This window comes from Sapajus apella, unplaced genomic scaffold (assembly GCF_009761245.1).
Source record: "Sapajus apella isolate SASKATOON/1434 unplaced genomic scaffold, GSC_monkey_1.0 scaffold33, whole genome shotgun sequence".
In the NCBI taxonomy this organism is placed as follows: domain Eukaryota; kingdom Metazoa; phylum Chordata; class Mammalia; order Primates; family Cebidae; genus Sapajus; species Sapajus apella.
This window is the reverse complement of record NW_022436973.1, coordinates 14,605,713-14,677,801: the sequence shown is the minus strand read 5'-3', so window position 1 is coordinate 14,677,801 and position 72,089 is coordinate 14,605,713. Positions and strand designations below refer to the sequence as shown.

The 72,089-nt window shown below is 37.5% G+C and overlaps 2 long non-coding RNA genes and 2 pseudogenes across 2 annotated transcripts; 1 reads left to right on the top strand and 3 right to left on the bottom strand.

Annotated features, from left to right (window-relative positions):
• Window positions 1–14,101: 14,101 nt before the first annotated feature.
• On the bottom strand, window positions 14,102–21,332 carry LOC116562611 (annotated as a pseudogene).
• A 5,089-nt stretch (window positions 21,333–26,421) lies between these two features.
• On the top strand, window positions 26,422–27,885 carry LOC116562610 (annotated as a pseudogene).
• Window positions 27,886–48,977: 21,092 nt separating this feature from the next.
• Window positions 48,978–56,358, bottom strand: LOC116562906. Its single transcript, XR_004274129.1, has 3 exons — window positions 54,794–56,358; window positions 50,812–50,876; window positions 48,978–49,521 (listed from the first exon to the last, which is right to left on the bottom strand). It is a non-coding gene; the product is annotated as an uncharacterized LOC116562906 (long non-coding RNA).
• Window positions 56,359–63,552: 7,194 nt separating this feature from the next.
• LOC116562905 lies at window positions 63,553–71,617 on the bottom strand. The gene is made up of 3 exons (XR_004274128.1): window positions 70,647–71,617; window positions 68,527–68,604; window positions 63,553–67,339 (listed from the first exon to the last, which is right to left on the bottom strand). It is a non-coding gene; the product is annotated as an uncharacterized LOC116562905 (long non-coding RNA).
• Window positions 71,618–72,089: the final 472 nt, after the last annotated feature.

Genomic DNA, 72,089 nt, shown 5'->3' with positions numbered 1-72,089 from the left:
TGAGATCATCTAATTAGATGTATAAAAATAAATTTGACAAAATCTATCAAACTCTCCTAATAAAAACTCTCAGAAAATAGAAATATAAAGAGATTTCTTAATTCTCATATATGGCATGTACCAAAAACTGATACTTAACAATGATATCATACTTAATGATGAAAGTGTTCCTTCTGGAAAAAAAACCTGTCTTTATTCACAGAGGACACCATTGTCTGTGTAAAAAATAGAATGGAATCTACCACACATCAGTTAGAAACACTAAGGGAGTTTAGCCACATTGCAAGAGGCAAGATCAATCTAAAAAATTAATTATAGAGCACAACATCTGGAACAGTAGCATGAAGAGCTCTGAATCGCCCTCCAGTAAAACAACCATAATAGGTAAAAACTGAAAAACAACAAAAACCAGACTACTTTAATTCTTTGGAAATTGTTATAAGAGCATATAGAAAAATTTTAAAGATCATTTATTCTAATAAATCTAGTAAATCTTGGTAAGAACAGTGATACTCTGTGGCATTTGAGCCACTACCTGTTCCCTCCCTCCCCTCTTCCTGCTCAGCATGACAGAAGCATTATGTCAGGGCAGTGAAGTGAAGAACACAGGACTCCTTCTCTCCCTATGTCCCACTTAAGGACTATGACACCTCCTTGGGAGAATCAGGCTGTCGAATTTCTCCTTCTCTCAGTTTTTGGTATACATATTCAGTCAAGAAGACCCCTGAACCCAGTCAAAAAAGGGTGAAAGATACGGGACTTTCTTTCTTTACACAGTTCCAATTAAAGAGCAGAACTTTTATCTCAGGCATGGCAGCCTGAGACTGTTGGAGCCCAATTCAGTCTTGTTGCAGATCACTTGTGAGGCTTCACTAGAAGGTTCCATACCAGATGAGGCAAACTAAAAAGGACAGAAGCTACTGCCTCTGCTCACTCTCCTGCTTGTAAAGCAGATATGTTATTCCAAGACAAGTGGGTCATTGGCCCCCACCCCCACAGCACTTGAGCAATCACACGGAGCATATGCCTAGAAGGAGAGAGTGATCAGGTCTCTATTAAAAAAAAAAAAAAAAAGGAATTTTATTTGGAATAGCTTGTGGGCAAGTTCAAGACTAGGAGCACTTTCAAAAACAATGAAGGCTTTGGTGGTAAGTAATTGAGAAGATGCAGGTAATTTCACAAAGCAGCTACCTAAACCTTAGACCATCTGAAGTTTGCCAGAGAAAATACAGGCAAGGATACAGAAGAGCCCTCCTAGGCTAACTCTGCAAAGAGACCTGACTTTCCTGAAAACAGGCTGCAAAGCAATTTAGGTGCCCAGGGCATTATTGAAAACAATAGAGCAATTATCCATCAATTCATGTAACCTAACAACTACATGTAACCAACAAAGGCAAATAACCTAATAGACAAATCAAGGGAAGAGTAAGACTTTTACCACCTTTTAGTGTTAACAACTGGGCCATTAATGTATTTGATGATGCTCAACCATGTTGCTGAAGACAGTTTTCTTTACGCAGTCTATGATTTAAATGTTTCTCCTGGAAACACCCTCACAGACACACCAAGAAATAATGTTTTACCAGCTATCTGGACCTCTCTTAGTCCAATTAATTTGACACATAAAACTAACCATCACAGGCAAAGAGGAGAAGCAGTAACCTTTACAGGCCATTTGATATTATTGAATTGGAGAGGCAAAAGCAAAAGGAATGAAGAAGTAAAGAGAGACTCATGAAAACAGAAAGTGAAAAATGACTCATCACATAAAAGGAATCTCCAATAACATTAGCAGCAAATTTCACAGAAGAAACCTTGAAGGAAAGAAGGCAGTAGGATGATATATTCAAAGTCCTGAAAAAAATAAATGTAAGCTGAGAATTCTATATCTGGCAAAACTATCTTTCAAAACTATGGGAGAAGTTAAGACATCCCAAGACAAACAAAAGCTAAGGGAGTTTATTATCACTAAAACTGTCCTACAAGATATGCTAGAGAGTCCTTCAAGTTGGAAAGAAAGGACAATACAGTAAATCAAAGTCATATAAAAATATACAGTTCTTAAGTAAAGGTAAATATATGAACAAATGTAAATAAACAATATTATTGTAATTTTGGTTTGTAACATAAGTCTTTTATTTTTTACAAAATTTAAAAGACAAATGAAAAACAAATTATAAATCTATGTTAACAACTATGTAATATAAAGGTGTACTGTGTGACATTAACAACATAAAGGGGTTCAAGCTGTACAGTAGTAGAGTTTTTCTGTGTGACTGAAGTTAAATTGGTAACGATTTAAGATAGAGTAACATAACTTTAGGACATTATATGCAATCCCCATAATAATCTTAGAATATAAATTTTGTTTATATTTTATAGATAGAATATAAACAAAAGGAAGTAAAAAGGGAATCAAAATGTATCACCACAAAAATCAAGTAAAAATAAAGAAAGTCAGTAAAGGAAGAAATAAAGAACAAAAGAGCTATAAGAAAATAAATTTTAAAATGTCATTTGTAAGTTCTTCCCTATCAGTAATTATTCTCAATATAATCATTCAAAAGACAGATTGGCAGAATGGATTTTTAAAAATTAGTAGGATCCAGCTATATACTGTCTACAATAGAATCACTTTAGATCTAAAGAAACATATAGGTATAAAGTGAGAGGATAGAAAAATAAATCAAATTCAAAAATTAATCGAAAGAGAACAGTGATAATTATATTAATATCAGACAAAATGCACTTTCAATGAAGAATGCTTGCAAAAGACAAAGTAGGACATTATATAATAATGAAAGGATGAATTCACTAAGAAGATATAACAATTATAAACACATATGAAACAAATATTGAGATAATTGAAAAAGGAAATAGGCAACTCTACAGTAATAAGAAACTTTAATAACTCACTTTCAATGATGGATGGGAAAACATGAAAGATCAATAAGAAGGTAGAAAACTTAAAAACTGTTTTAGACCAATTTTGTCTAATAGATATCCACAGAACACTCCATTTAACAATGCAGAATATGTTTTTTTGTCAAGTGCTTGTGGAACACTCCAGGATAAACCATGTTAGGCTACAAAAGAAGTCTTCATAAATTTTAATGTATGTAAATCATATTAATTCCTTTTCTCAACACAATGGAATAAAACCACAAATCAATACCAGAAGAAAAACGTTAAAAATCAGAAATGAAGGAAAATGAAGTAACACACTCTTAAACAGACCATGGCTCAAAGAAGAAATAACAAGGTGTGTATTAGTTTGTTTTCATGATGCTGATGAGACATACCTGAAACTGGGAAGAAAAAGAGGTTTAATTAGACTTTCAGTTCCACATGGCTGGGTAGGCCTCAGAATCATGGCAGGAGGCAAAAGGCACTTCTTACATGGAGGCATCAAGAGAAAATAAGGAAGAAGCAAATGCCCATCAGATCTTATGAGACTTATTCACTATCATGGGAATAGCATGGGAAAGACTGGCACCCAGGATTCACTTACCTCCCCCTGAGTCCCCCTTGAATTCTGAGAGATAAAATTCAAGTTGAGATATGGGTGGGGACACAGCCAAACCATATCATTCTGCCCATGGCCCCTCCAAATATCATGCTCTCACATTTCAAAATCAATCATGCCTTCCCAACAGTCCCCCAAAATCTTAACTCATTTCAGAATCAACCCAAAAGTCCACAGTCCAAAATCTCATCTGAGACAAGGTAAGTCCCTTCTGCCTATGAGCCTGTAAATTCAAAACTAAGCTAGTTACATCCTAGATACAATGCGTGGAAGCTAGTTACTGCCTAGATAACACATGGAAGGTATTGCATAAATACAGCCATTCCAAATGGGAGAAATTGTCCAGAACAAAAAGGGTTATAGGCCCATGCAAGTCCTAAATCCAGCAGGACAGTCAAATTTTAAAGTTCCAAAATGATCTCCTCTGACTCCAGGTCTCACATCTAGGTCATGCTTATGTAAGAGGTGGGTTCCCATGGTTTTGTGCAGCTCCACCCCTGTGACTTTGCAGGGTACAGCCCCCACTCCCGGCTGCTTTCACAGACTGGTGTTGAATGTTTGTGGCCTTTCCAGGCACACAGAGCAAGCTGTCAGTGGATCTACCATTCTGGGGTCTGGAGGACGTTGGCCCTTTTCTCACAGCTCCACTAGGCAGTGCCCCAGTAGGGATTCATTGTGGAGGCTCCAACCCCACATTTCCCTTCTGCACTGCCCTAGCAGAAGTTCTCCATAAGAGACCCACCCCTGCACCAAACTTTTGCCTGGGCGTCCAGGCATTTTCATGCATCTGAAACCTAGGCAGAGGTTTCCAAACCTCAATTCTTGACCTCTGTGCACCTGCAGGCTCAACACCACCTCTAAAGCCACAGCCTGAGCTGTAAGTTGGCTCCTTTCCTCCATGGCTGGAGCAGCTGGGACACAGGGTACCAACTCCCTAGTCTGCACACAGCACAGGGACCCTGAACCCTGGGTGTGCTCCATGAAACCACATTTTCCTCCTGAGCCTCTGGGCCTGTGATGGGAGGGGCTTCGGTAAAGGCCTCTGGCATGGCTCAGAGGCATTTTCCCAGTGGTCTTGGGGATTAACGTTAGGCTCCTTGCTGCTTATGCAATATACGCAAATTTCTGCACCCGGCTTGAATTTCTCCCCAGAAAATGGATTTTTCTTTTCTATCTCATAGTCAGGTGCAAATTTTCTGAACTTTTATGCTCTGCTTCTCTTATAAAATGAAATGCCTTTAACAGTATCTAAGTCACCTCTTGAATGCTTTGCTGCTTAGAAATTTCTTGCACCAGATACCCTAAACCATCTCTCTGAAGTTCAAATTTCCACAAATCTCTAGGGCAGGGGCAAAATGCCACCAGTTTCTTTGCTAAAACATAATAAGAGTCACCTTTGCTCTGGTTCTTAACAAATTCCTCATCTCCATCTGAGACCACCTCAGGCTGGATTTTATTGTCTGTATTGCTATTAACATTTTGGGCAAAGCCATTCAACAAGTCTCTAGGCTGTTCCAGACTTTCCCACATTTTCCTGTTTTCTTTGGATCCCTTCAAACTGTTCCAATCTCTGCCTGTTACCCGGTTCCAAAGTTGCTTCCACATTTTTGGGTATCTTTTCAGCAATGTCCCATTCTACTGGTACTAACTTACTGTATTAGTCTGTTTTCACACTACTGATAAAGACATACCCAAGACAGGCAAGAAAAAGGGTGTGACTGGACTTATAGTTTCACATAGCTGGGGAGGCCTCAGAATCAAGGCGGGAGGCAAAAGTCACTTCTTACATGGCAGCAGCAAGAGAAAATGAGGAACAAGCAAAAGCTGAAAGCCCTGATAAACCCATCAGATCTCGTGAGACTTATTCACTATCACAAGAATAGCATGGGAAAGACTGGCACCATGATTCCATTACCTCCCCCTGGATTCCTCCCACAACACATGGGAATTCTTGGAGATAAAGTTTAAGTTGAGATTTGGGTGGGGACATAGCCAAACCATATCACAAGGGAAATTAGAAAATATCGAGACAAATGAAAATGGAAACACTACATGCCAAATTATAGGATTCAGTAAAAGCAGTGTTAAGAGAGATCATTGTAATGGTAAATACTTGTATTAAAAAAAGAAAAATGGGCCAGACATGGTGGCTCACACCTGTAATCCCAGCCATTTGGGAGGCTGGGGTAAGTGGATCACCTGAGGTCAGGAGTTTGAGACCACCCTGGTCAACATGGCAAAACCCCATCTCTACTAAAAATATGAAAATTAGCTGGGGGCAGTGGCAGACGCCTGTAATCCCAGCTACTTGAGAGGCTGAGGCAGGAGAATCGCTTGAACTCAGGAGGTGGAGGTTGCAGTGAACCAAGATTGCACCATTGCACTCCAGCCTGGGAGACAGAGCGAGACTTCATCTAAAGAAAAAAAAAAAAAAAAAAAAAAAGGAGAAAAATGATCTCAAATACAAAATCCAGTGAGGAAAGTAAAAATTACCGGGTAAACATCGAGCAAGCCCCAAAGACAAAAATTTCTTATCTAAGCAATTTAGAAGTAATTAGACTTTCCTATTGTCTAAAGGCACCTTGTTTCAGGCCTCTTTTCAACTTAAAAATTTATAAATAACTAGAATTTCCATACATCTCCAGAATGCATGCATATCGAAACTCATTGTGCAACCTTTGCCAACATTAAGGCACTGTGTCTACAAATGTAATCATTTATTGTGTAAATTACCCTTCAACTCCTGCTTTAAGGTCCATAAATACCCCTAAGGAAAAAAAACACCATGGGCCCTCAGTCCTCTCCTGCTGAGGTGCCCCACTGCACTCTTCTGCAGTGTTCTTTGTATCTAATAAAACTTTCCTTTTCAAACCTGTACTGTTGTCGGTATATTTTTCTTACCAACCCACGAGTCAACTACTTCCCTATGCAGGAGCTCTGACACCTCACCTGACACCTCAGTTTACATCTGAAGGACCCAAGAAATATATAAAAACAAACTAAACAAAGTTTCCAGGAGAAAATAAATTGTCACATAAATAAATATGAGACTAGAAAAAACAACAGGGAGCATCAACAATACCAATAATTGGTTCTTCAAAAAGATCAACAAAATTAACACCTTGTAGCTAAGTTGGCAAAAAAAGAAAAAGTTTCAAATAACTAAAATCAAAAATGAGAAAGAATTTATACTAATTTTACAGAAATAAAAAGAATTATAAGGGAGTATTGTGAACAACTGTATGTCAACCAAATAGATAACCTAGATGAAAATGGACAGCTTTCTAGAAATGCACGATCTACTAAGACTGGATCATGAAGAAATAAGGAATTACAACTGATGGGTAATGAGTAAGGAAATTGAGTCAGTCATCAAAAACCTTACAACAAAGAAAAGTCCAAGACCAGATGGCTTCATCAGTGAATTCTCAGAAATGTTTAAAGAATTAAATCAATCTTCAAATTTTTTAAAATATTAAAGAGGAAAGAATAGATCTATACTCATTCAGTGAGGCCAGTATTAGGTTGATGCCAAAGCCAGAAAAAGATGTGACAAGAAAACTACGCACCGATATTACTTATCAATATTGATGCCAAAAATTATTTTTTGCTAGGAAAACCAAATTCAATAGCATATTGGAAGTATTATATGCCAAGGTGAAGTAGGATATATTCCTGGGATGTAAAGATAGTTTTTCATACAAGAATTAATTTGCCACACCACATTAACAGAATGAAGTTGGAGAGCATGATTATCTAAACTGATGCAGAAAATAAATGGACAAAATTCACATTTTCTCATAAAAACGCTCAATACACTAGGAATAGAAGAAATGCATCTCAGCATAATAAAGATATATGTAGAAAATCCATAGCTAACATTACGCTCAATGGTGGAAAACTGAAAGCTTTTTCTATAAGATCAGCAACAACGCAACTATGTTCAATTTTACCACTTTTATTTAACACAGTGCTAAAAGTTGTAGCCAGAGTAATTAGGATAGAAAAATAAATAAAAGGTATCTAAATTGGAGAGAAGAAAATTACCTCTGTTCTCAGATGACATGATCTTATGTGTATAAAATCCCAACATCCCCCACCACACATAGAAACAAACAAAACCTGTTAGAACTAATAAACATATCTAGCAAAGTTTCAGTATACAAAATCAGCACATAAAAATTAGCTATATTTGCATCCTAATAATGTACAATCTGAAAAGAAATTTAAGAAAACAATTCTATTTACGATAGGATCAAAAGAATAAAACACTTAGGAATAAGTCTAACCAAAGAGATGAAAGACTTATACACTGAAAACCATAATCCACTGCTGAAAATAAAGAAGACACAAATAAGTGGAAAGAAATCACATGTACATAAACTAGATGATTTAATATTGTTAGGATATCCATACTACCCAAAACAATCTACAGATTTAATGCAATCCCTATTATAATTTCAATGACATTTTTTGCCAAAATAAAAAAATCACTGCTAAAATTCATAATAAAGCTCAAGGAATTCCCAATTGCCAACACAATCCTGCAAAAGAAAATCAAAGTTGGAGGTCTTATATTTTCTGCTTTTGAAACTTACTACAAAGTTATGGTAATTAAAACAGTGTGGTAGTAACATAAACGCAGACATATAGACTGGAATTAGAATAGAGAGCCCAGAAATGAACCTTTACATTTATGGTCAAATAAACAATGGTGCCAAGATGATTTAAAGGGAGAAAGGACAGTCTTTTCAACAAACAATACATAGAAAAATATATATTCACATGCAAAAGAGCAAAGTTGAACATTTTATTATATAGTATTATTGAAAAAAATTAAAAATGTATCAAATATCTAAATGTAAGAGCTAAAACTACAAAACTTTGGGAGAAAACATAGGGGAAAAGCTTTGTGACATTGGATTTAGTAGTAATTTGTTGGATACAACACCAAAAGAACAGGCAACAAAAAGAAAAAATATACACAAATTGGACTCCATCAAAATGTAAAAGATTTGTTCATCAAAGGATGTTATCAACAAAGTAAAAAAGGTAACACACAAAATGAAAGAAAAAAATCCAAATCACATATCTGATAAAGGAATATCTAGAATATGCAAACAGCTCCTACAACTCGACACCATAAAATAAACAATTTAATTCAAAAGTGAGCCAAAGATTTAGAGACATTGGTCCAAAACATATACAAATGGTCAATAAACATATAACAAATACTCAACATTACCAGGAATCAATAGGAAAATGCAAATCAAACACAATGAGACACCACTTCTCTTCTAAAAATGCACCAGAGGTTTCTGGTAATTGGATATGTCAAGATACATAGACACAGAAATTATTATCATGAGGAAATTTATACTCACAGATTTCCCACAAACCGGAGGCATAGCATGCCACACAGGACCACATGAGAGAAGCAACAAAGTCAGTTAGTAGGCACAAGGGAAATAGGGGAAAACATGGCCTGGAGCCTTTATTCAGCGTTTCCTGGGAAGAAATGGGTAAGGCAGGATACATATGCTGAGTACATTTGGGATTTGTTTTAATAATTTTGGTGAGCTCCAGACTATAGCAGTCATCTCTTCTTGTCAGGTTTCTGGCTCTGGGGTGATTTAGGGCAGGCAAAATATTGGCTCGGTGTCTGAGAGTTTGATAAAGGAGATGGTTAGGGGTGTGGACTCTGAATTGTTTTGTTTGTTTATCAAAGGCAGGCTGAAAGGGGAGTTGTTTGCCGTCTGCAATTAGTTATCCTTGGGAAAGGAAGTCTATCTAGTATCAATGAGGCCCCAATTTCCAGAGCATCAAGAGTGCAGAAAACTTAAGTCAATACAACTGTACACCCATTGGGATGGCTGTTTTCCAAAACAAAACAAAACAGAAAACAAGTGTTACAAGGCTCTGAAGAAATTTGACCCGTTAGTATTTCTTGTAGGAATAACAAATGCTGCAGCAACTGTGGAAAATGGTATGGCAGTTCTTGAAAAAAAAAAACGTAGAATTAAACCATATGATTCAACAATTCCACTTCTGGAAATATTTTTAAAAATTGAAAACAGGGCCTCTAAAAGATATTTGTATACTAGTGTTCATATCAGCATTATTCATAATAGGCAAAAGATGAAAACAATAAAAATGTCCATCAGTGGATAAATGGATAAATTAAGTGTAGTGTATAAGTACAAATGAAATATTATTCAGCCTTTAAAAAGAATGAAATTTACATGGGTAAAACTTGAAGGCATTATGCTAAGTGAAACAAGCCATACACACACACACAAAATTCATGATTCTGCTTATATGAGATACCTACAGGAGTCAAATTCACAGAGACAGAAGTAGAATGGAGTTTTCCAGCAGCTAGGGGAGGAGAAAATGGGGTTATTATTTAACTTTAAATAAGGGAGATAAATCTGGATAATCTAAGTAGGATGGTAATCAGAAGACCTAAAAAGCAAGGCAGAGTATTTCCAGAAAAAATGCAAAGAAATTCTTCCTGTTGACAACAGCTTTGGCCCAAGCCCCAGGAGTTCCTTCCACTTACAATCTTCCCTTTCTGACTGCCCATCCTACAGATATCAAACTTGTTTCAACTGTATCACTTCACATCATTGTATAAGTCAATTCCTTGGCACATCTCTATAGAGAGCTATAAAGCTAATTAAATATGTATAGTTAGAGAGAGAATTCTGAATGCTATACCACTCTATGACAAAACCCTGACTTTGAAACCACTACCATTCCCTGCATCCACAGGCTTCCTGTAAGCAAAAGATAATTCTACACAAAACAATGTCCTCTATTTCCTGCGTCCAAATCAGTGGAACTAGTGGGTATATGTAAGTCAAATGCATACACCCTAGCTCCAAGTGAGACTAAGAACTCAATTTTTCTTTCTATTTTGAAAAGACAGAGCTTCTCACAGGTGAATTTTCCCAAACTCTGGAAACCTATCCAAAAGGTTGAAAACAGCCATAAATATAATTCTTGCTCCCCAAATTTGTGGCTTCTCAAAACTTCTTAGAGGAAAAATTTACTCTTTAACTTATTTATCAAATTAATAATTGAGTAACATACTCAGGATTAATAAGTTAAAGAGCAAATTATGTTTTATCAGCTTTGAGGATGTTAAGTTGAGATCTCAACCTAATGGCGATCATGCTAGCTTTCATTACACACATGTGATTTTTCCATGTTAATTAATATTAATCTGTGCATCAGTCTGGATGCTCAAGATTATAGGGCCGTAATAAGAACCTCCAGAGCTCTGTGGCTTAATACAACAAATGTTTATCTGTTGCACATGGTACAAACCCTATGTGGTTGGGCAGGGGGCTTTTGTTTTTTTACCATAGTCACTTAAGAATGCAAGTTGAGGGATGTTTCTTCTTGGAGCATACTTCCATAATTCTCAAGGCAGAAAAACTTAACGAGGCAGATAAAAGGGACATGGTATATTGTGCATTTTACCTTAAAACTTCTATAAGAGAGGTCACAGGTTCCTTCTGCTCACAGTTTGCCAACAAAATATAGGTCATTCTTAGATTCTAGAGATTATGGCAAGTGTAATCTCGTCATAATTTTTAGGAGACACAATATTTGTTAACAATCTTCTTTTTTTTCATTACCAATAAGTCTATATTTATTCACTGTATTTTCCCAGGGAAAGGAGAAGGGAAGGGAAGAGTCAGCACGTGTTACAAAATGACTAGAAAATGGGAAAGGAAGTACCCAGTGAAGCAAATTCAACCATCAAATAAACACACCCCAGTGATGGGGTCACCAAAGCCCAAAGGGGCTCAGTCTCCTGCAGTTCAGCAATGAGGGGAAGGGATCAGGAAAAGGTCAGGCTCAGGCTTTCCTACTCTCCCTCCCAATAAATTCAAGATTTCTCACAAAGTTTTGGTTTCTAGCAGTAAACATGGAGTTACATTCATTTGTCTCCTATTGAATAATCTTGTGGCTACTTTGACGTTTCTTGCACCTGCATAAAAAAGTTCCTGAGTGCCCTGGATATACATTCATATTCCCTTTCTTGACCCCCTGACCCCACTTTCTGCATGGAAGGCCCCCAGTTGGTTTTCTCTACTTTAGGATTAAAGATTAATTAGGTTTGATCCATCCAAAGAACAGCACTGTCTAAAGTGTTTGACATGGATACGTCAAGAAATGGTCTTGACTCAGGAAGTTGGGAACAAGGGATGGAGGGTTTCTAGCTTCTTCAGGGTTTTTGCATAAATCATTTAACAGTTGTGGAGATACTCCAAGCATTAAATGTGCATGTGTCTGGGTGTATAGGTTTTCTTTCGAGGATGAACAGAAAAGAGGGCAGGATAGGAGACAAGATTTTAGGACAGAAGATCTGGTCTAATAGGTAAAAGGGGAAGGGGAATGCAAAAGAAAAGATGGTTCAAGACCTCCACTTTAAGGAGAGGGCCCCCCAAACTAATGTTTTAGATCTTTTCGCCTGGCACAGGATCTTCGGTCAAAGACGGTTTGGCTATTTTTCCTCTCAATACAAAAAGAAGTTACAATTAAACAAGAAGTAAACAAAACCTCAGAAGAACATGGAGAAAGTCCAATACATTATATTTACACAAACTAGGCCCCATAGTGATCACCAACTCTGTGAAGTCCTAAAGAGCCCAAACAATTACAATAACTGGGGGCAGAGGGGAGAGCAGCATTTAGGAAAGACAAGAACCCAAGATCAGACACAGAGCACCCAATGAGTTATATTTCATTTGACCTGTTTCAAAACAGTGAGATAGGTTTGCGGTGATCTCGGAGCATGTAAACAAAACCTCCTTTTCTCATTTAGCTACCATGATGCTATTAATCACTACTGCAGCGAGCACGACAGGGGCTACAGGTACAACAAAGAAGCCCGCACTTATAGGTCTCCCCGGAACCCCCAAATTTTGAAAGGTTAAGGATTTTAGACCTTGTTTCATATATTCATCCCTCGACAGCATAGGATAAGTACAGAGGTGTTGGTTTTAAAACTTATCCTTATTGACTCACATTTTTTACAGACACACACGCCCTGTTGTGCATGGTAGGCTTAGTCTAAACTGGTGAAGAATGGATCTAGGATGTAAAACATGTCCCATGCCCTAGGATTAGACAAGACTCACCTAATCTTGGCTTCCTCTCTGGGCCTTTTATCTGGCCTAGCCTCTCTTAGCCTCTCTGTACCACCATTTTCTATTTAGACTAATTTCTAATATTCCAGTAGTTGGTGATCAAGTCATGGGACAACCCAGTTAAAACTTAGTCTTTCATAAAACATTTTCAAGGCAGAGAGGGTTTCAAGAGGATACTATGGCAGAAAAGCCAGCTCTCATTAGCAAAAATGAGACAGTCCAATAGGCTGTGCACCCCAGATAGCTGCTCTCCCTGCTGGCAAAAAGAACGACAAAAAGTATCCCTGCCTTACAGACTTAGAGCTGCTGCTGGCTCATCCCTGAGATTGCTCACGTACCTGAGAACACAGTGCAGGAAATGAGGGCCTTAGATTAAAATATGTAAAAACACAAAAGCAGACTATATTAAGGAAAAAAATGTTAAAATGTACAAGATAACGTCATTTGCACTCAGCTAATGCAGTTGGCATCCTGGAGAAAGCAAGAGTATCTAAGGGAGGTCCTCCAAAGGTGCAGTATCCAAGGGAGCAAATAAATAGTATCTCATTGGCCCAGAATGCGGTGGGGGTGAGCGTAGGAGCAGCAGGTTTGCAGCTGTTCCCCCAAACACCCTTTTTGCCTTCATCTCCACCTATTGCTTGGGATAGTTTCCAGCACCCTTATCCCAAAAGTAGTTATAAGGATTCAAGCTGCGAAAAAAGAAAAAAAAAACTGCCTTATTCCTAAGAGATTCCCTCCCACAGAATGTAGCGGTTTGGCTCCATGAGTCTGGTCTTATACTTAATCATTTCACCCTGGCATGGGAATTATTACTACATATTCTTCCTCAAAAGTGTGAGAGGCGTTTTAACCGGAGCAACTCCATCTTGAATAGGGGCTGGGTAAAATGAGGCTGAGGCCTGCTGGCTGCATTTCCAAGAGGCTAAGGCATTCTTAGTCACAGGATGAGACAGCAGGTCGGCACAACATACAGTCATAAAGACCTTGCTGATAAAACAGGTTGCAGTAAAGAAGCTGGCTAAGTTCCACCAAAACCAAGATGACGATGAGAGTGACCTCTAGTTGTCCTCACTGCTACAGTCTCACCAGTGCCATGACAGTTTACAAATGCCATGGCAACCTCAAAAAGTTACCCTATATGGTCTAAAAAGGGGAGTCACAAATAATCCACCCCTTGTTTAGCATATAATCAAGAAATGACCATAAAAACAGGCAACCAGCTGCCCTCAGGGCCGCTCTGCCTATGGAGCAGCCATTTGTTACTCCTTTACTTTCTTAATAATCTTCCTTTCACTTTACTCTAGGACTTACCCTGAATTCTTTCTTGCACCATATCCAAGAACCCTCCCTTGGAGTCTGAATCAGGACCTCTTTCTGGTAACAAAGGAAAACAACTTCCCTATGGAGGCCACTTTCAAAAGCTGGAAATCCCCCCGACCCCCGACCCCCATCCCTAGAAGCCCTCACTTGCATTTGGACAGAGCATGGTTGAAGTTCCTTTGCCTCACCCTTTCCCCCCACCTAGGGGGAGGAAGGGACTATGGTGTGAACCCCAGTTTGACACATGGCAGTGCCAGCTGGCCCCAATGCACCCTATTCCCACTTTCTCCACTCTGCCTGCTTCTTAAACTTCCTGCTCCTGGGAAGCAGGAAGCTTCACCCACTGTGGCTCAATTCTTGGAACCCCGAGGGCAGGGCAGGGCTGTGGATTTCTTCTTCCTCTGGAGAGTAGGTTGGCTTTCCCTGGTGCGCTAGGGGCCTGCTGGACCTTCAGCGGACATGAGGCTACCATATGGCTGATGCTCTGGCAGAAGCGGCACTTCCAGGGCTGGGGTGGCAGCTTGCATTCCTTAGCATGATGGTCTGGACCTCCACAGTTGCAGTACCTGTCTCCTTTTGGTGTGCGTTTCTGCATGTTCTTCCCCTTTGGCCGCCTCTCACTCCCAATACAGAACACCCACCAGACCTGGTGACACGGAAAGATTCCTCACCCTTGGCTGACTCCTCCACTGCCTCACCCTCCTTCAGGCTCCAGGAAGCCCTCCATGTGCAGCTTCCACTGGTGCACAAAGATGTCCACTGGGGGATCGAGCGCGACCCCCGCGAGGGCGGATGGACAGGAAGACGAACCCCAAGCGCATGTTGAACCACGTGCAGATGCCCGCAAGTGCAGCAGCTAAGGCTTGTCCACCGCTGGGAGCCTCGAGGTGCCTCCTCTGCTGCCTTGGCGCAGCCACCTGCTAGCTCGTGATTGGACACGGAGCCCAGGGTCGTCGACTCAGTCAGCGGCGGAGGGCCCCTGGTTGGGCGGCTGTCGTCCCCGTAGAAGTCCGTAGGCCTGAACCTTCTTGACTACCTAAGTTTTAAACAGCTGTGTCAAAGAATGAATTTACTTCACCTTTAAAGGGTTTACTTGGTGGTAATGAAAAAGGGGTTTATAAATTCTAAAGTTGCTATTTACATAACAACAGCTAGATCTGGTAGGGAGTCAAGAGCATGACAATTCCATTGTATGCCTGCTGCAGACAGGGCCCAGGATAAGGTACAGCTTTTCCACCTGGGAACACACATATAAAGATTTCTAGGGCAGTACAATCGTTTTTAGAGTGAGAAATCATTCCAGGAAAATAAAGAGGTTGAAAACACCTGCCTGGCTTCCCTTCCTAGGGGAGACCACAGATTGTTAAAGTGGAAAGTAAAGAAAGGCAGGCCAGGTGCAGTGGTTCATGCCTGTAATCCCAGCACTTTGGGAGGCTGAGGCAGGCGGATCAGGAGGTCAGGAGATCAAGACCATCCTGGCCAACATGGTGAAATCCTGTCTCTACTCAAAATACAAATATTAGCTAGGCGTGGTGGCGCACACATGTAATCCCAGCTATTCGGAGACTGAGGCAGGAAAATTGCTAGAACCTGGGAGGCAGAGGTTGCAGTGAGCCAAGACAGTGCTAACGCACTCCAGCCTGGTGACAGAGCAAGACTCCTTCTAAAAAAAAAAAAACAAAGTAAATTGTTAAATTATTTATATAATCATTGGAGAACCTGAAAACATCATCAGGAGATAGATGAGTAGATTAATTTCATAGGTGCAGCCTTTAGGGGGAGGGCACTTCACTAAAAGAAGCCCCAGGTTCTCCGTTGTGTTTTATCAAACATGCACTGAGAAAATAGATTTGCACAGGGTAAGTCTGAAGAAGATCTTCTGTTTTCTCATGGTCTTCAAGGAGGCATTTAGAGATTTCAGAAACCCCTCTGTGCCTCAGAGGGAAAGGGAGGACTCACAGATGTGTGGCAATGGCCTGAGCATGTAATGGAGAAGCCACAGTATGCAGACTTAGAGCAGAGGCAGAAGGGTGAACCCTGAGATGTTATCTGTGGATACCTGAAAAACAACTCAGAAAGAAAGGCAAGACCAGTCATGCCTCAGCAGTCATCAGTCCATGGAACAGAAGAGACACATGACCTGTGGCAACAATCATTGATGATCTGAGGACAGTGGACATTTCTAATGATTCTGTGGAATCATTAGAAATCACCCACCTCCTGCCCTGATGCACCATCTCCAGGGGGAGTAAAGAAAGGCTGGAAAAACAAAAGAGGCTGTATTACCCAAAATTAGGAATTTAAGCCAGAAGTAAGTGAAAGTTGGCAACTGGCAGAATGAGTCCACAGGAGGAATATTAGGACTGTTATAGAATATAAATAAAGTTTGTTTTATTTGTAGACCTCATTATCATTTTATATAAATGTGTAATCCAATAACAAATACCTTCAAATATTTAACAAACTTGGTTCTATTTCCATGGAAAAGTTGACCATTTATGAAAGTTAAGAAGTATTTAAGAAATTAAAAATCCTTCAAGTGTTCTTTAAAAATTATGTTTTGTGACAACTCTAAAGATAAACCTATTCTAGAAATCTCTCAATTGAATGCTTATTTTGATTTCAACAAAAGTGGGGCAAATAGTGCAATAAAGTCCAACATGGCTATTATTCATATTTAATAATCATTAATATTCTATAATTTGTGCTTCATTTTTCTTTCCTTCCATTTCTTCTTTTTCTTTCTCCACCTTCCTTATTTCTTTCCTTTCTTCTTTCCTATTTTTCCTGAAGTATCTTAAAATACAAACACAATAGATGTTTTCTTTTTTTTTTTTTTTTTTTTTTTTTATGTTGGTGTTTTTTTTTTTTTTCCCGCTGGGGAGTAAAATGGCGCGATCTCGGCTCACTGCAACCTCCGTCTCCCGGGTTCAGGCAATTCTCCTGCCTCAGCCTCCTGAGTATCTGGGATTACAGGCACGCGCCACCATGCCCAGCTAATTTTTTTTTGTATTTTTAGTAGAGACGGGGTTTCACCATATTGACCGGGATGGTCTCGATCTCTTGACCTCGTGATCCACCCGCCTCGGCCTCCCAAAGTGCTGGGATTACAGGCGTGAGCACAATAGATGTTTTCTAAATAAATAAATGACACACATGTGTGGCTTCAAAATGTCAATTGAGAAGTTATTGCAGGCCAGTTAAAATGACAAGTTGTAATTCTTTCCCCTTTAGAAGTTTTGAGTCATGAGGAGAGGAAACAAATAAATAATTATAATTTAGGGAGCTAAACACAATAATAAGAGTATGAACTAGGATACTATGTAAATGAAGGGATATAAATGAATAGGAGGAGCATAACAGGAAGAAAAAAGATGATAGGCGACGGAAGAAAGGCTACTACCAAAGAAGGACGATCATTTAAAAAGACAAAGAGGAATGAGAGGAGAGGGTGTTACCTTCAGAAACTGCAAGTGATGAAGCCTCAATGGGCCACAGATGAGATTTATGGAGAAGTGGTGGAAGATGAACCTGGGGAAACCAAGGAATCGGCCTTTATATCCGGATATATATGTTTTAAATCCTTAGATTTAGGAGGTGTTTTCCAGTTTTAAGCTGAAAGGAACGGATCAGAATTGGTTTTGGAAAGATCAGTGGAAAGGATAAACACAACCTGGTATAATGTAAACGCTAATAAGATAGACAGAATTGGCAAGAGTGATAAAAAATGACACGGAAAGGTTACAACTAAAACATGTTAGGGTAAAAGAAATGTATAACTGAGCTCCAGGTAGGATTTGAGAAGAAAAATAAATTGTAGTGAAGAACTGGAAGCCAATCCTGTGAAAAATTAAATAAATGAAACATTTTTAGGCAAAAGATAACATCAAAACTAGAAACACGACAGTTCTATCATCTTTCAAGAAAGAAATTTAGTAATTAAAAATTCAACCCTCTCCAACAAAATAAAAACATAAAAAACTCATGTTCAGATTGTTTCTTAAGCAAATACTAACACAAATTCAAAAATCAATAATTTTTTACTATTCAAGAAATTGCATCCTCTTCCTTTCCCTCCCTTCCTCCTTCTCTCTCTCCCTCCTTCCCTGCCTTTCTTCTTTCCTTCCTTCCTTTTTTTCTTCATTCTTCTCCCTCTTTTATTCTTTTCCTTTCTATATACCTTATTTTTAAGGGGGACATAATCTTGATATCCAAATTTATGGATGATAGTACAAGAAAAACACAACTTCAGAAGAGCATCACTGATGGCCATAGGTACAAAAAATCCAAATAGAATATAGGCAAGTAAGCCCAACTTCTTCATATAGAGACACTTATATACACATATATAGTCACTATTGGGAAAAGTTGGGTCTGGTCTAGGAAAGCACAAATACTTTTATTAGAAAAATCTATTAATGTAATTTCATATAAGCTGATTAAAAGGAAAAAATTGTAATTTTCAACAGAGGCAGAAAAATCATTTAATACACACTTATCTATTCATTAAAAATAAATAGTACCAAACTAAGAATAGAAAAAAAACCTGTTAAAACCTGATTGAGCAAGTTGCATTCTTAAAAATAAATGATAGAAATATTTTCTTTGAAATTGCAACAAAATTAAGACACACACTGTGAGTGTTCTTTTTAATATTGTATAAGAGGTTCTAAAAGGAGTTCATTAAGATGAGAAAAGGGAATTTTAAAATATAAGTATTGTAAATAAAACAATCATCATTAAAAATGTTATGACTATTATAAGTGTCAACATAAGAAACAAAACTAATAGAGTTAATACATGAGTTTAAGGAATATTGCTAGGTATAAAACCTTTATTAAAAAATGCATATCTAGATATAAAGAATTAATACTTAGAAAATGCCTTCTTAAAGGTATCATACAAAATATTTATAAATATATAAAAGTATAATACAGTATTCAAAATCATAAAAGAGAGCATTAGTAATTGAGAGATAAACCAAGTTCATGGATGAGAACACTCAAACTCAATATTATAAAAATGTCAGTTCTCTCAAAATTAGTCCATAAATTCAAGACAACCCAATCAAAATACCAACAAGTTTATTAATAAACTTAAAAATTTATTTAAAAATTCATAAGGAAGATTAAAGGGACCAGAACAGTCAAAATAATTGAAGAGAAGTGTAGGGGTTCTTACTCTACAATATAAGCATTATTATAAAAGGGCTATCATTAAAAGACTGTAATACTGGTTTAAGAATAGACAAAGAGACAAAGAATTCAAACAGAGAGCCCAGAAGCTGAACCACAAAACCCAGTCAGCTTGACTTATGACAAAGACAAAGATAAATGAAGAAAGGATAAGCTAGTCAATAAAAGGCACTGGGGAAATGATCATCCACTGAAAACAAAGAGTATTCCTACCACCAACCATATGAAAAAGAAATTAGAGTTGAATGAAACGTTTCGATGTTGAAGGCAGAAAATCTCTTTATGACTTTGGTGTATTGGGAGTATTCATTTTCATAATAAACAAACAATAGAGAAAAAAGAAAAGATAAATCCAATCTCACGTTGCATTAAAGACTTCTGTGCATTAAAAGTCACAATTTTAAAAGTGTAATAACAACCTACAGATGTAGAGACAATGTTTGCAAGGTATATACACAACAAAGGAGTAGTACAATACCTTATTTATGCATATATAAATGTTTTTTTATCTCTGTCATAAAAAATTACCATAAATTTGGCAGCTTAAAAAACACAAATTAATTATCTTACTGTTCTGTAGTCAGACACATGACACAGGCCTTTCTAGGCTAAAATCAAGATATTCTATTAGAATGGCTTTTAACAAAAAAAGAAAAGTCTTGGCAAGGATATGGAGAAAAGGAAAGCTTTTCACATTATTGGTGTGAACGTAAATTATTATAGCCATTATGGAAAATACTATGGATGTTTCTCAAAAAATTAAAAATAGATTTAGCATATGATCCAATAATTCCACTCCTAGGTATGCACCCAAAGAAAATGAATCATTCAATGAACATCATTCAATGTTCATTCAATACATTGAATCACTGAATGTATTGAACATACATTCAATACAATGTAAGTATGTTGAAGAGATATCTGCACTGCCATGTATTTTGCAGTATTACAGTAGCCAAGATATGGAGTCAGCCTAAGTGTCATCAAGTAATGAATAAATAAAGAAAATGTAGTATGTATATATTATACACACACACACTCACACACACACATGTACATATACATACACAGTGGAATACTAGTCAGCCAGCCTTTAAAAATAAGAAAATCCTGTCATTTGCAATAACATGGATGTACCTGGAGGACATTATGCTAAGTGAAATAAGCCAGGCATGGAAAGGAACCTTATATGTGGAATCTAAAAAAGCTAAACTCATAGGAGTAGAGAGTAAAATCATGGTTACCAGGGACTAGAGGTTGGGGAGCTAGGAAACAGAGAGCTGTAGGTGAGAGAGTACAAAGTTTGGTTAGACAGGTGGAATTAGTTCTGAAGATATATTGTACTGCACAGTGACTGCAGTTTATAATAGTGTGCTGAAGATTTGAAAATTGGTAAGAGAATACATTTTAAATGATCTTGCCACAAAAATGTATGTGAAGTGACAGATATTTTAATTAGATTGATGTAATCATTCCACAATGTATGCATAGATCAAAACTTCATGTTGTACCCCATAAATATATATAATAAAATTAAATTAAGATGTTAGCAGGGCTGCATGCCTTTTTAGAAACTCTAGCAGAGATCTCTTCCTTTGTTCATCAAGGTCATTGACAGAATTCAGTTCCTTGTATTGTAGGACTGAGATCACCATGTCCTTCCTGGCTGTCAGCTGAGTGCTATCTTCAACTTCTGAAAATCATCCATATTCCTACCTCCATCTTCAAAGCCAACAACCATGGGTTAAGTTCCTCTCATGCTTTGAATGTCTTCTTTCATTTATCTCATCTCTCTGGCCTTTTTTTTTTTTTTTTTTTTTTTTTTTGAGCCAGAAAGTCTGGATGTCATTTATTGACAGCAGTTTATACACATTTGTTTCCTTCCTACGGTTGTTTCCTTAACAGTGCAGGCACAGAGCCCTTGAGAAGGTCAGTCTCTGAACGAAGGAGCCAGAAACGTAGGTTGGACATGTCTTTGGCAAGCACGTTCAGCCCCAGCAGGATGCAATCCTTCAACTTGTAAATTCCATTGGGTATTTGAGAGAGACCAAGGTTGGGGGTAGAGGAGAAGTCTCCAACAAGACTCATATCTCTGTCCAGGCCTCTTTTCTCACTAGCCAGATCCATCCAAGTTTTAGGACACTGGGGAGCAACAATCAGGTCCAGGCTCCTCAAAAGGGGCAGATTCTTCAATCTGTGCCCAGTTCACACATACCTGCTTCCTCTGGTCACACAGTTAAAGAGAATCAGCCTTATGTTGTCTGACCTTCATATACCTCTCTTCCGCTTTTAAGAACTCATGTGATTACTTTGGGCCCACGTGGATAATTGAAGATAATATCCTTATCTCAAAGATCTTAAATTAATCACAGCTGCAAATTCACTTTTTCTATGTAGGGTAGTGTATACACAGGCTATTGTTTTGCCTGTGAGTATATCTATCTCTACCTATACATGTATCTTAAGATTAATGTAATTAAAATTACCTAGTTTTTTAAAAAGGGTTGAAAGATATGAGCAAGGAATTTAAAGAAGTTCAAATTGAATTAAAAGATTCTTCATATCACTAGTAAATAATGTGAATAAAAATAAAACCGTGTATCATTTTACCTGACAACAGCTGGTGTTGGTAAAGGCATGAAGCAGTGGAAACTTCATTATTCTGACAGAACTTAACTGTAGAAAACTATGTACTTAGAAGACCAATTTAATAATTCTGGTTAAGTTAATGATTCATACCCCTCAATCCAGCCACTACAGCTTCATGTAAGCATCCCTGAGATACTCTCATGCACAGCCAAAAAGGAGACAGGAACAAGGAACAAGGATTATTATTGCAACAGGATTTGTAATAGAAAAATAAAAGAAATAAATATCCATCAATAAAACATTATCGAATTATTTTGTTTCATTCATACAATGAAACATTTTACAGTGGTGAAAAAATATGATCTAGAAGTATGCTCATCTAGATAAAAGAATCTACAAAGATATAAAGTGAAAAAAATCAAGCTATCGAATATACTCAGAACAATATAAATTCTATAAGATTTGCAAGCACACAAAACAAAAATGTATAATGTTCTGTGATACAATCATATGTAGTAAAAATTATAAAGATATGTGGAAGTTCTTAACACACACAGGGGAGTCAAAAATTTAAAATTCAGGACAACAGTTTCATGTGGGGATCAGGGAGAAATGTGGAGAATGCAACTTCATTAGTATATATGTATTTCCCATTTTTTAAATTTCTTATATATATATATATATTATTGGACTTTAGGTTCTGGGGTACATACGCAGATCATGCAGGATTATTACATAGGTACATACATGGCAATGTGGTTTGCTGCCTCCATCCCCCCATCACCTATATCTGGCATGTTATCCCTCTCCAACCTCCCTACCTCCTGCTGTCCCTCGTGTAGTCCCCCTCCAACAGACCCCAGTATGTGATGCTCTCCTCCCTGTGTTCATGTGTTCTCATTGTTCAACACCTGCCTATGAGTGAGAACATGCAGTGTTTGATTTTCTGTTCTTGTGTCAGTTTGCTGAGAATGATGGTTTCCAGATTCATCCATGTCCCTACAAAGGACACAAACTCATCATTTTTTATGGCTGCATAGTATTCCATGGTGTATATGTGCCACATTTTCCTAATCCAGTCTATCATCAATGGGCATTTGGGTTGGTTCCAGGTCTTTGCTATTGTAAACAGTGCCGCAATGAACATATGTGTGCATGTGTCTCTGTTACAGAATGATTTATAATCCTTTGGATATATACCCAATAATGGGATTGCTGAGTCAAATGGGATTTCTGTTTCTAGGTCCTTGAGGAATCACCACACTGTCTTCCACAATGGTTGAACTAATAAAGTAAATGATGAATAGATAAGTACTTGTTATTTTTATATACTTCGTTAATGTAAACAATTTTATAGTTTTATAAGAAAAACATCACTAGGAGTGAGATGAAGGAAAATTTGGAATGTGCATATAGAGATGCCATAAAGCTAAAATGGCTATTGCAACAACTAGATGAAAGATGATAAGATGCCAAAGCAACATGGTGATGAAAAAATATTCATTAAAGGGCAGATCCCAAATATATTTGGAGATTTAATATACAAAACCAATTTAATAGAAGTGTTTTAATAGTAGATTCTAGGATGCATTCAACTTTTTGATTCTGGTTACTTTGTAAATATTGGCACCATTGACCAAGAAGTGTGGGGAGGAACAGGTTTCTAGGGAAGACAGTAATTTGAGTCTACACTTTATGGCAATACTTGAGATGGAGTTAAGGTGAAATTGGGTTAGCTACTTAGTAATACCCAAATACAGTCTTCATGTAATCATCCCTCCCTAAGAGGCCCCAGATATGTGTACAAATATGTGTATAAATGACATGGTAGTAAATAATACTCTCTGGTCCACATTTGAATGCAAAACTCTAAAAGACTGGATATGACTCAAACTCCTGTGATCCAGACTTGAAGTCATGGCCAAACTTCAAGTTGTAACAGTGGACTTCATCACTTCAAATTCGAGGAAAAACTAATTCAGAGTCTCCCCAGCATAGGAATCAGAACACAGGTTTCAATGCAGGGCTACACGTTTATAGAGTAAATACAGTGAAAACAAAATGTTGACAATGTCTAGGCAAGAAGGTGCATCCAGGGGAAGGTTTATCAACTGGGAGAAAAAGAAAGTGTCCGGGACTAGCAATTTTCTAGCCTAAGGAAAAGATAGTGTGGTCAATAAGTGTAGCCCTTGCCGTTATGTCACACCCATACCCGTCATCCCCCACCTCAGCATTTTCAAGGCTCCTTGCTGAAAACACACTGGCTTCTCTGCCTGAGGGCATTTTGTTTGTTTGTTTGTTTTTCCCTGACCAGTGAGCCTGCTCCACTGGGATAAAAGGGAAGATACAACAAGTCTCAGAACAAGCCATGACTGTTGAACACAGGAAGTGGATGTATATGTGCTGCTTACTCAGTCCTTGGGCAGGGTCACTCTAAGGCTTGTACATCACTGTCTCCTACAGTTTCCAATGCAGCTCCAGTTGCCTGCAGTGCTGACTTTCTTGATAACACACCCACTTTCCTGTATTGGCTTTCTTCTTTGTCCTATCTCCTGTTCTTACTCTCCTGGTGCATGTTCCAATTAAACAATGTGCACTCAAGCTTCATGGTTTGCTCCTAGGGAAACTCAAATGAACACAACAAGACATTCAAAATGGCAGTGGGTAATGGAATAGAGAGGGTGAATCCCAGCAGCCGTCTCCTTCAGATATTGTCTAGTTAGCTGGTGAAAGATGGCAAAGACTCCATGCATAGCTGGTACTTCAGTGCACAAGCTCCTGGCATGTCATCAGCATCGCACCTCAACACCAACACTGACAGAGACCTTCCCAAGAGTACTCCATTTGTGTTGTTCTGTGACAACACCATAGGTGGCTGGTAAAGTTTGCTCAGTAAGATAGAATGACCCATTAAATTTATATTGCTATTGCTCTGGCTAAAATAATTACTACTGTGTGGGAAGAATTTCTGCTTGTGGAAATACTTTAATTGACAGCTGGGAAAAATTGTGGTGATAAAAGTTCATTAACTTTACCAGGTTTCTCTGGATTTTATAATACCTGCCGTTTTTAAAGGCCACTGCCAGCTATCTTGGCAGAACAAATGAAAGGACCCTACAATAGTAACTCAAACTTCCTGTTTCATGGCAAAGTCTGAAATGAACCTGAGGCACTAGCAGGAAAACCATTCAAACAGTTCAAACAGCTCTTGGGAGAAACTGACCATCACCAGCTTTCTTTCAGATAGCTGGAGCTTCCAGTTATGTTTTTCAAAATATAAGGCATGTACACTTGTATCAGAACCCCTAGTGATTTTAAAATTGCCTTTAAAAATATGTGATCTTGGGATCAACCTCAGATTTATTGACTTTGAATATACTGACATAGAGCCCAAACTCTACATTTTTAGCCAACTCATAAGGTAATCCTTCTATAATCTCAAGGTTAGAATCATTTATGCTTCCTTCAATGCTACCAATTTGAACTGTATTTAAGTTAGCAAGCATTCTTCTTAAAATAAGAAAATTAATGTGTTTTCAACCATTCACATATCAATATTGAATTCGAACTAATGGGAGCTGAGTTGGACTAAAGCAATGTTATCAAACTGCATTCAGAATTTGCAAAACCAAGCATATGTTTAAATTAAAATCTTTTTAAAATATCTTAAAGCTGTATTTTAACAACCTACATATTCAAATGTATCACAGCCCAAATTTTTAGCACATTGGAGACAACCAACTTAAGCCATGTTACCGCTTCTACTAGGCTTTGTGCTGACTGGTAATAGTTTTCCACTATACCTCTGCATCTACTGAACCGGGAAGAAGGTCATAGATAAGAAAGGTTTAAATTCTGCTCAAATGGCTTTTTGCAGGCGTAAGCATTTCTGCACATACAAAATTGTACACCTGAGTTTCAAACAGAAGCTCATACTTATCATGTTCAATTATGTGCCAGAGAGGTCCATGAATAGCAGTCTCTGCTCCCAGAACAGGAAATGATGCAACAAGTGAACACAGAGCACATTTAAGCATGCTAATATCAGAGGTTTAGAGTTTATAAATGTTAAGTGTTTGGTCTATCATTTATATTTAAATAGTTTTCATAGTATTTCAGGTAAAGGCGATAGAATCACTAAAACAAGAAATGGATCATAGGTTAAAGAAAGGAAAAAACCAAGAGAATTGTGCTCATAGAATGGAGAGATTGAGCAGGCACAAGAAAAATTGACACACTATGCTATATAAATAGCAACTGGTTTTTCAGCCAAAGAGGGGCCCACTGGTGAGGGTATGAAACAGAAGTCTTATTGTGAAAATTCTTGGGATGAGTCTCTAGAAGACAATAGAGCACAGGAATAATTATTAGGCATTTGATTTCACCTTTACAAGGCAAAAGTGCCCAAGTGCTCCTGTGTTTTATGCAGTGATATTCCCCTCTTTTCCTGTAGCCCTTTCCAATTTACAATGCCATATTTAAAGCAAACATAATGAGCATAAGAAAAAGGATCTTGGTTTCTTTCAGCATAAAAATTACATACAGGACTTTATATAAAAAATGTATGCAAGCCAAGTTTAGATCCGAAGATTAAAAATACATAAATAGGTTTAACATTAAATACACTATGGCATCATTCAGAGTCGTCACTAAATGTGAGTAATTGGAAGGACAGGCTACACTGGTACAGAGTCATGCAGCAACAAAATGCAGTCAGTACCTTTGCCTGATGAGAGCAGGGAGCATGCAACAGCCTTTATCCAACATTTATCATTGGGTTTTTGATCATTTTAAATTTAATTCGATTGAACACAAAAAGGGCTGATCTGTGGCCGTCTTGACTTTGTTTTTTAAGAAATCTGAGTAATTTTTGAGAGTGCATTTTGAAGATAAACATCAGGAAGATTTATGTCAGAAAACGTTCCCGAATTTTTATGTGAAAATACGGGGATGTGTTGCTAAATGTTTATATCCATGTTCAACTTGCCATCATATAATCTGGTTCTCATATGTGAGCGTATTCAGACTGATGGGGAAGAAGAGAAGGCACAAAATATGACAGGAGTAGAGAATTTCATCAAAACTTTGCTCCCAGTCGGCACCACATTCCCAGCTTGCAGCCATGGCAGCCTACACACTGGTGCAGATCCAGCTTGGCCAGAGTGCCTGGAACCTGGGGAACCGCTTGGGCCATAAAGAGTGAAGCACAGTAGTCAGGGTTTGCAAGATGCTGGCTATGGGTTTGAAATCTGCTGCACCTTGCTGCAGAAAAGAGTGATCTGCACCATCGGGACAGTGCTGGATGTCATTGACTAGACATGGTGGCTTGTAGCAAAGACTTGGCGCCTCAGTGAATAGCACTATGGGGGAACTAACTAACCTTGATAAAACAGCAACTGCTGCCAAGCATGGTGAGGCCCAGGAAAAGGTCTGAAGGCCTCCTATGATGTCCGATCCCTCCCATGGGGCCTGATCATCTCTTCCATAGCAATGTCAGTAAGGATCGAAGGTATGCAGGTTTCACTGAAGATCAGTTATCCTCCTGTGAAAATCTGAAGGGCACTATTGCCAGAGTTCTGCTCCTTTAAAATGAAAAAAAAAAAAAAAAAAAAAAAAAAAAGAAGAAGAAAAAGAAAACAAAAGCAAACAGAAAAAAAACACTTCCCCAGATCAAGGAGAGGAAATGGGTATTGATTGCAGGCCACGGAAACAGCCTTTGGGGAATTGTCAAGCACCTGGAGGTATCTCTGAAGAGGCTGTCATGGAGTTGAACCTGCTGATTGGTTTTCTCATTCCTGTGAACAAGAATGTGAAGCCCATCAAGCCCATGCAGTTCTTGGAGGATGAAGAGACCATGAGTAAAACCACGGAAAACCTTGGCTGCCCAGGGCAAGCCCAAGAAGTGAGGGCCAGCAGGCAGACTACCATTCCCAGAAACATCTTCCCTGCCTGTCCATTCCTTTGCAGCTCCTGCAGCATGCATCACACATCTGCAGGCATCTTGCATTGTAGCAACACATGGAGACAAGCAGCTCCCACTTTTTATTTTAGCTATTTTGTCTTCTGCACCCACTCCATTCATACAAAGTAGTCAGAATAGCACCTGTGGTCCATAGGTTATCAGTCCAAGCCAAGAGAAATCTCCCCTTACCCAAGAGAGTTGGGAGGTTATAACTCAGGTTTTTGCCAGTGCTTTGTTTACTAAAGATCTGCTTGAGTAGGAAACAGGATGGAATCATGTTAAGGCGTGACCAGTGAGGAGAAGCAAGAGAGCCTGTTTGCTCTCTGGAGCCAGTCCTGTACTCTTTGTAGTCAAATCAAAGAGAAGATCTAGTCATTCTCATGGAGATATATGCAACCTGCATGATGACATGAAAAACACTTTCCCCTGACCCCAGAAGAGCTGGCTCCAGAAGGCCCCAGAAGGTTGGGATTAATACTGAATTAAGTTTATACACAGCATTTACTTTTACAAATATGTATACCTATATATTATAAAACTATATATTATATTACATTATAATATATTATATAACTATTACATAACATATAGTATATAATATAAAGTATTATATATAATACTTATATAGGTATATGTGTTTATATATTTTATAGATTACACACACACACACACACACACACATATAAAATGACTCTTTTTCAGGTTTTCAGTGTTGGCTGCAAGAGTCCCACATGTGGTCATGAGAAAATGAGCCATTCCTCACACTAATACGGGGTAAGCTTCTTGACCTCCTAGAGGTTCTGCTATGTACTTTAGATTTCGTTTTCAACTTTGTTTTGTAGTAGTGAAATGCCTCTTGATCTTGTCCAAGTGTGTCTTTCACTGTCTGATTTCTGAATCATGTTCTAGTTGTTTGGCCCTGGGACACAGACCTTGTATTCATTTTGAGAATTACTGTGTTAAATCTTTTTTCCAGATCAATATAGTAAAGGAGTAATATGCAATTTTAAAAATGCTGAAATATGTTCGAGTGAGGTGAACACTAACTTTGATGCCCATACTTGTCAAAAGTGTTGAATGATAGCACAAATTTTGTAATTGAGTGCCCTTCCAATTAGATTCTTGTGAATTCTCTGAAGTAACATGAATGATGATGTCCAAATGTTACCATACCTGCACATGTTTACAGACAGCCCTCTAAGGTGAGGGGTTCCAAAGAATATTTCCTGGAAATACATGTCCTGTATATCTTTATCTATAAATTATGACTGGAGAATGGGGAACTGTGGCCTTGTGCATGCACACAGGTGCTCTTTTTCTTGTAATTTTATCTGGATGATATACTGAAGCCTCACATGGCCAAGACTTAACAGACCTGAGGAAGAAGAATGGAGGTGCCAGAGCAGAGGATGAAGGTAACAAAGTTGTGGAGAGGAGGAAGGGACTGAATCCCAGAGTGCATATGTGCTAGGTTCCCTCCACCTCACTGACTCTTCCCTGGCCAGGAGCTTTTCACCGGTAAATGGACGCAAGGTGCGGCCGCTCACGCCTGCAATCCCAGCACTTTGGGAGGCCAAGGAAGGTGGATCATGAGGTCAGGATATCAAGACCATCCTGGCCATGGTGAAACCTGGTCTCTACTAAAATACAAAAAATTACCCAGGCATGGTGGTGTGCGCCTGTAGTCCCAGCTGCTCAGGAGGCTGAGGCAGAGGAATCGCTTGAATCTGGGAGATGAAGGTTGCAGTCAGTCGAGATTGTGCCTCTGCACTCCAGCATGATGAAAGAGCAAGACTCTTTTAAGGAGAAAAAAAAAAAAAAAAAAAAAAAGGACACAACAGTGAGAGCAAAATGACAGTAGTTCCTTTGAGGCTGACCTCCATGCTTGGCCCCACTTTCGTAATTGGAAGTGATGTTGGAAGTGATTTCGTAATGTTGGAAGTGATGAGGAAATTCTGAAGTATAAAGAGACTAGCCAACTGCACCTCCAAGTCAACATGGCTGCCCAATCTTGAATGCCTTGCTGGGCTAAATGAACTTGATAAAACATTTTATAGCATGCCAACTGCAAAAATTTTTTTTTAAATTTTTCTGAAATTTTGAGTAAATCTCTAAAAATATGAGCACTGAGAAAATTATTTAAGTGAATTGCTAAATCTCATGTTACTGAATGTATTTAAAAAGAATTTTTACCCCTCCAAAAGGAATGTGTATTAAATTCAATATTTAAGATAACTGGATAGTTAGATATTTAAAATAATTCTATTTTTAAATTAAATGTTTTTATTTCATTTTCAAAATTATACACATATTTGTTTAAAGTGTATTTTAATATTTCAAAGTGATTTATGAGCTTGTTATCATTTGCAGCAACTTATTTGTTGGAATCAAGATTTTTTTAACTTTATATGCAAAACATATTTTATAAAATGAGAAGAATTATATAACAAGTTTGGCTTAAGACTCTGAATGCAAGCAGTAAGTTCTGGTATTGTATCTGTGTTTAGGCAACATCCTCAATAAACTCCTCGTTGAATTTACAATAAGTAAACCTAACATATTTGAAACTGCAAATAAATGCATAACAAAACAACAATGATTTTATCTATCTGTTTATTGGAGGAAAGTGTAAAACTTCGTAGGGTCTCACTATAAAGAGCATTTACAAAGCACAGCTCTAAGGCAAGAAGAATGGATTTGAAGATGACATGGGAAAGCATGGGTTATGGGTGCACATGAGGCCTGGGGAGGGGCTCTGTGGGTGCTATGAGAAAAGGGAGACTCTGAGGAGGGAGGAGAAGGGGGCAAGAGAGGGCTAGAAAGGGTCACAAAAAGGAAGATCCCAAAACATATTTTCCTCCCAACTTTTGCCAGAGAGTAATTCTCTCTGCCCAGCAGCAAGAGAGTCTGTTCTTACATTAAAGTTTCAGAACAGGTACCAAATTGGAGTTGCCATTATAAAGATGTTTGTTTTCTATTCAGAGGTCATAGTGATGGGTGACTTTTTTTATGTCCATACATGAAAATTGCATCCTAGACCACATCATTCTAAAAGTTGAGAAAATATGCCTCCTATGTAGTAAACTGATAAGTTTTACAAACAGAATAGAAAATTTAAAAGGCTTAATAATTTTCATGCATTAAAAAAACGCTTCAAAGAAACCTCAATTTATTTCCCTCTCAGTACAGTTGTTTTTAGGAGGAAACAAAAATGCAAAGTTAAGTCAAAGTTCCAATTACAAAAAGGTCAAATTAGGATTTGAAAAATGTACGGAACATGATAAATAGAAAAATAATTAGTTGTAACCTCTTGGGCAACTCGATAAAAGTGGGAAATGAATTGTGTGCTCAATAATTAAGGTGGAAGCCCAAACACACCAGGCTTTGAGCACACCTTGAGGTCTTCTGAGGAAAACAAAGCAATTTATTATCTAGGCCAAATCTGAAGAGATGGCTTTGAGGGCAGAGGGCTTGCTGCAGTGATACCAACTCATGGGGCATTTTAGCTGTGTGATAAATGCCTGTCAGGACTCCAATGCAAGGAAGACTATTTTCAGATGAAATCAATTGTAAAATAATATACTGTGATAAAAGAAAATCAGTTGCAAGCCAGAATCATTAAGGAAAATTGTAACCTTTAACCTTAAGTAGCAGCTTGGTACAACATTTTTTTCTCCTAAGCAGTGAGGCAGTAACACATATCTGAGGATTTATGTGTTAGTAAGATTTTCTTGGCTCTTGAATCAAAAATGCTTTTAGTTATGCAAGCAAAGGAAGTAGAAATGATTTGTACTCCAGTGACTTTTGGGATTTACTGGTTTTAAATTTAGATGATTTCAAATTTTGGTTGATCATGAGCTGCTATCAAAGGGGATAAACATTATATGTGTTAGTTATCTTTTGCTGCATAACAAATTACTCTGAGACTTAGCAGCTTAAACAAAATACATATTTATTATCTCACACAGTATTTGTGAATTAGGAATCCAAGAGCTTCTTGGGAAGCTAGGATTGCCGTTTTTGGAAAGCTTGACAGGGGCTGGAGGATGCACTTCTGAGGTGCTGGCTGTTGGTGAGGCCTCAATTTCTGTCCTGTGGGCCTCTCTAGAGACCTCTTGAGTGTCCTCAAGACATGGTGGCTGGCTTACCTTCGAATAAATGATCCAAGGAACCAAGACAGTAGCCATAATGTGTTTTATGTATTCTTAGAGCTTACTCATTGCCATTTCTGCAGCATTTCCCAGGTTATGGTCTTTTTCATGGGCGGGAACCACACAGACATAAATAACAAAATGGAGACCATTAGGGGATCATCTTATAGGCTCACTACCACATTCCCAAAAGTAAATTTATGTGGGTCCTAATCCTCTTCTATTCCTTTCCTACTTTAGGAGGATAAAAACCTCCATAATGGCCTCAAACTTAAAATACTAACCGGATAGAGCCAATAGCCATTTCTAGGAGGAAAATCAAGTAAGAGGCTGCTGAAAATGGGAACACAGAAGTATTTAGAGCTGTACAGATTATGGAAATACTAAGACCAAAGGGATGCCCAGGAGAATCTGTTTGGAAAACTATGAGTACCAAGGTTGACCACAAGAACACAGGTAGTAACCAACTAAGAAAGCTAAACAAATGGTCCCATCTCAGAGGGAATTGGTGGATAGCACAGACTGCCAAAAGGTAGCACAGAGGTAAATTTAGAGACCATGTATGGCCACAAGAAGATCATCTACTATTCTCAGGAACTGATGTGATTGAAGACTATGCTTCTTGAAAGACTTACCACTACTGGCACACTGCACTTTTAATTGCATTTCCTGCTAAAATTAGAAATTAAAATCATAGTCTCAAGAATGCTTTCACATACATGGAGGGATCTCAATCCAGGAACAATGTGAATTCCATTTTCTTTTTGCCTTTCACTAAAATGTCTTGATTCTTTGCGACATGCTTACATGTGTAAGACATCTGGCTTTATAACCACTGGTATGCTGGTAAATGCTTAACACCTGACTCTCCGGGATATATATATATATATATATATATATATATATATATATATATAGAGAGAGAGAGAGAGAGAGAGAGAGAGAGTAGCATTTGACAGTTTCCATAGTGGAAATATTTCCATCATGGCTGATGTCAAGCTACCAATGTGCTGTTACATGTAGAGCTGGAAAGAGATGAAGAGATGTGCCCACTCAGTTCCAGCATACTGCTTACAGCACAGACTTAATATATTCAGTCTTTTGATCCCTCCCAGATTTCGTCTCTCTGAGCTTGTCTCATGTCTTGGGTGGACATCAGCAAACTTTTCCTTCAATACTTCAGGCTATATGTACTGTACAGTCTCTGTGGCAACTATTTAACTCTACTATTATAGGACAAAAGCAGCCACAGGCAATTTGTAAATAGGCACAACTGTTTTCCAGGAAATCCATTTATGCAAACAGGTGGTGGCCTGTTAACTATAATTTTTGTAATTTTCTTACCTGTGATGCAAGTAAGCAGATTCCCTGGAAGCAGAGCCTGAGGCAAGGATGTTGAGGAAGGACTCTAGGTGAAACCCACAAGGCAGTTAGGCAGCAAGACAAGAAAAGGCAAAGGTCTGAGTAAGAATATGGCATGAGTTAAACAAAGTCTAATCTTGGCCTGACCCCGTGTAAGAGCTCTGGAGCATAAGTCACACTGCAGCATTGTCCTACCTTGAAAACAATGGGCTGGGTTTTTGGTCCCCAAGTCAGTCAGTTGTTGGTCAGGCTCCAGAGCAGTGATTGTGGAAAAACCTCCAAAGGGTCTCCATCTCTGGGAAAGGGGGTTCAACCAAGGGCAATGGTTTGGAGAAGGTTACAGCTATGAGCTATTAATAGCAAAGCTCACAGATGACTGTACCAGCTGGTAAAGGGGATCTAGCCTGGTCCCATCAGTGTCCACTACAGCACAGGCTCTTAAACATATTGTGCATGAGAATCTCCTGGAGGGCTTGTAAAGACATCAGTTGCTGGGATTCACCTCCAGAATTTCTAGTTGGTCTGGGATGGGAGACCCAAGAATTCACATTTCTAAATTCACAGATGATGCTAATGTTGCTGAACCTGGAAACAGAGATAGACTTCAGAAACCATGGTTTCTCATGCACATTATGTTTGAGAGCCTGTGCTGTAGTGGACACTGATGGGACCAGGCTAGATCCCCTTCACCAGCTGCCCTTTTCAGGAGCTGACGTGATTGAAGATTATGCTTCTTGGGAAACTCTACCACTATACTTGTACATTTCTCTTTTAATCGTACTTCCTGCTAAAATAAAAAGAAATTAAAATCATAGTTTTAAGAATGCTTTCATATATATGGAGGGATCTCAATCCAAAAACAACGTTAATGCAATTTTCTTTTTCCCTTTCACTAAAGGCATGTTGCAAAGAATCAAGACACTTTGAGAACTACTGTATCATGATAATAATTCCTGAAAGCAGAAAGCTAAGGGCTTACGTAACCCATAGGTTTTATTATGATTTATGATCTGAAGGATGGGAGAGGAGGTATAGAGGAAGAAATGAGTTTCCCAAATGGTTTTCATTCTCTTTGGTTATGGCTTTGTCTTATTTAATAAATCTAGCTTTTATCTGAGATACGTTTATAGTAAACTGCATAGATTTACTAAAAAAAATTCACAAGATTACCTAAAGAAAATTTAAGAATTGAATCCTTTTAAACTTACTATGCCCCTACTTCTGACCACTATTACCTGAGTCAATCTATGACACCTTTAAGGCAATAAGTTATCAAGAAGTATCACTTCTAACTTGGAGCTGATCTTTATCATCCAACTTCCATGACGTAGAGCCAACTTCCATGACGTAGAGAAGAAAACAAACTACCAGCTTACCTCCCAGGCTTTACCTAGCACCTGCCTGAGATGTCTCACCTCCACCAAGTGCCGATGGTGGAAACTTGGAGGACAGGGGTTATTGCCACACCTTAGTGCAGGTAGAAACAAAACTATTTGTGACAATGAGCAAACCCAGCAGCAGAACTGAAAATCTACGTGAGGAATGCCAGGTCTGTGCTGCTGGTCAGGGCATTTAGCCTTGTCACCTTGAATGTTTCTCTTCTCCAGTGAGTCCACTGTTGGCAGCCTCAAAAAGGAAAGCAGGGATTCAGTGCCCCTGGTGAACAAAATAATCTGATAATTTCCCAGATATTCTCCAGATAAAAACCAATTTCCCAGATATAGCTACAAACTCTCTAAAAAGGGCTTTTCTAAAGCTAACAGCTTTACATATGCCAAGATCATTAGCTCATTTTCAAAAAGGGAAAAAATGATAACAGTACTTGTGATGTTCTCCAGCTTACAAACAGGTTGTGTGGTCTACTCTTGCATCTTTACTTTCCATTTTAATCTTATAGAAAGTTGATGGCTGAGTTTTGGCTCATGGAACAGAACCACAGGATCTCAGAATTGGGGGAGTTATTAGAGAATTCTAGAACATTCTGATGTCTTGACACACCAGGATGTCACATCAGTTTGAAGTATGACCCAATAATTTGTTCCTAATGACAAATAGCAACATTTGCAAATAATTAACTTTTTAAAATGGCTTGCACTGGATTTGAATTACTTTTATAATGTTAATGTCATGCTCTTGCATTCTACCATTTTTGTTTTGTTTTGCTTTTCAGCATGTGAGAAAATCTTGATATTAAAGCTCATGTTTCTGGAATCATGCCTCTCCCTGCATTCCACCAATAGGCGCATTTCATTTGGAAATATCAATGCACATGTAGATGAAGAATTGCTGGTGTGAGAAATACCATGTGAACCACAAAGTTAAATCATATATAGTCTTAATGTTTCTAGTAGTCACATTAAAAGAAGTAAAAATAAACAGAACTAATTTTAATAATATTTTAATTTTACCCAATATACCCAAAATATTATCATTTAAACATAATCAATATTTTAAAAATGAGATATTTTTGCATTCTTTCTAAAATATTAATTCCAGAAAATCTGGTGAGTACAGCAATCTCAGTTTGGATTGGCCAGAGCTCAGAAATCTCATAAGGCTGGAAGTGACCACCTTGGACTGCTCAGTTCTAGATTGATTTCCTTAATTTGTGGCAAGAAACAGAATCCCAAGGCCCAGAGTAACTTGACCAAGGTTCTGAAGCTGATTAGAAGAGAAAAAGGGAGGTAATCTATGCACTCAGTCTCACACTAGCAAATCACAGCACCTCAATTATACAGAAGTTATTGTTGGATTTAAGTATTTCCCTAAGAAAAAGCTAAATAAGAACAGACCAGCTTGGCCTTAAAGAAATGTGGTGTGATGATTAAGAACAAGAGGCTTTGGGGCAAGAATGCTGGGATTCCCAACCCGGTTCTTCTATATGCTAACTGTGTCATCTTAAGCAGGTTATTTAGCTTCTCAGTGCTTCAGTTTCCCTGTATGCAGAGTGGAGATGTTACTAATACTATCTGCTTCTTAAGGTGGTATAAGAATTAAATGTATTAACATATGCATATGCATTCACATACATATAGATATAACATATGAAATTCAGAAAAGTAACCGGAAAATAGAAACTATTATGTAGGTGTGAGCTACATATTACTAAAATTTTCCAAAATTTTATGAGAAACCATTTAAGGTGAGTATAAATTACAATTTAACATATATGCTTCTACCTGACAATCCTGCACTATATTAGAAAAAAAGGGTGTCATAGGTCACCACAGTGTATTTATTAAAATGATAGCTTTTAGAGAATTTTTAATTTCAAAAATGTTTTGGCCAAAATGAGCCCCTGATTAACTTTTTTAAGCAAAAAAATCTAAATATAAACCTTCCCATACTCCCAGTAATTGGGTTTATTAAGGCATTAATATATTGTTTTTGCAGTGTTCTTCCTGATTTCTAAAAGGAATGCAGATGAGTTTGGCTGTCCTTTGCATTCAAGAAAGGCACACATATGTATCCGAAATCTAACACAAAGCACAAAAATCGTGATTGCCAGATTCCACATGCATAAAACCCGTTTATTTACTGCCTAGTGTGTACAAAATAAGACCTACAGCCAAAGTTTCTCTAAAGTCTGCTTTATAGCTGGGAATAGTTTTTGGATTATGTGTGTGTGTGTGTGTGTGTGTGTGTGTGTGTGTGTGTGTGTGTGTTACAAACTTAGGGGAATAAAGGTCAAACAAATTTTCTTTATTTCAAAACAAGAAAATCATTTTGTAAAACATATCCTAAAAGTAATAACATCCGATTACCAAAGAAGGCCAATTATTGAAGGTATTTTAGTAGCTGATGTTTGGGGGAATTTCTTAGGCGAATTTATTGTGGGTAGTTTGTGAAATGGGGTCATAGCCCCATAGTTTACTTTACAAACTTTCTTACACTGAACCAAGCTACAGAAATATGATATTTCACCTCAGCTGGTGACATTTGTTTTCAGAATCCAGAAAGGTTTTATGTGCTAAAAGTCGTATTATTTCTCAGGGACTATACTATTTTAGATTTATATATACAGTGCCTGTTCCCTGAATAGGCTAAAGCCCTTTTACATATTAGTAATGCTATCCTTTGAACCCAAAGATAACCCCTTGGCTGGTGGTGCTTTCAAGAATGGGGCATTTGGGGTGAGATATGGAGGCCCAAAAATATTTTTTTCATAGCACATAACTGTCATGCTATGCCTTTGCGTTATCACCGGGCCTGCTGGTCTGATGACCACTGCTTACTGGGACAACTACTTTGTCTTGAGTAGCCTATGGTTTCCCACACAAAAAATAATAGTAATAGTGAAGTGGGCTATGACTGCTTGCTGTATGTCAGATTTTTCTTCTTCAAGCTGGGATTTAAACACACTTCCCTACGATGATATATTATTCTTTGCCCCCACAACGCAGTTCTTTTCTCCTTCTTGACTCCAGTCTACTCTCAATTTATGTTGACATAGACCTTAGTGACCTTTTGCCATCTGTTCCTCAGATCTAAAGGAATTCTTTAATGGTAAGCATCATTGTAAAGTTTGTTGATTGTCAACATTTTATAGCCTGGCCAGATATCTTACTATTTATTTTTCACCAGGGTCTTGAAGAAGATTTGGAAAATCAATAGCTTATTTTCTTTCCAACTCATCTGAAGCAAAATAGCACAAGTAAGAAACAATTTCGCTAATAACAGCAATTCGGGGATAGGTACATTAAGTACATTTTCAGGCTGATAGGTACAGTCAGTGCCAAGTCATAATCAGTATGCTTCTTCTCACAAACCCTGTAGAAGGAAGACTGTTAGATTTAAAATCAAAGGAGGTAAATACAATTTCTTTTGCACTGCTTACTATGTGACTTTGGCAAATCCCAGAATTTTTCTGAGCTTTCATTCCCTCATACATAAAATAGGGCTTAGAAGTCCAGTAGGAGGTCATTTTGCCTTCACAGCCGAGATGACCCTTTCTAAGTGGCAACAATCCATTCTCACTTCATATTATATGGCAGGGCTCTCAGTGATGGGGCCGCAGCCCTGCCCTCAGCAGGACAAGTGACGTACTCTAATCCAATCATAGTCCCTTCCCCACATTTAAATCTTGAGTGGAGATTCATAGAATGGAGAGTGAAGGAACTGAGCCACTTTGGTAGGCCCATGAATTCTGGCTCTTTTACTGAGTGAGGGCTTATACATAAATTGCCCATTTAGTTCTCGCAACCACTGAACTTACAATGTTTATCTATAAGACAGCATATCATTGCCTTAAATCAGAGTTCTCCAAAAGCAGAAGCCATGGCAGAATCTGGAACCACAGTTTCTTTGAGAGGTAATTCCAGGAGGCATGGGATGACTGTGGTGAGACAAAGAAAGTGGAAAAGACCATAAAGATTATATTCATGATCCTGACACAGCTTTGATGATGTGCCCTGTGCACTGCAACCTCATCAAGGATCCTAAATCATGAGTAAAACTATGCATTTAGATGCTTCATGTGAGTGAATTTTTGTGTGATATTCTTTTATGGTGTTTTGTAGAAACCAAGAGAATGACTTTCATATTTGGGTCAGTATGGCATTCTGAGCAAGTGGTGTAAGGGAAAACAGTAGCTCAGAAACAGAAGATACTGTACATTTTTTAGGACGCATAGAAATCATGCAGTGAACTTCAAGATTTCACAGGATATGGAATGGGAAGTTGACCTAAGAATGTAAAATTGGGGGCAGCACTATTTTATTCTTTCTAAATCATCAAGATCTGGTAAACACCAGATAATGTCAAACTTACATTAAGACAAATAAACACAAAGTCACAACTGCACATCTACTGAATTTTTTTAAATTCATGTTTATTCAAATTTGGGGCCATGGTAAAGAAGAGCTTCTGGATTTGGATTGATTCTCAATAAAATATGCTCTATCCTTAAACCCACATTGGATATGAATTCACCCTAAATATTAAATGGCAGCTGGTACCCCTATAATTTGTGTTTCCTTCCTTAGGATGGCACCTAATAATACATAGCTTTGCCAAGGATATGAGATCTGTCAAGTAGGAAACCTGAAATATAAAACTCATATTCTATTTTATTTTTATATTGCAGTTTACAAGATGAATCTCTGGAAGGACAAAAACTGACTTCACCTTGTTTCCACAGGAAGAAAAAAAAAGGTGGGGAAAGGCAGGTTTATTTGGCAAACAGGCTGAATAAGTTCTGACTACATCATAACTTTTTCTAACAGCATCTTAAATCCAAGTTATTACTCTAAGTTGTTTATCTGGTACTTTGTATTGCTTAACACTCGCTGCTGGCAGATTTAGGATAGTGTATAAGTCTTGCTTTGTGCATGAGTCCTTGAATAACCTGAAGATGGATAATGGTAAAAGCAGAGTTGGTTCTGAGACACTTTTAAGAAACACAGCCTCAGTCATATAAAATAAGATAATGCATTTTAAGGATGTGATCACAAATTTTCAAACTTTGTGATCCATAGAAAATGAACATTATTTTCATTGCTGTCAGAGAACTCACATGCTAGATTTAAAATTTCACATCATTTTAAGAAATAAAGACAAAAATTAACATACAAGAATCAGTAGTGTTTCTATACACCAATAATGAACTAGCTGACCAAGAAATCAAGAAGGCAATTTCATTAACAATGGCTACAAAAAATAAAACACCTAGGAATAAATGTAGTCAAAGAGGTGAATGATATCTACAAGGAAAACTACAAAACACTGAAGAAATACATTGGAGAGAACATAAGCAAATGGAAAGACATCCCATGCTCATGGATCAGAAGAATTAACATTTTTAAAATGACCATGCTGCCCCTAAACAATCTACAGATTCGATACAATTCCTATCAAAATACTGTAATTTTTCACAAAATAGAAAAAAAATTCTAAAATTCATATGGAACCAAAAAAGAGTCCAAATAGTTAAAGCAATCATGAGCATAAAAAAAAAGAAAAAAGCAAATTAGAAGTATTATCTTATCTAACTTCAAAACATATTACAAAGCTATAGTAACCAAAAATAGCATTGTATTGGTACAAAACAGTAACATAGACCAATTAAACAGAACAAGGAATCTAAAAATAAATACATATATGCAGCCAACTAATTTTCAACAAAGGCACAAAGAACATATACTGGGGAAAAGATACCCTCTTCAATAAACGGTGCTGAAAAAATTGGATATTTATATGCAGGAGAATAAAATTGGACCTTACACCATATACAAATTTAAGATGGATTAAATACTTAAATATAAGACCTGAGACTGTAAAAATACTAAAAGTAAACAAAGGGAACACTCCAGGACATTGATCTATGCAAATGTTTTATTGCTAAGAACTCAAAGACACAGATAACAAAAACAAAAATAGACAAATGGGACTATGTTAAACTAAAATGCAAAAAAAGAGTAGTCAATAGAGTGAAGAGACAACATAGTGAATGGGAGAAAAATATTTGCAAGCTATTCATCCAACAAGAGACTAATATCCAGAATATATAAATAATTCAAATAAATAAGCAGTTAATAAAAACAAATAATTCAATTAAAAGTGGGCAAAGAACATGAATAGACATGTCTCAAAAGAAGACATACAAATGACCAAGTATATAAAAAAATTCTTATCATCAGTTATCAGGGAGATGCAAGTCAAAATTACAAAGAGATATCATCTCACCCCAGTTAGAATGGCTTGTTTTCAGTAAAACAAAAATAACAGATGCTGACACAGTTGTGGAGAAAAGGGAACTCTTAGACACTGTTGGTGGGAACATAAATTAGTACTGTCACTATGGAAAACAGTATGGGGGTTTCTCAAAAAACTAAAAATAGAACTACCATATTATCCAGCAATCCCATTTTGTGGTATTGATTCAAAGGAAAATAAATATGTGTATCAAAATGATACCAGCTCTTGCAATGTATACTGCAGCACTATCTGCAATAGCAAATATATGAACTCAGCCTTAATGTCCATCAATGGATGAATGGATAAAGAAAATGTGGTATATATACACAATGGAATACTATTTGGCCATTAAAAAGAATAAAATCGTGTCATTTGCAGCAACATGAATGGAACTGGAGGTCATTATGTTAAGATAAATAAGCCAGGCACAGAAAGACAGATATGGTATGTTCTCCTGCCTATGTGGGAATCGAAAAAGTTAATCTCATAGAGGTAGAGAGTGGAACGATGGATACCAGAGGCTGGAAGGGTGTGCAGGTAGGAGTGGAGGATGAAGAGAGGCAATGGGTAGCAACATAAGGTCAGATAGTAGGTGTAAGTTCTAATATTCAAAGCAGAGTAGCAACAATGTATTGTATATTTCAAAGTAGCCAGAATAAAGAACTTGAAATGTTCTCAATACATAGAAATGATAAATATCTGAGGTGACAAATACCCCAAATATTCTATCTTGATCATTACACATCCTATGCGTGTAACAAAATATTACATGTACCCCATATATCATTAAAAAAGAAGGCTGGGCACTGTGGCTCATGCCTTAATCTAGGCACTTTGGGAGGCTGAGGAGGGCAGATCACTTGAGGCCAGGAGTTGAAGGCTACCCTGGCTAACATGGCAAAACGTGTCCCTACTAAAAATACAAAAGCTAGCTGGGCATGGCGGTGCATGCCTATAATCCCAGCTACTCAGGAAGCTGTGACACTAGAGAGAATTCCTTGAACCTGGGAGGCAGAGGTTATCACTGCACTCCAGCCTGGACAACAGAGCGAGACTCTATCTCAGAAAATAAAATAAAACAAAAGAGTGACTGCTCCATGCCTCCCTTCCTTCTCCCTTATGAATAGAAGTAATTGTTCTGACTTTCCTGTCCCTATTCCACCATTATGCATTGGATTTTCCAATGCAGAGATGGGCTATAAAATTGTGGGCTTTGAGCCTGATGTCATGATTGGATGAGACCTTGCAGTATGTTCCATGGGGCTTTTGAGTGTAGTTTGTAGGCATAATGGAAAGAGGAGGAGATTTGTGACTAAGAGGACAGACGAAGACAGATTATATTCTCATTCCTAATATTTACTCTCACTTTCATAAGAAGCTTATACACCTCGGCCTGATGCTATGAGATACAATGTTTCTGTGAGAAAGACATGTCTGCATACCTGCCTCTGTAGAGGCTGGACCAAGTGACATGCTTTCGCCAACACAATACTGGCAGATAGATGTAATGTTTGCCACCGAGGAGTGCAAGCCTTAAAAGCTATCATGTGTTTCCTCCATCTGTCTTGCTCTTTCCCTCTGCCAGAGAATATGCACTTCTAAAGTGTGAGAAAACGTGGAACGGAGTTGGGCAAGCAGCAGCAGCCAGCTGCACCTGCCCACAAGTAACAAATGCTTGTTGTTGGAAGGTAATGAGGTTTGGAAATTGTTACCAAATGAAAGCAAACTAATGAAGAAATCTAACTCTTACAAAAGGGTTTCACAAAAGTCTGTTGTGGATACTAGCATAGCTACACGGCTTTTGTGGTTGTTGTTGCTAATGTTTGCTGGGTGCACATTTATCTATTATTTCCAGACCTCTCTACTCATGTATTAAACGTGTCTTTTGCAGGGATCATATAGCTTGAGCAATGGTTATCAAACTTGAGCATGCATTAGAATCACCTGGGGTGCTTGTTAAAGAACAGGTCTTTGGGACCCAGCACCATAGATTCTGTTTCAGTGGGTTCAGGGTAGGTTTGGGAATGTGCATTTCTAACAAGTTTCCAGGTGATACTGATGCTGCTTGGCCCAAAGATCACAATGTAAGGACCACTCAGCTAGTTGTTCCCTTTTTTTATTTTTCTCTTGCCTGACAATATTTTCCTGAAATATTTAAACCATTTTTATCCACTATAATTACTACTATATCTATATCCATGTCCATTATTATTTTCAAGTTTATTTATATTGTTTGTGTGTGTCTGTCTTTGTAGGCCACCTTTTCTGTTGCTTCATCTTTCTTACTCTGTTTAGATAATTATTTTTTGTCTTTTAATAACATAGAAGTCATATATTCTGCCTCTCTTCTTCTACTGGTTTCCCTAGAAATTGGAGAAACTAAGTTACTAGTTTGGTAACTAGTCAAAAGTTTGGTTTGTCGGTATCTTTGCACATCTTTCGGACTAAACACAATAAATTCAATCACTTCTCTTTTTGTTATTCTTATCATGTATGCAAATTATGTCTTATAAAATTTCTTTCTAGAATCTGAATCTTGAATTTCAACAGAAATACTTCCTGTAGAGTTTTCTTTTATGAGAATCTTTTAGCAATTATTTCTATTTACACATTTGAACAGCTCTTATTTTCACTGTGAAAAAATCATTTTTAATGGAAAATTCTAGGTTAACTATTATTTTCTCCCAGGTCATTGAATACATTGTTTGACGATCTTCTGGTTTTCATTGATTTTACCGTAAAGTTTTCAGTTGGTTAAGCTCTCTTTTTCACTAAGTTCCCCTGAAAATCTGTTTGCCAGGGATTAGAATACTTTTTTAAATTCTATTCTGTTTGAAATTTGTTGGGCATCCTAAACCTGAAGGTTTTTGTCTTACTTTAGTTATAGAGAACTCTCCAACAACATTTTTCAAATATTTTCTCTTCTTCATTGTCTTTCTAAGCTTTATTCTAAATACAATTTTCAGATCTATATCTCAGCTAAAAATAATATTCTCTTCAGCTGGATTTAATCTTCTCTCAAACCCATCTACTAACTTTTAAAACTTTATAATTATATATGTATTTTTATGTCTAGAAGTTCTATTTGGTTTTCCCAAATAAAACCAAACATTATTATTTTATAAGTTTCTTTCTTCTTGCTCATATTTTCAATCTCATATATAAATTATTAAAATGTATTAAACATCCATTTTATATCTCAGCTGGATAATTATAATACCTGAAGGATTTGCTGATCTAATTCTCTCTTCCCGCATTTGTTTTCTTTTGTGTTTAAAAGTTATGACTTGTGATTTCATACCCATAATAGAGTGAATGCTTGTGTTCTTTTTAAAATTCATATGTTAAAATTGAATCGGCAATGCGATTGTATTTGGACGTGAGGCCTTTGAGCGGTGAGTAGGTCATGAGGGTGGAACCCTCATGTAAGGGATTAGTATCCTTATTAGAAGACTCCAAACAGCTTCCTTGCCCCTCTTTCCACCATGTGAGGATACAAGGAGTAGATGGCTATCTGCAACCTGAAAGAGCAGACTCACCGCCATTCAACCATGCTGGCATTCTGATCTCAGACTTCCAGACTTAAGGACTGTGAGAAATAACTGTTATTTAAACCATCCCACTCTATAGTAATTTGTTATAGCAAGCAGAATTGACTAAAACAATACCCTCAGGATGTTTTCCATGGAACTTCCCTGACACATGAGTTGAAGGTGGGTCTCTGCACTCACTCAAAGTGTGAGATCCCTGGGCCAGGAGCACAGGGTTCACCTACAAGACTGTAAGACCTGCAAAATCTCAGGCCCGCCCCAGACCTCCTGAAAATGAATTTCCATTTTAGTCATAACCTCATGCACAGGAGAATTTAGAAAAGGATAGCTAAGGGAGAATTTGGATTTCTGGGTCTTTTGTGTTTTAGGGCTTTCTTGCCAGGTGCCTGGAGAAATCATTGCACCTTACATGAAATTCTAAGTTGGAGGTGTTTTGGGATCACATAAATTATATCAATTCAGGATGCAAACTCATGTGCAGGCTGGTTATAAATTCTCAAACAAGATGTTTGTCGCCTTTCACCCAGAACCAAGGTTCAAGAGGGGCAAATTTCCTAGCAATTCTCTCAGGGAGCAGGGGGACAGCATAGATTTACTAACAGATCCCCTTGTAGCTAGGGGGCAGTACCTTATAGCATCTATTTTGGGAGCAAAGATAAACCTAATACGCTGCTCCATGGTGTGGTGACAGCAGAAGGCTATACCTCCTATTTCTTGCAAGCCCAGAGCGCCATAAAAGCAGAGGTTCCACATCACACAGGTTCAACAAATGCCTTCTGGACAAACTTCCTCCTCCTATATCCTGCCTGATTCCTACCTGTACTAAGTTTTTAGCTTTTGAATATTCTTTCTTCTTATCAGTTAAGTAATAAATTTGAACATGTTCTGCTTTTCAATACTTATGAATATTTTTGTTGTAGCAGAAAGTTCATTTAGAGTAGCCTTGTATACTCCAAGAAATAGAAACTCAAGCCTTAAGACTTTCACTTTCATCATGAAGGAGAATGCACACCTAGGGCACAGATGGTGAAATGCTTAATTTGATGACCAAAAGAAGAAAACCAATCCAGAAAGCCTTTTGACTCTTCCCTATTGTTTAATGCAAGTTGCTATTATATCTCTATCTGGGGCCAAGCACAGTGCTTCACATATATTACCTTATTTAAATCTCCCATTGCCCCCATAGTCAACCTCATTATTGCCATCCTCCTTTCACTCATGAGGAAATGGAAGCCCAAGAGGGACAGAATTTTCTCAAGGTCACCCATGCACAAAGGACTAGGGTTTGGACCCATGGTCACCTGAATCCAGTGCTTGCTGTCCAGTGTTATGCTGCTATTCTGAAACCACTCTACCCTCCCTCCTGATGGCAGCAGCAGGCTTTCCAGGGCAGCTGCTGCTATCATAACAGCTGCTGCAGGGAGGACACAGGGAGGAAGCAGAGCTAGGTCTCTAGGGTGGTGCCACACTCCACAGAGCTGATGGGAGTCCCCCTGGACACTGCCACCCTGAGAGCCACTGTGATGGGGCATGGAGGGGTGGGCAGAGAGGGGCCCAGTAAGGACCTGGAACCCCCACCCCAGGCTGAGAAAAGGCATGGCCAGGGCTGCCTGCACACTCCATGGAGTTAGCAGGAGCCCCTCCCTCCCAAACACGGGTTTCCTGTCTGCACTCTGCACCCTAGGGCCCTGGGAAGGTCCTCTCAGCCCCACAGTCTTGGGTGTGTCTACTGTCTGGCCTCTCCCTACTCCTGGAGCCCACGCCCACCTAAGAGTGGAGTTGGGGCCAAGCCCAATCAGGTGTACACACACTCGAGGCAGCTCTGTCACACCAGCCCCCTGCCGCCTGGGCCCCCTCCAGATTTTGGGGACCAACAAGCATGGCGGAGAAGCCAAGGTGGAGCTGAGGGCAGCTCCTCACTGGCCTGCAGGTGCCCCTTGGCGTGAGCAGCCTGGGTGCCATTGACAGTGGCAGGAAGCAGACAGGCTCCTGGGTGGAAGGTTGGGGGTCCCCAGTGAGGCCCTATCTGCAGGCCAGCAAGGGCCTGAAGGTTGGGGGCCCAGGTGTCAGTCCCAGGGACTGGAGTGGGAACTTACGGTGCCTTTTACCGGCCCACCTATGGCTGCCCATAGACCAACAGGCATGCACTTCCTCCCCTCTGAGGCCCATTAAAGCCCTGGACTCAGCCAGACCTGAACAGACATGGGACGACCAGCTGTAGGGAGGAACTACCCAATCTGCTGAGAGCAGGAACAGACAACAGGAGGACCAGCTGCAGAGAGGAACTACCCTCCCTACCGAGAGATGAACACTCATTGGGAAGACCTGCTTAGCAGAGAGGAGCTAACCTCTCTGCCAGGAGTTGAACACTCATCAGAACACCCTGGCTATGGAGAGGAGCTGCCTGCTGAGGGTTTCCTCTGAGCTGTTCTATTGCTCAATAAAGCTCCACTTCGTCTTGCTCACCTTTCAGTTTTCTGCATATCTCATTCTTCCTGGTCACAGGACAAGAACTTGGGACCCATTGAATGGTGAAACTAAAAAATCTGTAACATAAACAGGGTTGAAACATGCTCCTTGCTCACCATGTGGGAGGTGAAAAGAAGGAGAGAAGAGCTGTGTGGTCCTTCAGAGCCCAGACCTGGATGCTCCCCAACCCAGCACTGTGATTCCCTCTTTGGGGCCCTGCAGTACTTGACATCTTCAAGCTCTGGCACCACTGCATTCTGTGGTGCCAGCCAGGGAAGCTGCTTGTAGTATGCCTGGTCCAGCCACAGCCTTGCAGAGAGCCAGCACCCATGCTAGCACCTGGAGCTGCCCACCCCGCAGCAGCAGCCAACATGTCTGACTGTGCAGTGGCCAGACCCCATACTTGCTCACATCTCTCTCACTACTCCACACCTGACTTACAGTTTTCCTTGGAAATGTGGGATACAGGCAAGCAGTGAGAGTTGAGCACAGCCTGTCAGGCCTGGTGGGTGGAATGAGCCCAGCAGGTCTGAGCAAAACTCAGGCAAAGGGATCGCCAACCACAGGCTTCCAGCCAAAAAAGTAACACCCCAAAGATCCTACATTCCACAGAGTCCTCAAACTGGTATCCTATCTCTGATAATCTCTAAGACATCGTGTTTGTGACTCTCAGCCTAACACAGCCCTTTCATCTTTCACAACCTCAACAACTTACAGTGACTCCCTTAATATTATACTTCAGGATGATCCGAAACCTACCACACCAACTGTGAAAGCCCAATCTTCAAGTCTAACCTTTCCTTGAAGCCCCATCCAACTTTTCCAGTTCACAAGGATTTCTACTTTTTCCTACTGCACGTATAAACCCAAACTTTATAAGCATTTATCCTTCAAAAGTTGTACATGTTAGCTTGATTTATGAGTAAATTGAAGTCTACCCTAAGGCAACAACAGTAGGTTGGTGTTTTTTTTTTTAAATTGTTTTTCCTTCTTTTTCTAGGAACTAAGCAGTACATGTGACACTTAGTAGGTGTTAAGTAAATGCTTACTGATTGACTGCAGAGCGAATCATATTTTTATTCTGTTACTCTTTTTACTTTTTCACAAATAGTGATAAGAAGCAAAGAAAGTAGAATAACAGAATCCTATGATTGTAACTAAAGTAAGTAAGGAGAAAAACAATGCCCGGATTATGAGTTATTTTTGTCCCTAGATGTTTATTACAAGAACGGCCTTGGTAGATGCAGTATAGGCAACAGGTAATTTTTAGAGATGATTAATTCCAGGATCAAACCTTAATGTCCTTTTGAGGATGATTCACTTCAATTTACTGCATCATTACTTTTAGGAGGCAGCAAATGATACCAAATCCTATACACTCTTGCACATTTACTCCAACTTCCCTCCCAAGTTGAAACCATTTAAAAATAATTTGAGATAAAGTTCAGTCAGTTAGCTAGTTACAGCATTCTCTTAGGGTAGCATTAGCATTAATTAATGCTAGTGGGTTGCTTTGAAAATCACAAATGCTATGGAAGTGCTGACTATTAATTTAGTAAAAGCACAGGCCATGAAAGTTGAAATTTAGAGGCAGTTGCACACTGATGAAATGTTTTAATATTTAAATGAACCAGCCTGAACAAAGTCTCTGACAGCCCATGCTTATAAATCAGGAGAGAAAGAGGTCTAAAATGGAGAGATTTAAAATGAGATCTAGAAGAGAGTACTGAAGTAGAAGTGAATGGGAATAACTGTCGACTGTAAGGAGGGAGTAGCAAACCTTAGGGATCATCAAAATCACAATTTGGGGGTTATACATTCATCACTTGGGAGGGCTCCCTTGTGCTGGTAATTGGCAGTGATTTAGGATATAAGAAATGGGAAAGAATAGGAAGAAAAGGGAGAGAAAAAAGAAAAAAAATAAGTGGAAGAAGAAGAGAAGGAAGATGGAGAAAAAGCTGAGGAGGGAAAAGGAGAAAACTTCTTAAATGAGACTAAAAATAATAAGATGCTGAGGAAACGGACATTTCTCCAGTGCAAGTCAGCCCAAGGAGTAGTTATATCCCAGTAAGGACTCCAAATTGAAACTACTATCTGACTCCAATTTCACCAACGGTCCTCTTCAAATTTCCCCTCCATTCCTGATTTACCTGTGGATCTGAGTGAGCAGATCTTGTGTCCCCTCCGTTTGCAATCATCACATGGCTTCTTGAGATTAGGGCTGGCATCCTCGGCCCCTCTGCATCCTCATCCTCTGCTTCCACCAAGAAACTTGGGAAGAACTGGCTCTGCTGCCTTCCACACATCTCTGTGTGATCTTTAATTAATTCTTTAGGATTGTCCTTGGTGCTCAACTTCTCCAGTGAGGTTAGCAACATTGGGTCTTTGTCCCCATATCTGTGATGCTCTGATGGCTGAGATCTATATGCTCTTCCCAGTGAAGATTTCTAGGAAAGTGGATTTCCATGGCTTTGAAGATAGTTGAACAATTTAACTTGTTTACCGGAAGAAACTTTCTCCATGATTTTGTTGTGGTCCTATGAAAAGGTAAGAACATGAATTAAATTAACTTATATAACAACATGTGATGTTATAGAAAAAGGTTCTTCTAGAATAGATAAGGGATTATCTCCCCTACCTCTATCCTTCCATTTGTCTTTTATCTTTCCTTATGTTAATTTTTAATTTTAGGCATATCATGTATTTGTATTGAGATATTTAGAAAATAGAAAATGCATACAAATTTAAATATAGATGTGTGTGTGTGTGTGTGTGTGTATATATATATGTATATAAACTTTAGCTCATCTACCCAGATATATCCATGCCTTGCATTTAGTCATACTGTCTGTCTTATGGTGATGTATGTTTAAATTATATATAATATTGTATAAATATTTTTCTATTTTATAATTATTTAAATAACATGCATTATATATAAAAATTGTTTATATTAATAAACTTATTAATATAAATTATATTTTTATTAATAAATATATGAATATAAATTATTAAAACATAATTTTTTCTATATTATGCATTTATTTATATTCTGTTAAAATATAAAAATATCAGATATATACTTGTATTTATATTTTCATAATTTATATTTATATAAATAAAATATTTGTATTTATAAAATATAAGTATAAAATACAAGTATTTATATTTTAATATTAATATTATATTTTCCATTCATGTCTTCATAATGAATGTTTAATATTCTGTCATGTGGGTATAACACAATTTTTGCTTAAACTTGCAATTATGCAATTATATTTTTAGTGTTCTCACAGTATTTATCTTTATAAGTGATTTTGTAAAAAAATATCTTCAGGTGAAAAATTTTGTACAGATTTATACTAAGTGAGGCAAAGCTCATTTTCAAAAATGTCATTTAAATCTTACGTTTTCTAGTTGTCTTATTTTTTCTTTTATTCTTTTTACTGTGGTTCTTTCTGTAAGTTGTCAAATATACAACTGGACAAAAAGTTATCCTAATCCAGTAATCAGGTCATCTTTGTGAGTTTAGGGAAAGAAAAACTTTTCATCTATCCTCAGGTTCCATGGCTGGAATCTGTAAATTAAACTGAAAAAAGAGGAGAAAAAGTTTACATGCAAAGGAGCTTCACATAGAAAATGTAAGAACCTAAAGGAGTGGTTAGACTTGGGGACTTATGTGGTGTTTTAACAAATGGCAATACATTGTGGAAAGTGACTAGACAAAGAAAAGAGATTGTGGGCTTCCAGAGGCAGTAAATTATGGAAAGGTAAACATATGGGGCAAACTAGTGATTAACAAGGGTTATTTAGTAATGTTTGCTTACGTGGACTCATTTCAATGCCATCTCAGGAGGGAGTCATCTCTGAAGTCATTCTTCTTTTCCTGGTTCTGGAGAGGGGGACACCAATAAAAATGGAAATGTATGTCTTGCATATAGTTAGATGGAGGAATCCAGGCAGCTCTTTCTAAATCTGCTCTTTCTCAACTGTCGTTGGCTCAAAATAATCCTTATGCCAATGTAGCATATTTTGAAATGGCATGGTCTGATCCCTGCCATGAGTATGATAATCACATTTCAACAGAATTTGGATTCTGGTCAGAGATTTTAAAGCTTATTTAAAGAGCAAAACAAAATGAATTAAACTCTTTCTAAGACATTTGTTAAATGCCCAAAATATGTCAGATGCTGAGCACACCGAGATGGTGCTAGAGAAATCAAGATGAATGAAACATAGTCCCTGTCTGTGAAAGCCTTCTGATCTTTTATTTGGCCTGTGTGGCATGTTGATTGCAAAAAGGGACATACTTTTTCCCCTCATGTAGTCACAGCATTTATGGCACTGAAGCACTTTATTTCTCCACTCTTGAGTCTTGGATGGCATGTGACTTGCTTTTGTCAATGAAATGGAACAGAAATGGTAGTATGCTGGTTCCAGCTTGAGCTTCAGAGACTGGGTGCGTTTGGCAACACCTGGGAACCTTGCTATTGACATATAAACAAACTTAAGCTAGCCTGCTGCAAGATCAGAGATCACACAGAGCAGAGATGAAGTGGCCTACATAGGCAAACTTGAACATCTGGCCCCTCGCCAAGCTCACAGTGGACCTAAACACATGCCATCTAAGGCCAGAAGAACTGCCCAAATAAGTCTAGAGTTGTGCACTAAATAAAGGTCATTTAGGAAGGCTGGTAACACAGAATATACTAATTAATACAGCCTGTAAACCAGTCGCAGCAACGTGCTTGGTGTCATAATAAAGGAAAAGACAAGAAGCTGTAAGCTGTTGGCTTGTCCTGCTTCAGCTGCTTTTGATCTTGTTGACAACAGTTTAAGATAATGAGGGTTGAGATATCTTGAAGACAGAACTTTCTATAAAGGAGTAAAAACATTCTGCCAAAGGAGAGTCTGGTGTATTTTTTAAAACAATTTTAACTCCTCACATGTGCTTTTCCTGGGCTGCGGTGCAGGGTTACTCAAGCAATAGTGGAAACTGTTGTTGAACTGAGCTACAAATTCTCGTTTTGGGATCTGGTCATGGGTGATTATTGATGGTGCCAAGGAAGTAACTGCATAGGCATTCTGGCCCTGAGAGGCAATATTACTGAGCCATCAGGAATTCCTGATATGCCCAACTTAACAAGGTTATCCAAACAGCTCTTTTGTGCTCCAAGCAGTAGCATTGAATTTGCAGCTTTGATTCAGTTAAGCCAGCATCCTCATGCTCTCTGGGATTCATCTCTTTGATAAGCCTATAAAGAATTCTTTCTTTCCCAAACCTCTCTGTGTTCCCACAAAACTTAGCAACCAACTGGACGTTTCTTCCAGACTCCCGTTTTCTACTATATCAATGCCACTCAAATTTTAATGTCCATAGGAGTCACCCACAGATCTTGCTAAAATGCAGATTCAGATTCAGTAGGTCTGGGGTAGGGACAAAGAATTTGCATTTCTAATAAGTTCCCAGATGCTGCTGCTACTGCTGCTCCCAGGATAACACATTGACTGTTAAGGTAGCACATAACAGATGAAAGTATTGCTACTAACCAAAAGCTAGTTAATAGGTAACCTAGAGTGCCTGATCGCAATTAAAACTTCCCGCTCTCATTCATTCATAGTCAAGTGAACAGGCATTCACGGAGAAAACAAAGAATTAGACTAATTTTGACAGTTCTGTACTATGCATAAAGTGTATTCCCAAGTAGAGCATCTTTTTAAGTACTCACTTGCCAGAAGCCACTTATAACAGCGTGTGGTGGCAGGTCATGACATAAATGCCAGAACGTCCCCTCCCATTTTCCTCTTCCCTGTTTTATCCCTGACTGTTCTATTTTTGATTATCCCTATTCCATTATTTCTGTCTTGTATAGCTCATCTAAATTAAAACATTCTTGGCTAATTTTCCCAACTCCTATTTAATTCTGTAGGCTCTTGGAGCTCCCACACCTATAGTACCACATTTTATAGTTGCCTTATTAGAATATGGCTGATTTTGATTTCCGACACCTGCTTTATCTCAAAGATGTCTTCATTTTAAAGTGCAGGCCTTAACTCTCTATCTGGCCATGCCTCCAGTAGTATGGGTACTTAATGCTCTAAGTGGATTGCGGGACCAGCAGCATTAGCATCACCTGGGAGCTTATCAGAACTGTAGACTCTCCCACCCCACCCCAATCTACTACATCAGAGTCAGCATTTTAGCAAGATTTTCGGATAATTTTTATTAAAGTCAAAGACGCTCTAGTGTAGAAATTTCAAAACACCTAACTATACCTGCAATGTGCATTTCAGGGCAACTATCACAGTATGAAAGAAGAAAGACTGGGTTTCAAATCTCCTCCTTCTAGTCACTAGGTGTGCAATCCTTATGCCCAAGGATAGGTAATAGAGATAACAGCTACTCATAGAGTTGTAAGTGACAATAAAGTAAGCTAAGAGATACAAAAACATCTTGACCAGCTCCTGGCACATTAGTGAGATGGGATAACTTGTTTTGTTTAATGAAAGATAGAGATGAAAAAGTTTGAAGGACACTCTTGAGATTTATACACTTAAGAATAAAATGTTGGAATAGAGCTGATCATTGATAAGCCGTATTTTATAAGTACAGAGTAATATAGCTATAATTCTTAAGAATGTGCTTATTAGCTTGGCGTGAAATGACTTTTTTCCCTCAAATGTAAAGCATATATTTTAGGTATTAATGCTATAAACACTTGAATAGTGCTAGAGATGTGAAATCAGAAACACATTTACTTTGCCATTGTTCAAAAAGTCATGTGGCTGCTTCGTGCTCACAAGTCTAGCATGACATGCTTTTCCAATACAGAATGTAGATGTTTAAAGAGCCAAATTACGGTTAACTATGGTGATATTTTGATGGAAATTACTTCTAAGCATCCAAAATCAATGGAGAGTTTAAACAAACTCACTTGGAGTTTAAAGTTTCCTTGGAGTCCTATTTATGTGGCCAAGATATGTAGGTCTCCATTCCAAATGAGGTTGTACTTGAGCAATACTAATCACTTATAGAACTAAGTTTTGAATATCTTAAAATCAACAGTAAATGAAAAACTCAGCATGATCACTCATTTTAATGCATAAAAAAATCAATACAAAGATTTATATAAAGCTTTCTATAACCTTAAACCAAGGCAAAAAAGTTAAGGGCCTGAGATGCAAATATATTTTTATATCTTGAAATCAGCAATAAAGGGAAAAAAAATCCCTTCAAATTATCATTCACTTCAACATATCTCTTTCAAATATCAGATTGAATATAGAGAAAAGATACCATGTTGCTTTTAAATGCCACAATTATAGTCCATTAAACTACTTCATTGATTATCCCTGTATTTCCTTTTTATGCTAACAGAATTAAAGAGATAAATCTGTCTTTTTTTCCCCTTCTTTTTCATAAACAGATCTGTTTTAATTTCAAATTACTCTAAAGAAAATATGACACTCTGGGAAATTTTAGGATGTCTATCAAAAGTATCCAAGTTGCTCTTTGTAGAGGCAAACTTTTGAAACACCTGCCATATCAGCTGTTAGGCTAAATCACCTAAAATTGCCAATATTTGAACAATTTTTGACCACAAATATGGCAATTTTATGTGTTTCAATATAATAGTTTCCTGTTTGTACACTCTAAAAAGACATTCCATGTTGACATTTTCTATTTACTGTGATTTCAGGTAGAAAAACAGATTTTTAAATGACCAAAAATTTGTTATTTTCTGATCCAATTTTTGGCATTCCTTGGATCACATAAATTAGAAGTCCTTAATTTGCATATAAAATTACGTGGTAAGTAGAATATTCTTACACCGTTCTGACTAATGCTTAGTAGTTACATCAGCAGACCTGAGGTAGAACATGCCTTTATAATTAGTAGGGAGACAAAATAAGGAAATACGATGTTATTTTAAAATGTTTCATTTGGAAAAAATTAAACAATAGAATGACTTTAAAAATCAACTTCTCTTCAGGTAAATGCTTTGAGAAAAGACTCTTACATGTGAAATAATTACATTTGAAAAGCTTGAATACCTTCTCATGCCCTTAACTCTATAACTCCAGTTTAAATGGTTGAATGATGAACAAAGTTATCAGAATTTTGCTCAATAAATAGTTGGAATGTGTCATAGAATAAAACAGATTCAGTCCATGATTCAATCCTTTTGTATGTGTTGTCCAGCACTGTGAAAAGTGTTGCTTTTAATGATTATACAGAGAAATGGGAAAATACTGAACTGTCCTCAAAGCCATTAAGGAGATTTAGTCATGTTCAGCAGAGCATTAGACGTTTATGTATTTCATTGCTTCTCAATTTCCTGAAAACTTGTAAATTGCTGATGCTTACGAGATGATGGTACACAGAATTAACTTAGATGTGGGCTAACCAAAATCTATATATACTACTGTTCTGAATAATGAACAAGACATTCTTCTGAAAAGAGGCCTGTAACACCCCATCTCTTTCAGGCGATAAATTAATTTCTTGGCCTTCAGTGTATGTGTCTATGATTCAAAGTCTTACAAGTTAGAAAGCACCCTTAGAAGGTGCAGAGACTCACCTGCCAGACTTGGCAGTAGCCTATTAAGCTCCTCACTCTAATTAATAAAACAACATCTTTCAGCCTGCTCTGCAGTGGGACAGAAAGTTTTCTTATATTTAATGAAATATTAGTTTTCTTATATTTCTGCTTCTGGAGAAAAAGCCTTCCTACTGAGTTTTCAGAGACAGAGGCTCAATTTTCAGGTGAGCACAACAGACAAGCAAGTCCCAATCATTTAGAGGAAACTGATCCCAAGCCCACTACTTTATGTAAACATACCACTATTGGTTCTAAGTGGAACATTTTTTTACGTTTCAAGGAAAGTTAAGAAGAAATAGTAACTGGTGTTATCAAAGGTTCATCTGTCAAAAAAGCCAATGCATTTAAACTGAATACAAAAGCAAGCAATGCACCTGTTAGCACATATTATTATTTCTTTATGGAGCAGTAAATCCTCCCTCTCAAGCAATAAAGTATTCTTTGAAGAATATCTAAACATGTCAGAAGGGTAGGCAGATCTGGCCTGAACAAAAGTCTACACAAATTTATGAACATTTCAGCCCTTTAAGGGGAAGAGAGAAGATATATTATAAAGCAACAACCAATGGGAGAAAGAGCAAACGTGAATTTTGCTCAAAACATCCAGGAAATAAATACTTTGACACATTACCTGGTCCAGTTGTATTCAACATAAGTTCCACAGACCTGCACTGCTGCAAGAACTGTTTCTTACAAGTCTTCATAGAGATTAGTACATAAAATTACAAACTCATATAACAATGCAACTCTATTTTATGTCTGTTGAATCTCACAATAATATATTTGGTCTTGAATTTTATCTTATTTAGTTTTTAGTACCTCATTTATATTGTATTTTATAAAAATATTGGTCCACAATGGATTGGAAATTTTTTTTAAAAAATAAATGAACAGTAAGCAAACGAAATGGTACTTGTTTTGATTCGTTTTTTTACAGAAGTTCCAGACAATTTCTGGCTTCCAAGTATAAGTTCTTATTTTAGGTCAGGCACTGCTAGGCACTGTGTCCTATTTTTAAAAGTACCAATAAAATTTGTATGACTTCCCTTGGCATTCATTTTAGTATTTGGTGCCCTCACTATTAAGAAAGCCAGACTTACGAGAAAAGCAGATTTATGATGCACTATGATGCACCATCGTGCCACTGATAGACATGAGAACAGCCCACCACATTCTTCCTAGTCACTTCTCCATTACCGAGAAGTCCCTTAGAAGGTTACCTGTGTTTTCTATGCTCATCTTCCCATCCACCTAGCTTCTCCCTTTTTGCAGAGGAAAGGGTAAGAAGAACAGAGAAAGTGGAATTGACTGATTTTTGCCTGACTTAATTTTTTTTTTTTTTTTTTTTTTGAGACAGAGTCTCGCTCTGTCACCAGGCACCAGGCTGGAGTGCAGTGGTGCAATTTCGGCTCACTGCAACCTCCGCCTCCCAGTTTCAAGCAATTCTCCTGCCTCAACCTCCCGGGTAGCTGGGACTACAAGCACACACCACCCATGCCCAGCTAATTTTTTTTGTATTTTTAGTAGAGACGGGGTTTCACCATGTTGGCCAGGATGGTCTCAATCTCTTGACCTCGTGATCCGCCCACTTCGGCCTCCCAAAGTGCTGGGATTACAGGCTTGAGCCACCATGCCCGGCCACCTGACTTAAATTTTAACATAGTTTAGAAAATAAGCAGCCCACCACTGAATTGATCATATATTGTTTTCTTCTAACTACCATGAGGCTGGAATCAGAATTGCTTCATCCATATTTACGATAATATCAAAAAGAATAAAATAATTAGGAACAAATCTAACCATGAAGGTAAAAAGATCTGTACACTAAAAACTATAAAACATTGATGAAAGACATTGAAGAAGACATGAGTAAGTGGAAAGATATTCTGTGTTCATGGATTGAAGGAATTAATACTGTTAAAATGTCCATACTCTTCAAAGTAATAAATAAATTCAAGGCAAACCCTATCAATATTCCAATGGCTCTTTTCACAGAAATAGAAATAAAATTCTAAAATGCCTAGGGAACCACAAAGGACTCTAAATAGCTAAAGCAATCTTGAGAAAAACAAAATTTGAGGAATCACAGTACCTGATTTCAAATTACATTGCAAACCTATAGTAATCAAAACATCTTGGAACATCTTGGTACTGGCATAAAAACAGGCACATGAACTAATGGAACAGAACAGAGAGCCCAGTAATAAACTCAATGAAATACAAAATAACTAGTTCTCAATAACAATACCAAGAAGACACGGGGAGAAAGGATAGTCTTCAATAAATGGAGCTGGAAACTGGATATTCACATGTAGAATAATGATGCTGGACTCTTATGCCACACACAAAAATCAACTCCAAGTTAATTAAAGACTTATATATAAGACTTGAAATCATACAACTCCCAGAAAAGAAAAAAGCAGGCGAAAAGCTGCTATTATCAAAAATACAGAAGATAATGACTGTTGACACGGTTGTAGAGAAAATAGAACCCCTGAGCACTTCTGGTGGGAATGGCCACTGGTACAATCACTATGGAAAACAGTATAGAGATTCCTCAAGAATTAAACATGGAACTACCATATGATCCAGCAATTCCTATTCCTCCATATGGTCAAAGCAAATGAAATCAGCACTTTGTAAAGATATTTGCACTCCCATGTTTAACGCAGCATTATTCACAATAGCCAAGATATAAAAACAACCTAAGTGTCTGGCAACAGATGATTGGATAAAAGAAATTGTGATACATGCACACACAAGATGGAATATTATTCAGCCTTAGAAAGGACGGAGGTCCTGCCATTTGCAACATGAGGAATCTTGGGACATTATGCTAAGTGAAATAAGCCAGACACAGAAAAGAAAACATACTTCATGATCTTTCTTATATGCAGCATTTTTAAAAAGCTTGAGTACGTAAAAATAGAGTAGAAGGGTGGTTACCAGAGGGAGGGGGAGATGGACAGATGTAGACAAAAAGGTACAAAGTTGCAGTTTTTCAGATGAATAAATCTAGAGTAGATCTAATGTTCAGCAGGTGGATGGACTACAGTTCGTAGTATTGTATGCTGGAAATTTGATGAGAGAGTAGATTTTTGTGCTCTTGCCACACACACAGACACACACACAGAAGGATATGTTAATTAGCTTGACTGTAGTAATCATTTCAATGCAAATATGTATATAAAATATGATGTTTTACATATATATATATATAATATATACAAAAGGCCGAGCAAGGTGGCTCATGCCTGTAATCCTATCACTTTGGGAGGCCGAGGTGGGTGGATCACAAGGCCAAGAGATCAAGATCATTCTGGCCAACATGGTAAAACCCCATCTCTACTAAAAAATACAAAAATTAGCTGGGCATAGTAGTGTGCGCCTGTAGTCCCAGCTATGTGGGAGGCTGAGGCAGGAGAATTGCTTTGAACCCAGGAGGCGGAGATTGCAGTGAGCCAAGATTGCGCCACTGCATTCCAGCCTGGCTCCTGGCGACAGCAAGGCTCTGTCTCAAAAAAACAAAACAAAACAAAACAAAACAAAAACCATACACACACACACACACACAAACACACACACACAAACACACACACACACACACACACATAAAAAAATAATTTTATTAAAAGAATGGTGGTATACAAAGTCTGCAAGAAGTTTCCAAACACTTGAAAGAGGTACTTTTCCAAACAGGACAGAACAGGGGCATAGCTTCTGTATTGGAGGCAAAGGATGTATCTTGAAATTTGGCTGATTGCAATTGCTTTGTCCTTCAATCCAGACATCAAGGGTTCTCATTGCTTTACCACCAGTAGAATCTTTTCCAAAGGCAGTGGCTGTTATTATGCACCAATTAACCTTAATTAAGACAGTTCTTGTGTAACAGTGCACCCAGAGAGTTCACTAAACAAACAGCTTGACAAACACTGGCATTTAAAATCTTTTCCAAACATGTCACTTTCTTAATTAGGTAGTCAGGTTTCGAAAACTATATTCACAGACATTATTTGAGAAATGAGAGCCGGGAAGATGGAGCCAGTTCCGCTTCACACTCCTTAAATGCATTGGTTACAGCAGAACTTGCTGCTAGAAATGCACCCATAAAGCAGCACCAGGAAGAACATAGCATTTGTTCCAGATGGGCAGCACAATGGCAGCAAATTACTGAAGTTAGTTTCATTTTCCAGGGAAAGATTAGAAAATAAAAGGAGAAATTTTATGGAAATAATGAAAGGACTTACTATTGATCTTTTCCCTGTTTGTATTAAGCTGAAAGTCACACATACATTATATATTTACTAGAAAATGCTGACAAATTTGGTCTTTTAAACTATGTCTTTGACAGCTTGATAATATTGGATCCTATGATTAAGAGACCTATTTCCATTCATTCAAGTAAGTATTTAGCATATTCAACAGATTTTTTACATTGAAACTGCAGTTCTTATTTCATTTTTTGTTGCTTTTGTAAGTGAAATATTTTTTCAACATATTTAATTTTATCTTGAAATATTTTATTATAAAATTTATCATACAAAAATGTAGAGAATATGCATATATAGCATTTAAAAATATATTACAGTACTTATATATTTTTATAACACCATCTTAACAAGTAGAACATTAATATTCAGTTTAAATTCAGTGCATTCTCTCCCTAATTGCACCCATTTTCTGCCTTCCAATTCAGAAGTCTTTTCTAAATCTGTGCTAACCATCTTCATTATATTTAGGTGTGTATTCTACACCTATGTGTATTATAAACATAAACTATGTGCAATTCTGCACATTTTTGGCATTTATATTAGTGGAATCATGCTGTAATATTTTTATTATTTAATTTTTTCTATTAACGTACTTTTGACATTCATCCTAATATATGTAACTCAACTTTGTTTTCACTGCTATAAGTTATTCTGTCATGTGACTGTATCTTAAACCATATAATTATTCACTCTAATGACATAGAATATCTGGATTGTGTAGCAGGCAGAATTCTGGGATGTGCCTCAAAATAATCAAATCCTGGTGTACAGATACCTTCTCCCACTTACTGGATCACACAACAATCTAGGCGCTGCTGTGACGAGACTTTGCAGATGTAATTACAATCCCAAATCAGTGGATTTTAAGTTGAGAAGATGATCATAGATGGCCTAATCTATTCAGATGAATTCTTAAATAAAATCAGAGAGATTCAAAGCAGGATATAGTCACATGGCAAGGAATTGCTGGTATCCTCTAAAGCGGAGAGAGGTCCCCAGTCAACAGCCAGCAAGCAAATGAGAACTCCAATCACACGTTTGCAAGAAGCTGAATTCTGCCAACTGTAACACAGCAACTTGAGAGAGAACCCCAAGCTCTAGAAAGAAATAAACACAGCCCAGCCAACAACTTGACTTCAGCCATGAGTAGCAAATTCAGCTAGGCTGAGCTCAGACTTCTGACCTCTAAGAAGTGTGAGATGATAAACATTTTAAACCATGTAATCTGTGGTTATTGGTTAAACAGCAAAGGGAAATCAATACAGGCCATTTTCATAATTGTGCTATTTTAGACAATGCTGCTCTTAACATTTTTGTATGTTACCTAGTACACTTGCGCAGGAGTTGAAGTCATATACCTAGAAATAGAACAGGATTATGTAGTTACATGATACACACATTACTGGATAACCTCAAATATATTTTCCGAAGTAATTTCAATTTATATGTCCACCAGCAGTCATGAGAGTTTCCTTTACTTCATACACTTCCTCAAGCATGGGATTGGCAGGATTTAAGTATTTGCCAGACTAGTGACTGTAAAATAATATTTAATTGTTGGTTTTAATTTGCAATTCTCTGATTTATTAATGACACTGAGTATTTTTTCATTGTCATGGCTTTTTTGCCACTTACATTTCTCCTCCTAAGAAATGCTTTTTCAAGGGACTTATCCTTATTGATTCACAGGAATGGTCAATTATTTCCTCACTAATCTGCTGAGCCCATTTGAATTATATCAGTTCAGATTCCTGAGTCTACATTTGGTTATCTGTTATGTGCCCATGGTAGAATGTTTGTTTATTTCTATGACAATATCATACTTTATTACTTTTATACCCACTTACCTATCTCTAATGCAGCTTGTCTTTATGGTTATTTGGAGCCCTTTGCTCTTCCAGATGCATTTTGGACCACACTTGTCAAATTTTATTTGACAAAATTAAGATACTATTTTAAAATGGTATTTATTTCAACTATATTGAATCTGTAAGTCAATTTGGGAACAAATGGCATCTGTAATACTGAGAGTGAATCTTTCTACTCATGGAAACAATATGTTTGTATATTTCGTTCTTCTTTAATGACATTTTTTAAAGTTTTATAATTATTTACAAAAAAAATCTTCCATTTCTTTTGTGAAATGTTGTCCTAGATACCAAACACATTAATTACTATTGTATATGATGTCTTTTTTTAATTTTTATTTTTTTAAGTTTTATTTTAAGTTCAGGAGCACATGTGCAGAATGTGCAGGTGTGTTTCATAGGTAAACATGTGTCATAGGTGGTTTGTTGCATATATTATTTCATCACCCAGGTATTAAGCCTGTTATCTATTGGTTCTTTTTCCTGGTCCTCTCCCTCTTCCCACCCTTTACCCTCTGGTAAGGCCCAGTGTGTGTTGTACTCCTCTTTGTTTCCATGTGTTCCTCGCCATTTAGCTCCCACTTGAAAGTGAGAACATGTACTGTTTGCTTTTCTGTTCTTGCTTTGGTTTGCTAAGAGTAATGGCCTCCAGCTCCATCCACATCCCTGCAAAGGACATAATCTCATTATTTTTTATGGCTGTATAGTATTTCATAGTGTATATGTATCACAGTTTCTTTATCCAATGTATCATTGGTGGGCATTTGTGTTGAATTCACGTATTTGCTATTTTCACACCTTTGCTGCAATCAACATATACATGCTGCATGTGCCTTTATAATAGAATGATTGATCTTCCTTTGGGTATATACCCAGTAATGGTATTGCTGGGTCAAATGCTATTTCTTTCTGTCTCTAGATCTTTGAGGAATCGCCACACTGTATTCCACAATGTTGAATTAATTTACATTCCCACCAACAGTGTAACAGTATTCCTTTTAAACAACTAAGTTGCCAGAATCTGTTATTTTTGGTCTTTTTGGTAATAGCCATTCTGACTGGTATGAAATTGGTGGGTTTGATTTGCATTTCTCTAAGGATCAGTGATGCTGAACCTTTTTTCCTGATTGTTAGCCACATGTATGTTTTCTTTTGAGAAGTATCTGTTCATGTCCATTGCCTATATTTTAATGAGGTTGTTTTTTTTTTCTTGTAAATTTATTTAAGTTCTTTATAGATGCTGAATATTAGACCTTTGTCAGATGCATAGTTTGCAAAAATTTTCTCCCATTCTGTATGTCTGTTTACTCTATTGATAGTTTCTTTAGCTGTGCAGAAGCTCTTTTATTAGATCCCATTTGTCAATCTTTTCTTTTGTTGCTATTGCATTTGGCATCTTTGTCATGAAATCTTTGACTGTCCCTATGTCCTTAATGGTACTGCCTGGGTTTTCTTCTAGCATTTTTATAGTTTGGGGTATTTAAGTCTTTAATTAATCTTGAGGTTTTTTTGTTTTGTTTTGTTTTGTTTTTGAAAGGGTCTCACTCTGTTGTTCAGGCTAAAGGGCAGTAGCATGATCTCAGCTCACGGCAGCCTCAATGGCCCAGGCTCAGATGATTTTCCCATCTCAGCCTCCAGAGTAGCTGGGATTACAGATGTGCACCACCATGCCTGGCTACTCTTTGTATTTTTAGTAGAGACAGGGTTTTGCCATGTTGCCCAGGCTGGTCTTGAACTCCTGGACTCAGGCAATCCACCTGCCTCAGCCTCCCAGAGTGCTGGGATTACAGGCATAAGCCACTGAACCCAATCTTGACTTGATTCTTTTATATGGTGTAATGAAAGGGTCCAGTTTCATTTTTTCATATGGCTAGCCAATTATATAGTATCTTTTTAAATTGCATTTTTCTAATTGTTTGTGGATAACATTTGGAAATAAAGTAGACTTTGTGCATTATACCCAGAAAATTCACTGAAATCTTTTTTAAAATCTAGTAATTTTCTGATAGAAAATGTTCTTTGAGACAATCATATCTTGGGGAGACCATAAAAATTTAGTTTCATTCTTTCTAATTTTTTCATATTGGATTTCTTTTTCTTGTCTTATTATACTGGCTAGGACCTCTGACCCATGCTGGATAAAAATGTTAGTAGCAAATGTCCTTGCCACTCTCCTGATTTTAAAGAAAATACTTTCAAATGTTTCGTTACCATAATGGTTAATTTTGTCAAGTTGGCTGGGCCACAGTGTCCAGGTATTTGATAAAACACTATTTTGGATGTTTCTGTGAGTGTCTATTTCAATGAAATAAATATTTAAATGGGTGGACTCTGGGTAAAACAGATTGCCCTTCTTAATGTGAGCGGGTTTCATCCAGTCAGTTTTAAGCCTGAACAGAACAAAAGACGAACTTTGCCCCAGCAAAGAAGAATTCTGCCAGCACATAAACAATAGATTTGAACTGCAACATGGGCTGTTCTTCAGGTCTTTGGCCTGCCACCCCACCCTACAGGTTTCAAACTTGCCAACCTGCATAATTGTGTTATGCAGTGTTATCCAATTCCTTAAATCTCATGTATGTTATCCAATTCCTTAAATCTTATGTATGGGTGTGTGTGTGCACATGTGTGTGAGGGAGACACACACATACACAAACACCCTCATTTTATTGGTCCTGTTTCTTTAGAGAATCCTAACTAATACAATCATTCAAAAGATTTTGTAGTTACTTGTTAAATGGAAATGTTTTGTGAGTTAAGAAGTTCTCTTCTATTCCTATTTTGTGAGAGATCTTTCTAGTTGGATTTTGTCATGAATGGTTGTTAAATTTTGTCATTTTAAAAAAATCTATTGCAATGATTATAAACCTGTTGTACTTTCCATTTTCAAAATCCCAGTATAGTGAATTATACCATGGAACAATCTTACATAAAAGCAACAAATCCAAGTTGGTCAAGATGTATTATGCCCTTTGTTTTGTTATACAATACTGGATTCAATTTTTATTGATTTTGAGTGGAAGGTGAATAATTTGCATTCATTTCTATGAAGGATTTAATTATAATTTTCATTTATCCTGCTGTCCTACCCTGATTATGGTACTAATATGTTATTACCTTCAAGTCATGAGTTTCAAAGTATCATCTCTTTTTAGTCCTTGAATGAATTTTCTTAAATGTAGTTATCTATTCCTTGAATACTTGTTATAACTATCCTTTAAAAGTAAGTAGGGTAAGAAAAGTAAGAAAAAGGGAATTAAAATGTTCTATATTCTAGAAACATTCATATTTCTTGTAATTTTATTTCAATTTCACTAAATTTTTCAATACATAGGAACCCGTTGCTCTATGATCACCTCTATTATTTTATTCTCTGCATCTTCAGAAAGGCATATTTTGCATTGCTAATGTTACTTATTTGGGACTTTTAGTCCTTATATATCCCATTAGAGGGTTGTCAATTTTTATGGTATTTTGATATAAATAGAAATTGATACTACTGATATTAACTATGATACAATCTTTTCACAAATTCCTGTTCTTTACTGCTTCTTTTTTGGTTTTTGTTTGTAATGCTTTATTCTGATTTGGTTACTTTTATTTTTATTTGGGTTTTGCTTTTTCTTAAGTTGAAATCTTAGCTCATTAATATTCAGTCTTCCTTCTTTTCTGGTATAACCCTTTGAGGTTATGATTTTCTCTCTAAGAACCATTATCTGTGTCACACAAATTTTAACACATAGTAGTTCTGTTTTTATTTAATGCCAATACATTGTTAAACACAAATAAAATCCTTTGTTTCTTCCCTTAGTCTATGCCAACATGTGAATGCCCCAAATGGGATTATTTTATGTGTTATTATCTTTTTTTATGTTGGGCTTTGCTTCTGTTTCAGGGCTTTGCCTTCCATATGAGACTAGTGACAGGTCCAAAGGCTCCCAGTCCACTAAGGAAATCTTTGATTGGTCTTTTGGCTGCAGGGATAATAGTTTACCTTTTTTTCATATCCTTTCTAAGCTTAATGATCATGCTAACTTCAGTAGATACACTTCCCAGCTACCAGTTACTGGACTAAGAAAATGCTGATCTTACCTTGACCATTCTACCTCCCTTGTTTCCACTATCAGTATCCTTTGATCTGTAAGTCTTTGGGTTCTGTCTTCATGCACATAACGTTAACATTATTTTCTTCCTGAACTTTTGGTCAAAAGATGGTGTCTTCTGGACAAGGCGGAAATGAAAGAAATGACCATTGCTGGAGGAAACAACAGGCCCCCTCCCTCTTTGCTGTGTCTGCCTGACAGGGATTTATCAGGCTTCTGTGAGAAGATCAAAGGCTGTGGAGAGCTGAAGGAAAGTCGCCTAATACCTTTTAAATCCTTTATCTTTCTTTTCAAACCTGCAATGTATGAGTATTCATTATACATAACTTGTATTCAAATTTATGCTATTCAAGCAAATTTTTGAATAGCATAAATTTTTATTTTCATCAATTTTTATTCTTTAAATATTTTCTAATCGTCTACATGTAGGTTAGAGTGAGCAGCCATTTGGAAGACTGGAATAATTTGTCCTGATACATGGACTTGCGCAAAATATTTTTCACTGAAGTAATAAAAATACAATTGTAGAAACATAAACATAAAAAGGAAAAACATTAGGAAGATACAGAGGTTTCTGTGAAGTCTGTGTTCTGTTGGGTCCTAGGAGAATCTTAGAAACAAGAGTTGGAAATTATTGTGTTTGAGCTTGAAAGTCACTTTAAATCCCAATTATAAATTCTCAAGAGAGAGGAAACGTATTGAGTGTGGCTTGGGATAGATGCCCATTCAATGTCTAATCAATGATAGCAACAGGGTGAGGACACAGGGTACGGAAAGAACTTTGGAGATCAATTGCTTTATGTGAGGCCAACAATTCTTAGAGGGAAAAAGGTAGCTCTTCATAAAGAAGATAATTGGTCCTGCAGTAAAATCTTGGTAATTTCTGCCAGATCTTATAAGGAAAGGAAATGAGCTAAAAATGATTAGATATAATATTATTCTATTTTATGGCAGCAAATGGAAAGTTAAGATGGGAATAATCAGCTTGTCTATAAAGAAAAGAAAAAAGGAACATACCAGAGTTGATATCAAATCAAATGGAGTAAACACAATAAAAATATATGCATGCCCTTTGAAACAATAATTAAAGATAAAATTCTAACACATATGGTGACAGCCTCAAATGTAAAGAAATAATGTATGAATATCACAAGCACTCAAAAGAAACAATACAAAGGTGAAAAACACATTATATGTAAACACAAAAATTTGGCTGGCCTTTGATTTCTTCTGTGAAATTTAGACGCCAAAACTACTCTGAGAAACATCTAAAGGCCTTGAGGAGAAAATCTGAGATTCCCATAACTTAAAACCAACCAAGTTTCCTTTCATGTCCATAAATCAAAGAAAGATATTTTCCTCCTTCCAAGTAGGGAGGAAGTGTTCTGTCAACTAAGAGAACCTGTTTCCTCAGCCAGTAAAGTTCCCACTCCTCCTCACCTGGCAACTCCTTTTTGTTCATTATCTTTCAGAATCAACTCCATGACAGTTTCTTTTCTGGTTTCTGTAACTAAAGCATGTTAGCGTGTTATTGTCTTTTGCAGAACAAAAAAATATTTTCTTTCACAGCACATTTCAGAGCCTGTATCTGTATTTCTAATGGGGTTCATTGTTAAATATCAGCCTTCTGTATTAAGTTATGAGACTCATGAGGGCACTGTTTCTATTTTATTCATTACTGTACACATAGTGCATGGTGCAGAGTCTGAGAGAACAGAGTTACTCAATGCATGTGATGGGAAGGGAAGGGAAAAAAGAGAAGGGAGTCATATCCCTTACTTTAATTGACGGTGGGAAGCCATGTAGAGGAAAAAGGACAGGAGCAGTAAAAGGCAGGAGGGTTGACTGCTGGTCTCAGGATCTGATTGGGGTTTCAAGAGCTCCACTATAAAAGATTTTATTCCCAGAGAGAGATGGAGGGAAGAGTTTGTGAAACCAAGGAAATAGAAGGAATAAAAGATGAGACAAGAATATTCCCAATAAAGATCCATTTCTTTCAGATGATTGTTTTATTGAATAAGTACAAATTAGTTCTGTGTCCAAAGAGACAGGTTTCAGATGATAATATGTCTTTGCATAGGGTGGTCTCTTCAGAGTTTTAAAGGAAAAAGAAAATGTTCTTTATAGTATGTCTGTTCTGTTTAACTTCAACCTTAGCAGGAAAACTATCTCTAGCAAATGACAGAATCCTGAAAATACTAAATTATCTCCAGCTTTCTTTGTAATGGGGGAGCTTTCCTTACCCATGTGAGCAGTTCTTGGCCTTGCCCTTCACACCACCACATTCCCTCTGGCTATTAAGGACCTCATTGTTGAGGTCAACCATAGTATGGATGTGCTTATAAGTGTCACAGAATATTGACCTTGAGTAGGGGGTTCGTTCATGCCAGTCCATTCAGAACAGGTTAGGCAAGTACCAAGGCATGAGTGGCATCCTACTACTAAGACATCCTTGGGTGCTGTGCTGACAATTGTTGTGGGCCTTCCAGTACCCACAGTGAGAGATGAGCAACTACGCTTGCTCTTCCAGCTGGGGAACATGCAGTGTTACCTCAAGATGGTGGTTCAATTTCCATGCATCTCTCAGCATTGGATACTAATAATGCATGGCTCTCAGGGCGGATTGCTTATACTTTTTGGGGTTCCCTTGGGTCAGGATTCTTACCCCAACCTCCTATAAACCCATATATAACTCACCTCACCCAGGTGAGGCTCCTCTAGCTTGGCTCTTCCTGGGTTTTTGCTTCTTCAGAACTTAAAATTCTTCATCATTCCCTTGCAAATTCCAGAATAGCATAATTATAAATTCAGCGTTTATAATTCCTACTAAAGTATTGAATATTTTAACACTTGCTAATTTTTTTACCCATGAATATTATATGTAGAATGTAGAAAAAAAAAAACAGAATAAACAAGGGAAGTAGATTTATAAGAAATTGTATTACCAATCAGTGATGATAGAGCAATGTTTTAATTTTTGTTATTTTAATTTTATATGTATTCTTATTTTTGTCAACTTAATTAATCCCATTTGACTAGAGTTTCCTTAAAGTCATCAGTTTCCATATTTGTTAGTTTTTCCTTAAAATTCTGTAGATTTTACATTTGTTAGCCTCAGGCCTATGTTGTAAGTGCTTACAAGTTCAGAATTGGCATGATTTTTCATTGGTTTGTTTTTTGTTGTTGTTCATGATTACAGGGTGTCCCTTTTTATTCTAGTGATATTGTTTTAAATTTTATTTTGTCAGACATTACTTTTCTTACACTAATTTTTTACTTAGTATTTATTTTGTTTTTCATGTTTTAAATTTTTCTATGTGTTTTTTTTTTTTTTCAGGTGTTTGTTTCTATGTCTTTATCTTACAAAAGCAGCCTATTTCAAATTAAATTTTATAAACTGTGATTGTTAATAGGCAAGTTTAAGTCATTTACATTTTCTGTGAGGCTAGTGGGGTTTATGTCTGTCACCTTATTGGTTTTGTGAGATGATCATGCTTTTTCTTTATTGCTGTTATTCTCTTTCTCTGCTTTCTGTTTGGTTGGTAAAATTTCCTGTTTTCTTTGTTTACTTTGCAATAAATGGTTTTGCTTATTTGTTTAACTCTGATTTCACAGCTGCCTTCTCTGGGGAGATCCTAACCTGGAGCTAGGCCCTCTTATAAGCAGCCATATTGGGAACATAGCAGAGCCGTGCTCAGATCCGTGGCCAAAGCTCCTGATCATGCAGGTCTGTCTGTGTGTCTAAGTTGCCACCCTTCTAGGGTACTCTACCCCCCAAGAAAGGATTGGCAGAAGAATTTCTCCTACATGTCCTAAGTGAGGATGTTCACTAAGCCCCTAACATCTTCTGCAGAACACTATTAGTCCTCTGCCGGGAGCAACCCAAACCCTGGAGCTACTGCCTACTTCACATTCAAAGTGCAGCAAAGTCTTACCTCCTGCTCTGTTCACCATTTTGTTTTTCTATTCTGTTCCTTGACTGTGAAAATGATTGTCTTTTATTGAGTACAGCCTTGTCTCTTTTTATGTATATTTTTCCCTCTTGCTGTGTAATTGGAGCAGAGATGCCATCTTGACCTGAAAACTCTGTGTTCTCCATCTAATTCTATGATTATGGCCTAACCACTGCTCTCTCTCTCTCAAGCAAGCCCTTTTGATTCTCAAAAGACTGTTTTGGAAGTCAGAAACATGAACATTGACTGTTTCTTCTTTTCATTTTCACTCGAATGATCTTCTTATCCTCAAAGCAATGTAGATTCCTCTAACTGAGAAGGGGAAAGGTCACAACAGAAAGGAAACAATAAAAAGCAAATGTTCAAAAATTACTATTTTGAGACGTTTTCTCTGTATGTCCTTAATGAGGTATATGCTTCAAAGCCCAGGTTAAGCCATTTATGTGTTCATGGATTTAAACATAGACTATCCTAGAAGCAACTACTGACACTGAATTAACGTGGCTTATTGACTTCTCCTAGCACCTTCTATTCCTTCCGCTGTATCAGTCTGGAAAATTTAAAAAGATAAAGAGGATAATGGGACCTTCTGTAGGCCCTGTTGCCTGTGGGGAGGGAGGAGCAGGAGGGAATAAAGTTTGCCATAATGGGAAAAGGAAGAGATGATAGAAGCAGATCTATCCCATGGCGACTGTGAACACAGGACTCCTTGTTGTCTGGGTTAGATAAAGAGATGATACCCGAGTAACAAGATATGACACTTTCAAATAGGTGAGGAGAATAAATGGTTTTGAAAAACTTCCTAACGCTTTAAAATATACACCTGCTGAACTGCCACTGTGCTCATATCCAAGACCTACTCACTTTTCATTCTCTTTGGGCTGACCTCCCATGAAATTCTTTTCTCTTCTAGAACATGCTGAATGTTCAGATGAACAAGATTCTTCACGGACTTTAAAGTCTGTGAAATGAGTCACACATATTATGGTACTCATGGATTATATAGGCCCATGGATCACTGAAGGCTTGACTAGGAAAAATTTTATCTCAATATATATTTTTAAAAGTAAGGATGTTGGAATGAAAGATAACAAATATTAAAGCAAAGCATAAGTAAAATTATTCCACTTTTTAAAATCATGTTTGGTGCATGATGTGATGTTCAATTTTTTTTTTGCATCAGCTCAGCTAGACTATACTATCTAGTCATTCAGTCAAACACTATTCTAAGTGTTACTATGAAGGTACACTACAGATGAGACTAACACCTACAACCAGCTAAATGTAAGTAAAGGAGACTGTCTTTAGTGGTATGGGTGAGCCTCACCCAATCAGCTGAAGAGCCTTACGAGCAGAAATGATGTTTCCATTAGAAAGAAAAAAAATTGCCTGTTATCTGCAGCTTCAGCTTGTACTCAAGAATTCTTGCCTGCCTTTCCTGATAGACACCTTGGATTTTGGCATTGCCTAGCCAGCTCTCACAATTATGGAGCCCAACACCCTGCAATAAATTTTTGATATATTTGTGTGTGTGTGCTTGTGTGTGTGTGTGTGTGTGTCTGTGTGTGTGTACATCTTGCTAGTTCTGTTTGTCTTGTGGAATGCTGACAGATACAAATTTTTATACTAGAAGTGGTTTGAGACAAATGAAACATTAAGAATGAGGTTCTAAATTGACTGAGTTTTTTGGAATTGGTTCTTTAGTTTGATTTGATTCAAAGGCACTAGTGACTATTTCCAGTGGTAAAGAGGGCGTTGATAATCCATGGCATGATGTCACAACAAAGATTTGCAAAATATCACCACAGGATACTTTTTATCAAATACCCATAAAAGTCAAGATTGTGGACAACTATGTATTTAATACTTCAAAACATTTCAATCAAACTAAGGCTAGTTGTTTCTAACTGCACTGGAGGAAATATAAAAGGAAATAATGCACCCAGGACTTCAAATTCCAAGCTCAAACTGTGTATAAGTTACTTGGAATGTTCTACATCTGTCCTGAAAGAAACCTCTATCTCTTATAGCTGCACAGTTGAGATTTCTGAAAACAAACCCAGAGTCTCATCCTGAGAATGGCTAAATTATAATTCAAATTGAATTTCAGCCTCACGGGTGTCTTCTGTTCAAATGAGGCCATTGATTGAGAAGCAATAGGCTTCCAAAAATTGGAATAGAGACGTATGGGAAGATCTTAGGGAAGCTGGGGACACTGAACTCCTAAATTCTGCTGAGTGTTCTTTACTAGCAGAAGAGAACATTCTATCACTAAGAAGGTTAACTTGCCTTGCCTGAAGAAGTCAT